Source organism: Myotis myotis, unplaced genomic scaffold (assembly GCF_014108235.1).
Source record: "Myotis myotis isolate mMyoMyo1 unplaced genomic scaffold, mMyoMyo1.p scaffold_m19_p_1, whole genome shotgun sequence".
Lineage (NCBI taxonomy): Eukaryota > Metazoa > Chordata > Mammalia > Chiroptera > Vespertilionidae > Myotis > Myotis myotis.
This window is the reverse complement of record NW_023416313.1, coordinates 129,050,088-129,122,176: the sequence shown is the minus strand read 5'-3', so window position 1 is coordinate 129,122,176 and position 72,089 is coordinate 129,050,088. Positions and strand designations below refer to the sequence as shown.

General features: G+C 40.0%; 1 protein-coding gene and 1 pseudogene across 2 annotated transcripts; one reads left to right on the top strand and one right to left on the bottom strand.

Annotated features, from left to right (window-relative positions):
- Nucleotides 1-22,859: 22,859 nt before the first annotated feature.
- Nucleotides 22,860-60,031, bottom strand: RAB18 (RAB18, member RAS oncogene family). 2 transcript variants are annotated; one of them, XM_036352052.1, is made up of 7 exons: nt 59,823-60,025; nt 54,798-54,853; nt 44,680-44,741; nt 29,928-30,000; nt 26,586-26,704; nt 26,445-26,511; nt 22,860-24,809 (listed from the first exon to the last, which is right to left on the bottom strand). In XM_036352052.1, exons 1-7 carry the CDS (start codon nt 59,888-59,890, stop codon nt 24,634-24,636), a joined length of 621 nt encoding a protein of 206 aa, XP_036207945.1. In that variant the 5' UTR covers nt 59,891-60,025; the 3' UTR covers nt 22,860-24,633. The 2 variants fall into 2 exon arrangements, with proteins under 2 accessions (XP_036207945.1, XP_036207955.1); XM_036352062.1 differs by lacking the exon at nt 26,445-26,511 and having other exon boundaries at nt 59,823-60,031.
- Nucleotides 60,032-68,537: 8,506 nt separating this feature from the next.
- On the top strand, nt 68,538-69,543 carry LOC118670367 (annotated as a pseudogene).
- Nucleotides 69,544-72,089: the final 2,546 nt, after the last annotated feature.

The window sequence follows — 72,089 nt, the reverse complement described above, 5'->3', positions numbered from 1 at the left end:
TCGCAGACTCTGAGCTCCAGAACCGGGCGAGTCTTTAGGGACCCAGACTCAAACGGGAGCAGCGGGACTGTCTGGCTTCGGTCAGAGCGAGTGCAGCTTTCTCTCCGAGCTTTGCAGCGGGTGCTGGGACTCAGAGAGGCAGACCCCCTGGGGACAGGACTGAGAGCCGCCATAACTGCTCTCTCCAGCCCACCCTGTTGATCCTGTGCGACCCGCCCCACCCAAGCCCTGCACACAGGCATTTGCCGGATAGCCTCAGGCAAAGGCTAGATTAGCACCTCCCTAGAGGACAGAAGTTCCCTCACTGCTGACACAGCTGATTCTCATAGCCACTTGGCCTGGAGGTCAAACCCTCCCTGGAATTAGCTACAACAATCAAGGTTTAACTATAAGACTGCGAACAAAGACCACTAGGGGGTGCACCAAGGAAGCATAACAAAATGCGGAGACAAAGAAACAGGACAAAATTGTCAATGGAAGATATAGAGTTCAGAACCACACTTTTAAGGTCTCTCAAGAACTGTTTAGAAGCCGCCGATAAACTTAATGAGATCTACAAGAAAACTAATGAGACCCTCGATCTTATATTGGGGAACCAACTAGAAATTAAGCATACACGGACTGAAATAACGAATATTATACAGACTCCCGACAGCAGACCAGAGGAGCGCAAGAATCAAGTCAATGATTTGAAATGCGAGGAAGCAAAAAACACCCAACCGGAAAAGCAAAATGAAAAAAGAATCCAAAAATGCGAGGATAGTGTAAGGAGCCTCTGGGACAGCTTCAAGCGTACCAACATCAGAATTATAGGGGTGCCAGAAGATGAGAGAGAGCAAGATATTGAAAACCTATTTGAAGAAATAATGACAGAAAACTTCCCCCACCTGGTGAAAGAAATGGACTTACAGGTCCAAGAAGCGCGGAGAACCCCAAACAAAAGGAATCCAAAGAGGACCACACCAAGACACATCATAATTAAAATGCCAAGAGCAAAAGATAAAGAGAGACTCTTAAGAGCAGCAAGAGAAAGAAACTCAGTTACCTACAAGGGAATACCCATACGACTGTCAGCTGATTTCTCAACACAAACTTTGCAGGCCAGAAGGGAATGGCAAGAAATATTCAAAGTGATGAATACCAAGAACCTACAACCAAGATTACTTTATCCAGCAAAGCTATCATTCAGAATTGAAGGTCAGATAAAGAGCTTCACAGATAAGGAAAAGCTAAAGGAGTTCATCACCACCAAACCAGGATTATATGAAATGCTGAAAGGTATCCTTTAAGAAGAGGAAGAGGAAGAAAAAGGTAAAGATGCAAATTATGAACAACAAATATGCATCTATCAACAAGTGAATCTAAGAATCAAGTGAATAAATAATCTGATGAACAGAATGAACTGTTGATTATAATAGAATCAGGGACATAGAAAGGGAATGGACTGACTATTCCTGGGGGGGGAAGGGGTGTGGGAGATTCGGGAAGAGACTGGACAAAAATTGTGCACCTATGGATGAGGACAGTGGGTGGGGAGTGAGGGCGGAGGGTGGGGCGGGAACTGGGAGGAGGGGAGTTATGGGGGGAAAAAAAGAGGAACAAATGTAATAATCTGAACAATAAAGATTTAATTTAAAAAAAAAAAAATAAAATAAAATAAAATAAGTAATGATAAAACATAAATCAACCAACCAGAAAAAAAAAATCAAATTATGGCCACCAAGAAAACCTTAATGAATTCCAAAAAGTACAGAGATTTTATGTTCCATTCTCTAACCATAACTTAATTGTAAACCAGAAGTTTACAAGAAAAATTAACCTAAAAGGAAAAAAGAAAAAACAAAGTCCATACAATAAAGACCTACTCATCCAAGTAGTTCCTATATAAAAACAATTAAGATGCATTATAAATAAAAAGAATACTTGATATCAAAATCTCTGGACATAGCTAAACTATGTGCAGTAGAAAATAGTATAAATGCTTCTATTACTTAAAAAAAACTGACAATAAACTAAGGATGCAACTAAAAATCATTTTTTAAAATTATAATAAATCAAAAGAAACTCATAGAGAATTAAGAATCAAGGTTGATGACTCAGCAGTCCCCCACTTTAAAAAATCCTCACCCAATTATATATTTTTATTGATTTTTAGAGAGAGAAAAAGGGAGAGAGAAACTTCTATGTGAGAGAGAAACATGGATTGCCTCCCATATGAGCCCAGACTGCAGATCAAACCAGCAACCTAGGTATGTGCCCTGACCAGGAATCAATCCTGCAACTTTTTGGTGTACGGGACAATGTCTAACCAACTGAGCCACCTGGCCAGTCCCTTCCCCCAAACTTCTTTTTATCTTTTATTATTTTTCCAAATAGATTTTTAAAAATCCTCACCCAAGGATATGTTTTTATTGATTTTAGAGAGAGAAGAAGAGAGAGAGAAACATCTATGTGAGAGAGAAACATGGACTGGTTGCCTCCCATATGAGCCCTGACTGTGGAGCAAACCAGCAACCCAGGTATGTTCCTGACCAGGAATCAAACCTGCAACCTTTTGGTGCATGGAACAATGCTCCAACCAACTGGGTCACCCAGTCAGGGCCACCCCCACTCCTTACACTTCTGTATACACACAACCTGTACACAACTGGTCATAGCAGCCTTACAAAAGCCCCAAACTGCAAACAATTAGCATGTCCTACAGCAGATGAATGAGTGAATAAACGATATACATCACATCATTACTACTCAGCAATTAAATGAAAGAACTGTTAGTACAACAATTTGGATGCATCTGAAGGGAATTATGTTAACACACTGCGTACCGCATAGAAATCTCTAAGACATACGCCAGGCACCGCACGTTTTTGGGCAAACTGCACGTTATTTAAGTCATCATAATGCACTTTAGGTGTTGTTTTTCAATTATTATAACATTTTTATTTACAAAAACAATTAAACAATTAAAGTTCCTAATACTTTTTTAATGTATGGTACTGCGTAAAACATTTTCCTCTATGAAGGGGGGCCCACTGTGAGCTCGGCTTCTGGCTGAGTAGCGCTCACACTGTGGGAGCACACTGACCACTAGGGGGCAGCTCCTGTGGTGGTTAGTGCACATCACAGCAACTGGTCAATTGGTTGTTCCAGTCTTAACAGTTGTTTAGGCTTTTGTATATATATATATTCTTGAACTAACAAGATTATATGGATAGAGAATAAATTGGTTGCTGAAAGTTAGGGATGGTGATAAAAATGGGGAGACATGACTATAAAGGGATAGAACAAGAGAGATATTTGTGATAATGGAAGTGTTCTGTATCTTGAATGTGATGGAGGTTACACTAATCATTAAAATGATAAAATAGCATAGAAATTTACACACACATTGGACCAATGTCAACCTCCTAGTTTTAATTTCTACTATAGTTGAAATTAAATTGTAACTTCTTGTGTTGAATTCCTAGTCAATGGCACACACTTGGGTTAAGGGTTCGCTCCCTGCCCTCAGTAGGGGCAAGTGCAGGAGGCAACCAGTCCATGTATCTCTCACATCGATGTTTCTCTCTTTCTCTCTCTCCCCTGACCCTTCTACTCTGAAAAGTAATGGGAAAAATATCTTCAGGTAAGGATTAAAATAAAAGTAAAAACAAACAAACAAACAAAAACAAACGAATGGGACTATATCAAAGTAAAAAGTTTTGCACGGTAAAGGAAACAATCAACAAAATGAAAAGACAACCCACTAAATGGGAAAATCTATTCTGCAATGATATATCTGATAAGGGGTTAATATCTAAAATTTATAAAGAACTTATAAAACTCAACACCCCCCAAAAAAACAAACAATCCAATTTAAAATTGGGCAAAAGAAGTGAATAGACACTTCTCCAAAGAGGTCAAACAGATGGCTAACAGACACATGAAAAGATGTTCACTGTCATTAATCATCATAAATTCAAATTAAAACCACAAAAAGGTATCACCTCACACCTGTCAGAATAGTTATCATCAATAAATCAACAAACAACAAGTGCTGGCAAAGAAGTGGAGAAAAGGAACCCACATTCCCTGTTGGTGTGAATTCAGATTGGTGTAGCCACTGTAGAGAAAACAGTATGGTTGTTTCTCAAAAAATTAAAAATAGAACTGTCTTAAGACCCAGTGATTCCACTTCTGGGTATATATTCAAAGAAACTCAAAACACTAATTGGAAAGAATATATGCACCCCTTGTTTATTGCGCTGTTAATTAAAATACCCAAGCTATGGAAACAACCCAAGTGCCCATCAATATACAAGTTGATAAAAAAAAAAAAAAAAAAAAAAACTGGTACATTTACTGGAATATTACTCAATCATAAATAAGAATGAAATCTTACCATTTGTGATAGCATAGATACACCTAGAAGGTATTATGTTAAGTGAAATAAGTTAGTCATGATTGCACTTATATGTGGAATCTAAAAACAATATAAACGAAGAAATAGAACTCATAGATACATATAACAGACTGATAGTTGCCAGAGGGGTGGGGAGTTGGGCAACTGGATAAAAATGGTGAAGGGATTAAGAAGTAAGATTGGTATTTATAAAACAGTCATGGGATGTAAAGTACAGCATAGGAAATATAGTCAATAATCCTATATAATAAATGGCTAATATGCAAATGACCAAATGGTGGAATAACTGGTCACTATGATGTGCACTGACCACCAGGGGGCAGACACTCAATGCAGGAGCTGCCCCCTGGTGGTCAGTGTGCTCCCACAGGGGGAGCCCAGCTCAGCCAGAAGCCGGGCTCACGGCTGGCGAGCACGATGGCAGTGGTGGGAGCCTCTCCCACCTCGGTAGCAATGCTAAGGATGGGCCTAAGCCAGTGGTCAGCAAACCGCGGCTCACGAGCCACATGCGGCTCTTGAGCCCCATGCGGCTCTTTGGCCCCTTGAGTGTGGCTCTTCCACAAAATACCACGTGCGGTATTTTAAATATGAGGGAAGCTTTTCTCAACAGGTTTTCAGAAACAGCAAAGCGACGTTAGCCTTTGTTAAAAAACCTCTCAACGCTACTGTAACAGAATTAAATTTTTCTCACTTTAATATTGACATTGGCAACTTTGAAATGCAATTGCTGGATTTAAAAAACAAAGAACTGTGGAGCTCAAAATTTGAACATCTTTGTGCTGATATAGAAATATTGGAGAAAAATAAATGTGAACTTAGTTCACAGCACAAGTGGTCTGCTTTGAAAGACCTGGAGAAAGAAGATATGTTGATTTTTAACACCTGGAATAGAATTCCTGACTCATATAATCAACTGAAAAAACTAGCGTTTGCTGTTCTTTCCTTATTCAGGTCTACATATTTATGCGAACAATCATTTTCAAGCATGAACCTTATCAAGAGTAAATTGAGAAGTCGTCTTATTGATGAGAACCTGGAATCGTGCCTAAAATTCAGAAACAGCAAAACAACAAACAAAACTGACTTACCCAAACTTTCCAAGGAGATGCAAGGCCATTGTTCACATTAGTGTTTGTCAGTCATTGTCATGATTTAACTTTATGAATATTGTAAGGTAAATTGTAAGGAATTTAATTTTATCAATAAATAATATCGTTATTAAGTATGATATCAAGTTTTATTCAACGTACCTATAGTTTAACTAAGACTTAAAACTTTAAGTAAAGTTTATTAAGTTAATTTTAGGGAATGTTGTGGAGTGAAAGAAGATGTAGTGTCGAGGATTGAGAAAGGTATGTTGAGATGGTTTGGACATATAGAGAGGATGAACAAAAGGAGATAGACAAACCAAGTATACAAGACGAGTGTGGATAGGAGAGTTGGAAGGGGTCGACCTCAGCAAACGTACCTCAATCAGATTGAGGACATTTTTAGCAAAGGCCAGCTTAGGAGTACCCTAATTAAGTTAATAACAATGTACCTATCTATATAGTTTAAGTTTAAAAAATTTGGCTCTCAAAAGAAATTTCAATTGTTGTACTGTTGATATTTGGCTCTGTTGACTAATGAGTTTGCTGACCACTGGCCTAAGCCATCAGTCAGACATCCCCCCAGGGCTCCTGGACTTCAAGAGAGCGCAGGCCAGGCTGAGGGACCCATCCCACAAGTGAATGAATTTCATGCACCGGGCCTCTAGTATTGTAATAACTATGTATGGTGCCAGGTGGGTACAGGAAATATCAGGATGAACACTTCGTCACATATATAATTGTCTAGCACTATGCTATATACCTGAAACTAATACAAAATAAAAATGAATGAAACACTGATTGAAAAAAAATAAACAGAAAAAACACACACTTTATACTAATAAGATATACTCCAAGAATGTAAGAATGGTTTGGCAATGGGAACTGTTCAACATAACTCATTATATTAAACCAAGCAACAAAACCATTTGCTTATACTAATACATAGGAAAAAAAAACAAAAATACATAATGAAATGAAAAAATCCAGCTGCCATTCCTAGTTAGATTTAAGTCAAACATTAGAAGAATAATGCTAAACCAACTTTCTAAAATATTAAAGACTATTTCTTAAAATTAAAAAAGCAAATAGTATATTACAAGGCAAAATACTAAAACTATTGTCATAAACTCAGATCAGACAAAATTATCTTTACTCACACATATTACTTTGAACCTAGAAAATAAGAAACACTAAAAAGAGATTGGCATTAATAATAAATTTGGTAAGGTGCAGTTTGTGAAAATATAAACAAGCTAATTTTTCTCTATTACAAAGAATAGAAAAATTTTAAAATCTTGATACTCTATAGTAACAAAAATGATAAAATGCCTAGGAATACATTAACAAATATAGCTAGAGGGTAGACCTAAAGGAAATTCTAAAATTTTATTGAAGGATATAAATCAAAACTGAATGAATGCAAAGATATGCCATGTTTCTGGGCAGAAAGACTTTTTAGAACGTCAGTTTATAATCTAACTAGTGTTTCGGTGCACAAAATTTGTGCACATTAAAAGGGAATTAGAGGAAATATTTTAATATTGCTATTTGCCCCTTCTCTATAATAGAAGTGTCAGAGATGAAAGAAAATTAGTAAAATGTATATGAAAATCTCCCTCCTATCAGAGTCTGGGGTGCACTGTGTGACCCAGAGTCAAGTCCACACCCACCAACTCATGCCTCAAAATATCACGAGACCCAGATCTGGCGGGCCCCATCCCTATCAAGCCCTGCCAGGAGGGGGGGCACAGCCTCAAGTCCCCCAGCCCTGGCGCCAGGGTGGGGATGAGGCCTCAGGTCCCCCAGCCCACCCTCAGGTCCCCAGGCCCCAGCACCAGGGAGGGGGACGTGGCCTCAGATCCCCCATCAAGCTCCACTGGGGGAGGCGTGCAGTCTCAGGTCCCCCATCAAGCCCTGCTGGGCAGGGGACATAGCCTCAGGTCCCCTGGCCCCAGCGCCAGGGCTGGGGGCATGGCCTCAGGCGCGAGGGCATGATGTCCATTTGCATATTAGCTCTTTATTATATAGGATATATACTAGTAAATTTAATACAGCTCCTGTCACAATTCCAAAGGATTTTATTTTATAACTGGATAAAGTGATTGCCAAAATAAGTTTAAAAAATAGTACAGGAAAGAACTTGACGTACACACACATACTATAAATCAAAATGGTCATATGTTGGCAGAGGGAGGACTATATTGGTAGAACAGAATAGAATCTAGAAATAATTCAACTGTATTATCTATTAATTGAAAAAAATCCATGATCCACCTAGCAGCTTGGTGTCTTCACTTTCAACTATCTTTTCTTCCGCTCAACCTCAGGCACCCACACGTTTATAATTTCTCTCTACTCCCAAAATCTCAGTCAAGAATCTCTCCAGCATTGCCTATTTTTCCAGCTCTCTTGCCTTGGTATGTACATTACAAAATATTTGACCATATATATATTAGGAACCCTCATCCTTTGGTTCTACCATATTATTTTGGCTATAAAAAATTTCCTGCTGAACTCACTAGATAAAAGAACAATGACGGTTCTAGCTTAGGAATGGACATCTAAGCATGAGTTTGTTTCTAGGCCCTCACAAGTACATGATAAAAATATATTAAGGAATTAACAGTTCTTAACAGCGAAGAACATTCTATGAGGTATTTCTAAATTTAAGCAAAACGGAGAAAACATGGATGTGTCTCATGGACAAAAGAGGAGATAAAGCAAGTCTGGAATATGCATGTGGAGCCTGTAACAGAGGCCAGAGCCCATCTGCCTGCGGGCCACAGAGAAAGCCCCAGGCAGCATCAGATATAGTGGAGGTGAGGGTACCAAGTAAACCAAACATTATATACAAGCAAACTTTTTGGTAATAGAAATGTTCCAGATGAAGGGAGGAAAAATGGCGGCGGTATAAACGGACGTGTCCTGTGCCTTGTCCTGGAGCAGATAAGGGTGAGCAGCTGAAACGGGTAACATGCAGCCCGAATAGGCAGAGGATTTTCAGCTGAGAGACTGTCTGCAGCTAGGAAAGACCGAGAACCCCCAGGAAAAAAAGGACGGTTGGAGACTTCTGCTGAAGCCTCTCGTGGTGCGCCAGCTAAGCAGTGGAGACTGCGCCATCTTGGGTGGTTGCTGCCGGCATCCAGAGACCAGCTACTAACCTGGAAACAAGGGATTCAAGCAGCGTCACTACCTGAACTCAGAGGAGCACTGCTTCTTCTCACGGAAAGGTTGGACATCCCCTAAAGGTGCGGTTTGAAGTTCGGGTTGGAGGGAGGACCGAGCTCGCACGCGCGCGCGGGGCGGAATCTGCGCCCCACAGAGTCTGCAGCCGTTGGGACCAGCGTGACCCGCGAGTGGGGAAGGGGCCCCACAGGGCTGCTGGCAGAAGGGAACGCGAAAAATGAGCCCATAGCTGGACTGGATGTAAGGGAGCAGCCTTGGACTTTGCCAATCTGCTGGCTGCTTGGTGCCAGGGGCGAGTGAGCGCGCGGAGACTGCGCGCGGAGACTGTGCGCAGACCTGGAAGGTGGAGGCTTGCGAATTCGCACAACTATCAGGCTCTTGTTACAGTTCCCCTTAGATCCGTGCATTTGATTATTAAACCCAGTGCATGGGATTCCCCAGTTGGGGTCATTCACAGAGCCTGTAGGGGAAAGTTCTTTTTGGGGAGCCTGGGAAACAGCGGGCAGTGGCAAGGAACCAGCTCTGGGCAGTGGTCTTTCCTGAATCAGTTCCCAATACCATAGAGGAAAAAAAAAAAAAAAAACCCTACTGATAGAGAGGACTTATAGCCTCGGAGGTCAATCCAGACACACTGCCACCCAGAGGCAGAGCCACGAACTGTCTCTTCTGCGATCACAAATAAAGGCAGTCTGGTAAACAAATACAAGCTGCCTTAAAATCAGGTCTGTGGTTTACTGCACGGAGGGACAGTGTATTGCAGGGAAGTTCAACACTCCCCTGAATGCCTGGCAGGACTGAGGCGTGCCAAAAAGAAGAGTGGAAGATCTGAAGCACCTTCACTTCCGAATATTTATATATATATATATATTTTTTTTTAATTCTTTTTTCACCATTTCATTAAGAACCTATTTTATTTTATTTTTTTTTATTTTTTATTTTTTCATCACTTGATTTTACCTTTTTAATTACTACATTTTTTTAACCAGTATTATTGCTATCCTTTTACCATTTTTTCAAGTGTCATTTTATTTTTTATTATTTTTTTAATTTTTCTTTATTTTATTTTGGGATTAGTGTTATACACACTATTTTCATCGTTCCTTTAGCATCATTTCTCTCTAGCTAACATTTACCCTTAAGCCAAAATTCTCTTCCTCACTTTTCCCCTTTTGTTGTCCTGTTTCTCTTACCCTATTCCTGCTTTGGATTTTACCTATTCCTTCTTTCTAACCACTGTCTAAATTTCACCCTACTTATATATCTAATTTCCAATCCCTCACTCTCCCCATACAAATAGCCTCTTCCCCACCTCTATTTCATTCTCTTACTTTTTTTTTTTTTTTTTTATTTTTGTTTTTTTTCTTCTCTCCCTTTTCCCAATCTCATTTAGGCACTCCTTTTTGTTTTTTATTTTTCTCTTTAATCTTTTTCTCTTTTTTCTTCTATATCCCCTAATTCTCTTCGCTCGGGGGGTCACCTTTATTTGGGGTTATTAATATCGTGAATGCATTTAGTTTGTTGCCTTGTACGTTGTGCCTTGTTGTGTTGTATTTTGTACCTTAGAATCAGCGCAGCAGAGAGAGAACTATATAACCAAACACCTTGAGAAGAGAAATCATGGTGAAACAAAGAACCAACCCAAATATAAGAGAAAAACAGGCATCATCAGAAAAGGAAGTAAACGAAATGGAGGCAATGGAGGCAAGCAACCTGTCAGAGAAAGAATTCAGAGTAATGGTCATAAGGTGGATGAAAAAAATGGAAGACCAATTCAACAATATGTGTAGGAACCAAGAGGAAATGAAGAAGAACCAAGAGGAAATGAAGAGAAACCAAGAAGAAATGAAAAACGACATCACTGCCATAAAGAACTCAATAGAAAGCATCAACAGTAGACTAGAAGAAGCAGAGGACCACATCAGCGAGCTAGAAGACAAGGTAGAAAAAAATACCCAAACAGAACAGCTTCTAGAAAAAAAAATTAAAAAGCAGGAGGAGAGCCTAAGAGAACTCTGGGACAATGCTAAACGAAACAACATCCGAATAATAGGGGTGCCAGAAGGAGAGGAAACTGAGCAAGGAATAGAAAACCTGTTTGAAAAAATAGTAACAGAAAATTTCCCGGATATAGGGAGGAAAAAACTCACACAAATCCAAGAAGCTCACAGAGTCCCAAACAAAATGAACCCGAAAAGACCGACACCAAGGCACATAATAATTAAATTGGCAAACACCAACGACAAAGCAAGAATCTTAAAAGCAGCCAGAGAGAGACAGAAAGTTACCTACAAAGGATCCCCCATCAGACTAGCGACCGATTTCTCAACAGAAACACATCAGGCAAGAAGGGAATGGAATGAAATATACAAAGTCATGCAAAGGAAGGGTCTGAATCCAAGAATACTATACCCAGCGAGGCTATCAATCAAAATTGAGGGTCAAATCAGGAGCTTCACAGACAAAAACGGTCTACGGGAGTTTATTATAACCAAACCAGCAATGCAAGAAATGCTACAGGGTCTGCTGTAAATAGAAAAAACAGGAAACAAAGAAGGAACGCAGCGGTAAAGAACAAAAATGGCGACTAACAAGTTTCTATCAATAATAACTTTAAATGTAAATGGATTAAATTCCCCAGTCAAAAGGCATAGGGTAAATGAGTGGATAAGAAAACATGACCCATATATCTGCTGTCTACAGGAAACCCACCTCACAAAAAAAGATGAACACAGACTGATGGTGAAGGGATGGAAAAAGGTTTTTCAGGCCAATGGAAGTGAAAAAAAAGCCGGGGTAGCAATACTTATATCTGACAAATTAGATCTCAAAGTGAAGGACATAAAAAGAGATCAAGAAGGCCACTTCATAATACTAAAGGGAGCAGTCCAACAAGAAGAAATAACTCTGGTAAATATATATGCACCCAATATAGGAGCACCCAAATACGTAAGAAATCTTCTGGAGAAGATCAAGGGAGAGATTGACAGCAATACAATCATAGTAGGGGATCTTAACACCCCATTATCTCCACTGGACAAATCCTCTAAACAGAAACTCAGCAAAGAAACATCAATCCTAAATGACTCACTAGATCAGATGGAATTAATTGACATCTTCAGAACATTTCACCCCAAAGTCACAGAATATACATTCTCCTCGGGTGCACATTTGTCATCTTCAAAGATAGACCATCTATTCGGTCACAGACAAAGTCTCTTCAAATTCAAGAAAATTGAAATCATATCAAGTATCTTCTCAGATCACAAAGGCATAAAACTGGAAATCAACTACAACAAAAACAATCCAAAAAAATCAAACACATGGAGACTAAATAGCATGCTATTAAACAACGACTGGGTCACCAGTGAGATCAAAGAAGAAATAAAAAACATCATGGCAACAAATGACAATGAAAACACAACAATCCAAAACCTATGGGACACAGCAAAAGCAGTCTTGAGAGGGAAGTTCATAGCTCTACAAGCCTACTGCAAGAAACAAGAAACAATGAGAATAAATGACCTAACTCTACAACTCGAAGAATTAGAAAGAGAGCAACAAAAAAAAGCCCACTGTAAGCAGAAGGAAGGAAATAACAAAGATCAGAGCGGAGATAAACGACATAGAGACCAAAAAAACAATACAAAAGATCAACAAAACCAAGAGCTGGTTCTTTGAAAGGATAAACAAGATTGATACACCTCTAGCCAGGCTCACCAAGAAACAAAGAGAGAGGACCCAAATAAACAAAATCAGAAATGAAAGAGGAGAAATAACAACAGACCCCATAGAAATACAAAGGATTGTTAGAAAATACTATGAACAACTCTACTCCAACACACTAGACAACCTGGAGGAAATGGACATATTCCTAGATAAATACAACCTTCCAAAACTTAACCAGGAAGAATCTAAAAATCTCAATAGGCCAATAACTATGGAGGAAATCGAAGCAGTAATCAAAAAGCTTCCAGCAAACAAAAGCCCGGGGCCAGATGGCTTCACAGGGGAGTTTTACCAAACATTCAAGGAAGAACTAAAACCTACCCTCCTCAGACTATGTCAAAAGATCCAAGAGGAAGGAGCACTTCCCAGCTCATTCTATGAAGCCAACATCACCCTAATCCCAAAACCAGATAAAGACAATACAATGAAAGAGAATTACAGGCCAATATCCCTCATGAACATAGATGCCAAAATCCTCAACAAAATCCTAGCAAATCGGATCCAGCAGTACATCAAAAAGATCATACACCATGACCAAGTAGGATTTATCCCAGGGATGCAAGGATGGTACAATATCCGCAAATCAATAAATGTGATACATCACATAAACAAATTGAGAGAGAAAAACCACATAGTCATATCAATTGATGCGGAAAAAGCATTTAACAAAATCCAACACCCTTTCTTGATAAAAACTCTCAGCAAGATAGGAATTGAGGGATCATACCTCAACATAATAAAAGCCATATATGACAAGCCCACAGCCAACATCATAATCAATGGGCAAAAACTAAAACCATTCCCCCTAAAAACAGGAACAAGACAGGGATGCCCCCTCTCACCACTCCTGTTCAACATAGTACTGGAAGTACTAGCCATTGCGATCAGACACGAAGAAGAAATAAAAGGCATCCAGATTGGAAAAGAAGAAGTAAAACTGTCCTTATTTGCAGATGACATGATACTGTACATACAGAACCCTAAAGACTCCATCAAAAAATTATTAGACTTAATAAATGAATTCGGCAATGTAGCAGGATACAAAATTAATGCTAAGAAATCCATGGCATTTCTTTACACCAATAGTGAACTTACAGAAAGTGAAATTACAGAAGCAATCCCATTTACCATTGCACCAAAAAAATTAAAATACCTAGGAATAAACTTAACTAAGGAGGTAAAAGACTTATATGCTGAAAACTACAGGACACTGAAAAAAGAGATAGAGGAAGACATAAACAGATGGAAGAATATACCGTGTTCATGGATTGGTAGAATCAACATCATCAAAATGTCCATACTACCCAAAGCAATTTATAGATTCAATGCAATCCCCATTAAATTACCAACAGCATATTTCACAGATCTAGAACGAACATTCCAAAAATTCATCTGGAATAAAAAAAGACCCCGAATAGCTGCAGCAATCCTCAGAAAGAACAAAGTAGGTGGGATCTCAATACCAGATATCAAACTGTATTACAAAGCCACTGTTCTTAAAACAGCTTGGTACTGGCACAAGAACAGACATATAGATCAATGGAATAGAATAGAGACCCCAGAAATCAACCCAAACCACTATGCCCAATTAATATTCGACAAAGGAGGCAAGAACATACAATGGAGTCAAGACAGTCTTTTCAATAAATGGTGTTGGGAAAATTGGACAGATACATGCAAAAGGATGAAACTAGATCACCAACTCACACCATACACAAAAATAAACTCAAAATGGATAAAAGACTTAAACATAAGACGGGAAACCATAAAAATACTAGAGGAATCCACAGGCAGCGAAATCGCAAACATATGCCGAAGAAATTTCTTCTCTGATAATGCTCCTAGGGCAATGGAAACTAAAGAGAAAATAAACAAATGGGACTACATCAAAATAAAAAGCTTTTGCACAGCAAAGGAAACCATCAACAAAACAACAAGAAGACCCACTACATGGGAGAACATATTTGCCAATGATACCACCGATAAGGGTTTAATTTCCAACATTTACAGGGATCTCATGAAACTTAACAAAAGGAAGATAAACAATCCAATAAAAAAATGGGCAACGGACCTAGATAGACACTTTTTGAAAGAGGACATACAGAAGGCCGAAAGACATATGAAAACCTGCTCAAAGTCACTAATATACGAGAGATGCAAATCAAAACGACAATGCGTTATCATCTCACACCTGTCAGAATGGCTATCATCAACAAATCAACAAACAACAAGTGTTGGAGAGGATGTGGAGAAAAAGGAACCCTTCTGCACTGCTGGTGGGAATGCAGACTGGTGCAGCCACTGTGGAGAACAGTATGGAGCTACCTCAGAAGACTAAAAATGGAACTCCCATTTGACCCAGTGATCCCACTACTAGGAATATATCCCAAGAAACCAGAAACGCCAATCAGAAATGCACCCCTATGTTCATAGCAGCACAATTCACCATAGCTAAGATTTGGAAACAGCCTAAGTGCCCATCAGCAGATGAGTGGATTAGAAAACTGTGGTACATATACACAATGGAATACTATGCTGCGGTAAAAAAAAAAAAAGGAACTCTTGCCTTTTGCAACAGCATGGATGGAACTGGAGAGCATTATGCTTAGTGAAATAAGCCAGTCAGAGAAAGATAAATACCACATGATCTCACTCATTTGTGGATTATAGAGAACAACATAGACTGATGAAAAGGGTCAGACTCAAAGACTGAGAAACAGCAATCAGGCTATCAATCCCCAGAAGGAAAGTAGGGGAGGGCGGGGGTAAGGGGAAGAGATCAACCGAAGGACTTGTATACATGTATATAAGCCATACCAATGGACATGGACAACAGGGGGATGGGAGCATGAGTGTGTGTGTGGGGGGAGGTTGGGGGTTAATGGGGGGGATGAGGACACATTTGTAATACCTTAACTAATAATAAAAAAAAAAAAAAAAGAAATGTTCCAGATCTTAATTGTTACAATGGTTACATAAAGGCATATGTTTATTAAAACTCATCCTGGATAAAATGATTGCCAAAATAATTATAGTCAAAATATAATTCTAAAATCAATGCATTTTATTTTATGTAAAATATACTTCAATAAAGATATTTTTAATTGCTCTAGAAACTTATCCTCCACAAATATGTAACAACACAAAGTTATTCACTGACAATTCATGGGCAACTGTTTGAATAAACTGTGTAGTCCACAATGGAGGACTTGCAAAAGAATGAGGGATAGCTCCATGAACTAAAGATGTATAAAGAGTTTTTTCAGGTCATATTGTTAAGTTAAAAAAAAAAAAAAAAGATGACCCCAAAGAATATATATAGTACACTACATTTTGTGTAAGAAATGGAAAAAAAGAATATTGCATGGTTTTTGCAAAAAGAAAAGAGAAGGGGAGGGCGCCTGGCCAACATGGCTCAGTGGTTGAGCATCGACCTATGAACCAAGAGGTCATAGTTTGATTCCCGGTCAGGGCACATCTCTCTCCCTCTCCCTTCCTCTCTAATATCAAGAAAAATATATTTAAGAAAGGGGGGGGGGTGTTAGATCAGGATGGAATCAATATGTGTAGGAACATGACTTCTCTGATTTAGCTTTTAATACAGTATTAACTTTTATTTAAGAGATTAAATTAAAGGGTTTTTAAAAATCTTAAAATTGAATACAAGCAGAAACAAATGAACTTATGTCAAACAGATAATAAAACCACATAGAAAAAAAGAATTTATTCACCAGGACATTCCCCTACCACTGCCCTACTCATTCCTGTGTCTCATAAAAAATGCTTTATAGGCCAGCATGGCTCAGTGGTTGAGAATTGACCTATGAACAAGAAGATCACAGTTAGATTCCCAATGAGGGCACATACATGGATGGATTGCGGGCTCAATCCCCAGTAGGAGGCATGCAGGAGGCAGCTGAACAATAATTCTCTCTTATCATTGGCATTTCTCTCTCTCTCCTCTCTCTTCCTATTAAACCTTTTCCTTGGAATTTCCATTTTCTTTCTTCAAAGAACTATAAAATCTCATTGATTAATTTGTGAACACAGGGACAGAAAGGTGGAGAAAAAGCAAATGAACTGACATTTATCTTCTTCTGCCCTAGGACAACAGTGCTCCTGGCATTTGGACTCAGGACAGGACTTACAACATCACTTCCATTATCAGGCTTTTGGACTTGGGCTAAACTACATCACCCGTTTTTGTGGTTCTCCAGCTTGCAGATGGCATATTATGGGACTTCTTGGCCTCCATAACTGAGGTCAGACTGGAAATACAAACTAAATTAAGGAACATTCACCAGGAATTACCAACTGAGGTGCAGCTGAGAAGGAAACTTATATCAAGGAAGGACGGAAAACACCTGGAGACTGGTAGGAAGGGTGAAGTCAAGAGAAGCTGACCCAGCTTCCATGGGTGGCAGGCCAAGAGTGAAGAGGGATCTCTCGGCTACCAGGTCTTTTCCCTCAGAAGATCAAGGCCCAGAACCCAGGCTGGGCTCCACAGCCTGGGGCACCAGAGCCAAGAAGAGTAGCCCACATAAATCCAGCCAGGAAAGGGGGCAGGACTTTCTGATTAGGGGAGTCTGGAGCCAGTTAGAGATAAACAATAAATAAGGCTACCAACAATAAAAAATATATTTTAAAAAATGTACTATAAGAACAGCAACATGCAGAGATGAATATACAGATGATCCCATTAAAAAAATAAGAGTAAAATAATATATATACACTAGAGGCCCAGTGCATGAAATTCATGCACTGGGGTGGGGGGAAACCTCAGCACGGCCTGTGCCCTCTTGCAGCTCAGGACCCCTTGGGGGATGTCTGCCTGCCTGCTTGCTGCTCCTTACCACTCAGCTCGCTGCTCCTTAGTGCTATCGCTGAAGGGGGAGAGGCTCCTACCACCACCACTGCGCTTGCCAACCATGAACCCGGCTTCTGGCTGAGCGGCACTCTCTCTGTGGGAGCACACTGACCACCGGGGGCAGCTCCTGCATTGATAGTCTTCCCCCTGGTGGTCAGTGTGCATTATAGCAACTAGTTGTTCTGGTCGTTCCACCATAACAGTAGCTTAGGCTTTTATTATATAGACCAGAGGTCCTCAAACTTTTTAAACAGGGGGCCAGTTCACTGTCCCTCAGACATTCCACACGTGTGCACTGCGGGCCCGGGACAAGTCAGCTGCTAAGCAGGACAGGCAGCGGCGGCAAAAACACCCGGTGGGCCAGTTAAATGTGGCCCGCGGGCCATAGTTTGAGGACCCCTGATATAGACTATAGCCCGATGCACAAAATGCGTGCACATTAAAAGGGAATTAATTAGTAGAGATATTTTAATATTGCTATTTGCCCTTTCTCTATAATAGAAGTGTGAGAGATAAAAGGAAATTAGTAAAATGTATATGAAAATAATATATACATTTATTAATAAATAAACAGTAACAAAAGGATATAACAACAGAGGCATGATATAAAAACGGCAAAAACATGATATGAAAACAAAATCATTATATAAAAACAACAGTGATGCAAACAATGACTGATAAAGTGATTAAACTTATTCTAATATCTCCTGTACACCACATTAAGAGTGAAAACACTTTCAGAGTGCTTGACTAATTTCCCTTGTGATGAAGTACTTAGAACTTTAACTGTAACGTCACATGCTCTTCAAACTCGAGAGAAAGCAACATGTAACTGACCATGTGCAAAAACGGGTTTAGGTAGGAATATGCCTTCTCTGTCTAGAGTTTGTCCTTGTGATTTATTAATAGTCATCACAAATGCTGGCATCATGGGAAACTATCATCGAATCAATTTAAAAGGGAGACCAGTGTCAGATGGAGACAAATTAATTCTTGGAATCAGAACAACCTCTCCCTCTGCAGATCCTGTTAATACTTCAGCTTTGATAATGTTAGGTCGCAATCTTTTGATAATAAATCTGGTACCATTACAAAGACACCATTTACTATTGAGATTTCTCAATAGCATGATGATTGCACCCACTTTCAATTTTAATTTATGACACAGCATTCCCAAAGGAGTAATACTATTAAGAAATTCAATTGGAAAATTTTCCTTTTCAGCATCATCTGTGGAATCAATGGAATCATCACTCAAATATGTGTGAAAATTCCATCGAGTATATCCAAAATTTCTTCATTTAATTTTTGAACATGCTCATTTTTTGGACAAAGAATTGCATGTTTAGATATATTTTTAATATTATCTATAGATATAGTATTTCCAAAGGTAGCTTCAATAATAGATGCATTACAAATCATTTCATAGGGGATTTCAATAATATCCATTCCTAAATGAAAACTGCTATCAAGTTTGCCATCTTCAAGTTTTACTAACCATTCACTATAAGCAGAATCCTCTGATCTCATATTTGTTTTAAGAGACAACTTTCTGAAACATCCCCAAACATTACAGTACTTTAAACTCGTTTGTACTATGACCGATCACATAGCATGTGGTACAATACTGACACATTGTCGAAAATCCCCTCCAAGAAGGAGAACTTTCCCACCAAATATAACATTCAGAATCATAATTTCTCTTAGTAATCTGTCTATGGTGTTTATAGCATGACTGGATGCCATGGTGCATTCATCAATAATGAGAAGTTGGGCCTTTTTAATGGTTTTAGCAACTTCACTCTTTATATTGAGTCTAGAAATTGAAGTTTCATTTAATGGAATCGGTAATTTATATTGAGAATGAAAGGTGATTCCACCAAGAAGTAAATTTGCAGCAATTCCTGTTGACGCTGTGGGTAAAACAGTACTACCATGACCTCTAATATAATGTACTAAAACTTTATATAGATATGCCGGTGAATAGGATTCCTAGCTGGCAGGCCCCTGAAGGCAAGCTGGCTACCTGTTGATTCCATGAGGAATGGGGCTCCCTCCTCCCTCCTGTCAGGGTCCAGGGTGCAGGTGAATGGGGTTCCTGGCTGGCAGGCAACTGGCAGCAAGCTATCCAACAGCAGATTCTGTGAGGAATGGGGCTGCCTCCTCCCTACGGTCAGGGTCTTGTTTGAAGGCTGGACTCAGTACTTCCACGCTCTGCTCCAAGGGTGGGTTCCTGCCTTAAACCTTGCCCTGAGGGCAGGTTCCTGCCTGAAACCTCGTCCTGCAGGAAACAGCTGGGGGAAGGTGCAGCCGTTTCCAAGATGACCCCTGCAGGACTGACTTCCTTCCAGTTGGTCGAGCTTCTGGACATGATGTTATACCCAGGGTTTTTATATAAGTAGATATTTACATAGGATTATAGAGGCATGGAACAATGCAGAAAAGGGTACACATGCCAGGCTGTAACACTAATGACCTCAGGGAGAACAAGGGAAGAGTGCATTTTCCCATGACAGAGAAAATTAAATAAAAAACCATGAGACCCTATAAAACAATAGGTCTTTAAAATCACATGTATGAAGTTAACTCATTTATATGTATATATTCACAAATATATGAAGATACCTCACTAAAATATTAAGTTACTTAACAATATTGGCTTTCATCAACACATCGAGCCTAATGGATAAAGAGCCCCTACATATGCATTTACACAGCATACATTTGGTTGTAAGAAAAAATGAAAATCCAACTCAAACTGGCTTCAACAAAAAAGGAATTTATTGGCTCTCATAAGTAAAAAGTGCAGAAATAATCTGACTTCTGTTCCAATTTGATGTAGGTTCCAAATTGCTTCAGGGTTCCAAGTTAGAATCCCTCTCCTTTTCTTGGTACTGCCCTCAGGCTGGCTCCTTTATGTTAGAAAAATGAGCTGCAGCAAGGTCAGACGTGAATCCTCATACCACCCCATCTCCAAGACAGTGTCTTCATCAGCAGTTCCTGAAAAAGCCTCAGCAAACATCCTATCTCATAAAGCGGTAATATGCAAATTGACCATCACTCGAACACACAAGATGGCCGCCCCCATGTGGTCACAAGATGGCTGGCAGGAGAGGGCAGTTGGGGGGGACCAGGCCTGCAGAGAAGGGCAGTTAGGCATCGATCAGGCTGGCAGGGAGTGGTTAGGGGGTGATCAGGCTGGTAGGCAAAAGCGGTTAGGGGCAATCAGGCAGGCAAGTGATAGGGTACCAGCAGTCCTGTATTGTGAGAGCGAGGGATGTCCGACTGCCGGGATCAGGCCTAAAAGTGCAGTCAGACATCCTCGAGGGGTCCCAGGGGAGAGGGTGCAGGCTGGGCTGAGGGACACCCCCCCCCATGCACGAATTTCATGCACTGGGCCTCTAGTCTTTTAATAAGTAGCATGATCCGGGTAAGGTGCCTATCCCTGAACCATTTACTTTGAGTGTGTGTGGGGGGGCACAGGGGAAGCTGGGAGAGGAGGCAGCATGGCACTGTTTAAAATTAACTGGGTTAACTCTAGAGCTGAAGGCATGGCAATGGCATCCAAACCACATGCTCAATAATGGGGGGAAGGGGGAGTGGAGAAGGGGCAATAGTTATACAAAGAAAAAGTGGGTGGTACTGTGAGAGAAGGAAGTGGATACTGGATGGGCAACCACAACATACACAAACAAGGAAGTTATGCAATAAAATATTAAAAGTATTCAATCTAATTAGTTATCAAAGAAATATAAATAAAATTACATAATTTGTTGCTTATCAGATTGATAAAAAAGAAATATTTCTTATGTGTGTGAGAGAGATGGTAAAGGCAAGACTGAAAATTGGAGCTCACACTGCTATTGGAAAGGTGCTTATGTACAAAGCTGTTTTAACTAGAAGGCACTTAAGCAAATTTCACACCACAATTAGAAACATTACTGGTTTCTAAATATGAAACTAAAAGCTAACAACAAATAGTAAAATTTAGAGTCCCATAACGTAACAGAAGTTGATTACCTTTTCCCCCCGCTCCAATCTGATAGATGTTTCCATTTTGGAAAAAATAAAGATCAGATTTCCTGGGTAAATCTATATTCTTTAGCTCCAAGTCTTGACTTGGCCTATTTCTTTCTAGTCTCTTCTTTCAACATTCCTGGACGAAACCTAGAATGAAGCCTATAGTTGGCTAATCTTGGCATAGCTGGGGTCAGAACTAGTAAAATGTCTTCTGAAAACTGATTAAAGCTTTTACCCCATCCCAACTCGGGAAAATACATGAGGAACAAGAAATTCCTTAAGTGTGATTGTTGAAATAGACCTCAATACATAGAACCATAATGCTTGAATACTGAGACTTACAGTCTAGAGTACCTACAGGATTATTCTGATAACTTGATAATTAGAAAAAATATACACTAAACTGTATTTAAAGATATTACGGCTATGAGGTAGGTCTGTGCCATCCCACAGGTAGAATAAGTAGTGGCATAAGAAGGATGCTCTTATGAGCTATGGGGTCAGTCCCACACTTTGTACAGAATCATGTATATTTAAGTAAGCAAACTACAATGAATCAAAATGAAGTCCAATTTCAGTGCACTCAATTAGAAAATCAACACCAAGTGTGAATTTAGATGACAATTAAGTATTTGAAGTGAAAATACCTCTCCCCACCCACCCCCAAAATTTGATTTTGAACAAGACTGTTCCTGGATTTTTCTCAAATCCAGTTACAAATAGGAAGTTAAGGTGCCATAAATCCCCTGACATTGTACTATTCTAAGTCAGAGATTTTCATTTCACCCTGAGAAGATAAAATAACTGAGACACAACCTACTCCACTACCTTAACATTTTGGTTAAATGACTTGTACATGGCTGGTTTACATCAATGGGATTTAGTCTATAACCCAAAAATCTGAAATATTTCTATTATATGTAAAAAATAACAATAAGAAATAGGAAAACTCTTTCAACCCTGCTGAAACTAGTCACAGCAAAGGGAGCAGTGGTCAAGAACATGGACTCAGCAGTGAAGATGCCTTAACTGGAATCCAACTCCATCACTGATTAGCTATGTGATCTTTGGGAGGTTACCTAACAAAATTGTGGTTTCATTATCCTCATCTTTAAAATGGAGTACCAACCAATCTCTTAAGGTTGCTGTGAGGTTTCTTGAGATAATTCAGCACTTAGAACAGCACTTCACACAAAGGAAACTTTCAATAAATGCTATTACTCCATCTTAAGAGTAATTGAGTATATGTTTGTTTAAGTCTATTTCTGTATTCTGAGAACTCAAACACTATATCCTAATTGTTCTAATTTGCACCATCTGCATAAAGCACTTTAAAACTACTTCAAATGCTTGGAAAATAAAAATTAACAAATTCCTTTCAGTGGCTAATTTTAGATATTACAACTACTTCACTTAGAAAAACTCCACTATGAAACAATAAGCTTGCAACAAAATAGTAAAGGGAAAGCCACAGAATACAATAGAACTTGAATAACACTATATTCAGAGGTTCTTCAGTTGATGAGAGTAATCAGGAAATGGATAATACTTCCTGAACAAATTCATCTAGGGAAAGCAGGCTATATTTATTCAAAAACTATAAAAGATTACAATATAAATCAAACAAAATTAGTTTTTAAAAGTTAAGTGATTAATGTATCCAAATTCTGACCAATTCAAGGCAATAATACAATGTACAGAAAGATTATTATATAGCCCAAAGAGCAAAAAACAATAAACAGAAATGCCTTATCAATACAGACAGTACATGAATATAGAAATCTACAGTTTCAATGTAACAAAGAAATCCTAAGTACATGTGTTGGCTACCTTTTTTCAAATTAAAGTAGTAAATGTTTTATACTTGGTAAAAACATATATACTGTACACAACTTTTAATCACATGTAATGAGGTCTAACAAGTGTGAATAAAGTAGAATGTAAGGTTTCATGTGGAGGTGGACATTTCAGAAAGAACCCAACTTCAGGTAAATCCATTATCACATATATTGCAAAGATGACCCACAAAAGTGCTTATCCTTTGCAACTGCATACAGAGAACAAAATGCCCAGAAATTAGTATCAGAATCTTACTGTGAAGGGTATTAGAGTGACTGACTTATCTGAAAAGACACATTACTTATTTGGGGGCTTAAACAGCAGAGGTCAATGTGAATTAAATAACATGAGTTAAAAAAAAACCATACAATGTACAATAGCTAGAGGTTAGAAAACTGAATATTGTGGGAAAGATTTATTAGTCTGTACAAGTTGGTTTTAATAAAATATTGACTACATGTTACAATAAATTACCAAGATTTTCATTGCAACACTATTTCCCCACACACATCAAAATCTGGAAGCAATATGTCTTTCTCAAATTGTCATTTAGTGTTTTTTATCCCAACCCTCAAAATACAGACATAGGTTTTTGAATATTAACATGCCATTTATGGAAGTCATTAGATACAGCTATTCATAAACATTACACAGCTACAATGGAGGTACCTGGACGAACACCATCAACATTTATAGAAAAAGGTGTTGGTTTCAAAGTGTAAGTACAACATGAGCCACAAAAACACTCTATTCGTGTCTTTCCGAAACCAAAATGGGGAAAACCTTATTGCCATTCTGCCAAACACCCACTAAAAATGCTGCATTAAGGGTCATGAATCCAATGTACATATCACAGAATTAAAACTCCAGTTAAGCAACTGAGCTACTCATTGAAGTAAATTAAAAAGATCAAACTTCTTTAACATATCAATGCTATTTTAGAAGCATCATCAGAACAGAAATTTAATTATAAATTGGCCTGGACTGTATTCTATAAAAAGAATTTTGCTTAATACCACAAGAGAATCTGTCAGCAGACATCCTAGGGAAAGCTGTGGAATCATGCTTTTTGTTATTCTTGAAGAAACTCACCAGGTTGGATACCTGTAATCTCTCAGCAGTTCTAGGAGTTCTACATATCAATTAATTCAGTAATTGATAGGAGTATTTAAGCAAAAAAAAAAAGACCAAAAGTAGACCTTGTTCTCACATATATTAGATAGGTGGATTTTTAAAAATCACATGATAAATGTAAATCATAAAATCAAGTGTACTTATAAAAGGTACACCAATTTTATGTTACATAAAAACTGTAAACTGCAAACTGTGCATGCTTACCATAACATTTTACCTGGGAAAGCCAATGAGTGAGATTTCTTGTAAATACTTATGCCATGATACAAAACAAATATGTGCAAACTGCAAGGTCCCTAAAATAGCAGTTAAAGAGTTTATATACAGAAAGATGTCACTATCTGATCAAATATGGCATTTCCCAGAGTTTATAACACAGAACAATAACCTCCACAGGCTCCTCCTCCATGGCCTTCTTCCCTGTGTGACAGTTTGACTCCTTTATTCTGGTTCTCACTTTCCCACAGTCCAGGCGTCTGAATGATCTTTTCAACAAGTTCTTCAAAGGCACACTGTACACCATCACAGGTTTTTGCACTTGCCTCTGAAATTCAAGGGAAAATGTCATAGTATATTCCTTCTGATCACAGGCCTATGCTTTTATGGGAAACTATTATGGCATATATATCAGCCTACAATATGTAAAGACCCAAATCAACAATTTCCCCCCACAGGTTTAGTATTAGTGAATTTCCTCAAAGTCTCAGTGCCTGTCAGCTTTACCATTAACGCATCTCCCAGATTAGCTAACTTTCCACCACCTGCCAAAAGCTACAGTCAAAGCCACCAGCTTCATTCATCTGGGCCAGTGGTTCTCAACCTTCCTAATACCACGACCCTTTAATACAGTTCCTCATGTTGTGGTGACCCTCAAACATAAAATTATTTTCGTTGCTACTTCATAACTGTAATTTTGCTACTGTTATGAATCGTAATGTAAATATCTGATATGCAGGATGTATTTAGGCAACTCCTGTGAAAGGGTCGTTCGACCCCCAAAGGGGTCGCGACCCACAGGTTGAGAACCGCTGATCTGGGCTATTGTATTATAAGAGAATAACTAGCCTCTTGCTTCTGCTTCCCAGTTCCTTTCTAAAACTCCCTATACCTTCCACTTACAGCACCCTGCTTCTACCTATATATGATGTGTTCGCATATTAATTTATTGATTACTAGTCAATTCTAACACTATGGACTAAATTGGTAATTCCTAAAGCTGGCTTCGAATTAGAATTAACTAGGATGTTTTTTATATATCGCCTTCTAGGCCTTCTTTCAAACCCATAATACGGCCCAGGGACCTATAATTTTGAAAAGCTCTGCAGGTGCTTCTGATATAGGCGGTCCACTTTTCTAGGTGAGGGGGTCGGCAAACTTTTTTTGTAAAGGGCCAGATAGTAAATATTTTAGGCTTTGTAGGCTGTATGGTTTCTATTGTAACTGAACTCTACCATGAATCCAAAAGCAACCGTAGACAATATGTAGGTAACTGAAGGTGGCTGTATTCCAATACAAATGATGGGGCCAAATTTGGCCCCAACTGTAGTTTGCCAAACCCTGCTCTACCATGCTTCTGAAATATTAATCTGCATGCAAATCACATGAAGATTTTATTAAACTGCAGATTCTAATTCAGAAAATCTGGTTATAGCTTGAGATGAAGCATTTCTAGCAAGCTTCCAGGTGGTGCCACTGTTGCCAGCACATGAACCAGCAAGGTACAACTTTAGCACTGGGAGCGTGGCTTTATTGAATGGCATAACATCCTGAGAGGAATAATTTGATTGTGTTCTGTATGACTTCATATAATGAGATCCTATTTTTTATTACAGAAGGAAAAATAAAGAATCTGATTCTATAGTTAGATGCTATAGCATGAGACAACTATGAACTAAATACCTCTATCTATAATAATAAAAGCATAATATGCTAATTAGACCGGGTGATCTTCCAGATGAAGCTAGGGCTGCATGGGAAGCCCGGCAGCCGGAGGGAAGCCCGGGTCCGGGGAGCCAGAGGGAAGCTGGTGCCGGCAGCCGGGGGAAGGAAGGCCTACTCTTGCACAGATTTTGTGCATCAGGCCTCTAGTATCATTTATAATTCATTGAGAAAAATTTAACAGAAATTCCATTTTTAAATTGCTCATTAACAATGAAATGATAAATATTCACACACCTACCTATAAATAACATGGAATGCTTTCGTGCAAATTTCAGGCCTTCGTTTCTATCAACTTCACGATTTTCCTAAAAGATGGATGCAAAGATTTTAAAAAGCTACCAAGACACAGAGAAAAAATGCCAAGTGTCTAACTTCTTACCTTATCGATTTTATTTCCAACTAGCATGTTTACTATGTCATTTCTTGTGCAGTATGTTTCCAATTCATTTAACCAATTATCCAGTTTAACAAAGGTGTCTCTTCGTGTGACATCATAAACTGAAATAAAGAGTCATTAGTAAATAAGAATTTAAAAATAAGAGCAATGATATCATATTTTTGATATGAAAATTAAAACTAACATTACCAATAGGAAAATCTGTTTTTTAAGTCTTTGATGCTTAACAATCAGTATTCAATTTTATTAACATACACTGTTAAGAAGAATTAAGTTATATCCTGTGTGATAACTGAAAATTAATTGAAGCAAAACAACTGCTGCCCCCATTCATAATAAGAAAATGAAATCTGTATAAAAACCAAGTGTTTTGGTTCAAATCTGTGGCAAAATACCAAAAATTTTACATGAATTTAAACATCTATGACCCTGTTGATTTGTTTCTTACAAAGACCAGAATTTGAAAACCCAAGTAAAATTAGTACATGGGATCCTGACTGTCTTCCTCTGTTATCACTTTCACATTATCTGCATTATAGTAAGTAAAGAGCTTTATTAATTTACAGTATTTTCTAAACTTAGGAGGTGCTAAAACCAAAACAGTAAGACTCACTGTCAAATAGAAGTAAAACCAAAGCCTCACAAGTCACAATTTGAAAGAATTCTCCCTACAACTGGTCAATATTCATTTTAAACCATTTCCCAGGAGCATTAAAAACACTTTTAATGCAAGCCTGTAAGATAGAGCAGCATCTGAGGTGTGAGGTGTAGGCTCTGCTGCTCCAGAGCCTGGCCTCCAAGCCTCCCAGCCCAGGAGAGCATCTGTCAGCTCTGGCCAGCTCTATCACAGGAATGTCACTGATCAAGATGAAAATCCCAGAAATGTGGAGTTTCTTGACAAGACATCTAAAAATGTTGGAGGATCTGTGGGGGCTCCAGCATGTAGTAATGTAATGAAATTATAGATTCAAGTGGATGGAAAGGGGAAGATCGTGGATACCAAGTATAAAACATTTGGCTAGCCGAAACCGGTTTGGCTCAGTGGACAGGGCGTCAGCCTGCGGACTGAAGGGTCGCGGGTTCGATTCCAGTCAAGGGCATGTACCTTGGTTGCGGGCACATCCCCAGTGGGAGATGTGCAGGAGGCAGCTGATTGATGTTTCTCTCTCATCGATGTTTCTGGCTCTCTATCTCTCTCCCTTCCTCTCTGTAGAAAATCAATAAAATATATTAAAAATAAATAAATAAATAAATAAATAATAAAATAAAATATATATGAAAAAAAAAACAAAAAAACATTTGGCTATGGTTCTGCAACTGCCTCCAGCTCGTTGGCCACTGAACAGCTAAAAAGGAAGACAGTGAAGGAAGCCTTGACCATCAAAAACACAAATATCATCAAGGAACTCTGCTTTCTCCCTGTGGAACTGCACTATACCACATCGACTGAAGATACAATCAAGGTCACCCTGGCTAATTAAAAACTGAAACAAGAATCCAGGAAAGGCAAGGTGAAGAAGAAATGAGCCCTTGGCAAAGCTTCCAGCAGGACACATCAGCTGCTAGCCCACCAGCCATGCAGTCACCATAGATTCCAAAAGCCCCTCGCATACTATAATAAAAGAGCTATGTGATACCCACATCTGTGGTTCTACTGCAAGCAAAATACAGTTTAGTTGTTCTGAATCCTGTGGTTTCTTTCAGCCCACTTTTATTACTTTAACCCAATTTGTGTATATTTTGTATTGTGTGTATGGCCTTAAAAGTGAAATCAGTTAAGTCTCAAGTTTTGATAGTACATGAAATGCACAAAGATTTATTTTACCTAAATCTACTTTGGGGAACATTACCAATAGAACTCCTTAGTATGGTTATTTGATAGAACTAAGTATTATACATAATATATATCTGCATATATATAATAAAAGAATGTAAGAACAAAAAATAAAGGACAAGCACTTTTCAATAAGTTACAATGAGAATCCACATTTGGTTTTTAAATTTTGTGTGATTATAAATCAATAGTGTTAAGGGCTTTGTGCTATTTTTTTAATGACTAATAAAATGCCACTAACTGAAGATCAGTTTTTGGTAATACTCTGAGACCAACTATATGTGGATTAATCCTCAATTATTTCCTTAGTAACGTACTTTTAAGTCTAATAAATTAGTCTGATCTTTATTTTTTAATTGCTAGACAAAGGGTTGAAAATAAATTTTGAAAGTTCTGTTACCACTGTAATTAGCTGATATTAGTAACAGGAAAGGAGCAAAGGGAAGGCCAGACATTATGAGCATAGTCATCTGGGCAGCTTCACCAGAAGGCTGCAACTTAACACTTCCCAGGAAACCACCATTCCCCACAGATCACCATGGGAAGGGGTCCAACAAAGGGGAAGATACAGGCAAGCACCCTCCCTACGTCAGGGTGATGTAGGGAAGGTGCTTGTCTGTCAGCCTAACCTGGGAACAAAAATAATTGGCCAGAGGGGAGGAGCCAATGCAAGCCCACAAAAATTTGGGAATACATAATCCGAAAACAAATAATTATCTCTCTTTCTTGTGCCTCTGGCTTTGCTCCTGCTTCCTTCCATTCACCCATGTTCCCTCCCTAGCCATGTGGCCCTAGAAGCCACATGGCCCATAGCCATGTGAACCCCACATGCAATGAACTGCAGCTGGGAACACAAGCTAAACTAGCCGGATGCTGGACTGGACTTGCAAATATAGAATGGAGATTCTGGGTATTGGCTTTAATCCTAGCATTGCTGAAGATAAGATTGGACTTTTACCATGGCAAGATGAAACGAGATGAGACCTTGGAAACACGGGGGTTTAATTCCACAGAAATAAAACTTTCCACAAAACTTCATCCTCCCATGGAGAGCTCTGAAAATTCTTATCCCAGAATCACCCCCGTCCTAGCCAGTTTGGCTCAGTGGATAACAGCCTGTGGTCTGAAGGGTCCCACGTTAGATCCCAGGCAAGGGCACATGCCCAGGTTGCGGGCTCGATCCCCAATAGGGAGAGTGTGCAGGAGGCAACCGATCAATGATTCTCTCTCATCATTGATGTTTCTGTCTCTCTCTCCCTCTCCCTTCTTCTCTGAAATAAAAATAGGGGCAATGGGTGGAGACACAGGGAGCACCTCACCAATAACCATTTCAATATTTATTAATATTAAATGAAGTTAGTACAATGTCAAGTTACACAAAAGTAGCCCTAAAGAAAAATAAAAACATATTGATGTTCACAGATAAGGAAAATCAGAAATTACTATAATAAACAACATTTTAAAAATAGTATATTAAAGTAAAAACTTACCTAATATAACACCCTGTGCACCTCTATAATAGCTGGGAGTTAATGTTCTGAACCTCTCTTGACCAGCAGTATCCTAAAAGTGACAATAAATTACTATTAAATTAAAAAAGTATAAAATAACAGACATTCAAAACACTAAGAGTAAAAAGTAAACAGCATTATTAAAAATATCAATGCACAAGTTGATTTAAAATTTGAAATTTAAATGAGTTCTCTTAATGACAAGTGTTATCTATAGATATAAAAGCCTAAGCAACAGTTACGACCAGATGACCAGAAGACCAGAAGACTGGCTGGTAGCTATGACATGCACTGACCACCAGGGGGCAGATGCTCAATGCAAGCTGCCCCCTGGTGGTCAGTGTGCTCCCACAACCAAGCTCCCTCAGCCAGCCAACTTCCCACAGTCCCTCCTCCCGGATGGCCGGGTGGTCAGTGCACTCCCACAGCCAACCTCCCATGGCTGGCCAACCTCCTGCGGTCCCTCCCCCTGGCTGGCTGGCCCCCATCGGCCCAATCACCGGCCAGTCCGAGGGACCCCACCCATGCACCAATTTGTGCACCGGGCCTCTAGTATTAAATACTAGTAAAATTAAATGCTGACTCATCTCTCAAAAATGCACCTAAGTAAAGGTGTTCTACACTTTGGATTTCAGATTTTTATTAGACACAAAACCTATTTCATTGAAAGCTATGATTCTCAACTCTGGCTGCACAATGAAATTTCCTGGATAACAGGTTCCAACCTACAAACATTCTAACTTGATTGGTCTAGTCTAGGGACTGAGGGAAGTTTTTAAGATCTTCCCAGGTGATTCTAACATAAAATCAAGGTTGAGAACCACTGATTTAAAGAGAATTACAGGGGTGTCTTATTTTAGGTAAGCAACTTTTAGGTTGGACTTTTTAAAGTGTCTTCTTTACCAGTATATCTTCTTTTAGGAAAATGCATAAAACCGAACCACTCCTTATCTCTGACTCATGCTGGGTGTAATAAACATAAACTGTACACTAGCAGAAAATTAAGATTTCATGAGGAAGGAACCTCATCTGCTTAAGCACTAGGTTAACGCCAGTGCCTAGAGAAAGTCCTGCCATTGGATAGCTGCTCAACTTCTGTTGGGGGAAAACAAAATGAAAAAACTAACAAGTCTCTACTTCCAGGATGGTTCCTTCTACCTTCTTTCTACTATCCTTGGACTGTGGCTTCAAGGTATCTAAGATTATGCAAAGCAGCAGTTGGCAATTTGCTGCCTCAGCTCACCATGTATTTTATTATATAAGGTTTTATTAAAGTTTTATTGGAACATAGCCAGGCCCATTTACTCATGTACTGCCATATGGCCCACTTTAGAATTGAATTAAATATTTACTATTCACCCTTTTATGGAAAAGTTTATACCAGAGAAGACAAGGGTTGGGGGACTGTGTGAAGAAGGTTAAAGGATCAAAAAGTACAAATTGGTAGTCACAAAACTGTCACGGGGATGTAAGGTACAGCATTGGGAATATAATCAATAATATTGTAATAGCTATGTATGGTGTCAGGTAGGTACTAGAAAACAGTGTGGAACACTATATAAAGTTTATGACTGTCTAACTACAATAATGTACACCTGAAACTAATATAAAATAACTAGAGGCCCGGTGCACAGATTCATGCACCAGTGGGGTCCCTTGGCATAGCCTCCAGGGATTGGGCTAAAACCGGCAGTCCAACGCCGCCTGCCCCTCCTGCTCATCCCGGCCCCGCTGTGCCTGATGCCGCCGCTGCTCAGTAGGCTCACTGCCACTCCGCTGCGGTCTCTGGAATGCAGTGGCCAGCCGTGAGCCCTGCGTCTAGCGCCCGTCGGTCAGCTGAACAGCACTCCCACTGTGGAAGCACACCGACCACCAGGGGGCAACTCCCGAGTTGAGTGTCTGCCCCCTGGTGGTCAGTGTGTGTCATAGCGACCGGCTGACCAGTCGTTCAGTCGCTTAGGCTTTTATATATATAGAATAGAGCATGTAGGGTCTGTGCACCAGTGGGGTTCTTCGGCCTGACCTGCGGGATCGGGCTGAAACCGGCTCTCCGACATCCCCCGAGGGGTCCCAGATTGTGAGAGGGTGCAGGCCAGGCCGAGGGACTCCACCGGTGCATGATCAGGGCCGAGGAGGCACTGCGGGAGGGCTCCAAGGCGTGTCTGGCCCGTCTCGCTCAGTCCTGTTCAGCCAGACCCCAGCAGCAAGCTAACCTACTACTCGGGGCGTCTACACCCTGGTGGTCATTGCACGTCATAGTGAGCAGTTGAGTGGCCTTAGCATATCATTAGCATATTACACTTTGATTAGTTGAACAGATGACCAGATGACCGAACACTTAGCATATTAGGCTTTTATTATATAAGGTAATTAATGTAAACTAATTGAAAAATATAATTAAAAAACAAAAGAGTTTATAGACTGTTAACGTAAAGTATCCTGAAAAAAAGGAAAGCTGTATATCAAATGTCAACTTAGCTACCATCCCCATGGTTGTAAATTTGAATTTAGCCATGGAGCAAACAAAAGCTAGCTCCTTTACATATAAAACATGCTAATAACCTCCAAGAGGTTTAGAAGGTTGGAGAAAAATTTTAAACCAGCAGTGACAGGCTCCAGCAGTAACAAGTTTCTTTCCCTCGCCACAGTAGACAATGCTTTAAGAAAATAAAAATAAGGTAAAGTGTGGTTTGAGGTAATTTATAGCCTAGAAGAGAAACTTAGGAAAATAACTTTGATGTAAGCCACTCTGCACATTCATTGCTCTGCCACAGATCAATTTACATAAATGTAGAATGTCCTTGGCTTCCAGATTCTCACCACTATAGAAACTGCCCCCAGCCCGACCCCTGCAATGTTAAAGTAAAAAAAGTATTAAACTTTCTAGCTCTGGCCATGTGGCTCAGTTGGTTGGAGTGTCATCCCATAACCCAAAAGGTGAAAGGTTTGATTCCCAGTTAGGGCACATACTCAGATTGTGGGTCAGTACAGGAGGCAACCGATATTTCTCACATTAATGTTTCTCTGTTTCTCCCTCTCCCTTTCTCTCTCTCTAAAATCAATAAAAACATATCCTCAAGTGAGGATTTAAAAAAAAAATTAAACTTTCTAAAGAAATAAATTTATGATGAAAAAATAATTTCTCTTTACAGAAGTTCTCCTTGCTTCAAAGTTTCTTATAAAACCTGCCTCTGATATTTAAAATTATTCAATTTGCATGTTTACTCTCAAAACAATATTGAATTAAAAGCTGCATAAAGTGAAGTGGATTTACTATCCAACACAGTTTATAATATTGACAATGTGATATAGATCAGGGCAAGGACCAAGCATGAAATATTTTTGTCCAAAGACTTTTTGTTATAACAGGAAAAAAGTCATTCTACTTGCATAGTGAAAATATCCACAATTTAATAATTAATTTCTAGAACTAGGAGAAAACCATTTGAATATTAATTTTGTTCCCTTTGGTCTTCACTGAGATCAACTTCAGTAACTGCCTTAATAACACACAATATAAAAATCAGAACTTCAATTCCTGTAAAATTTGCATGAAGTCCAATGTTTTAAAAATAAAGACTGTAGCAAAAAATATTTTAGTGCTAAAATATTACACATGATTTTGACACTTTAAATGTGAACATTTAATTAGGTCAGATGTTTGAGTCTTAACATTTTTTATTCACCGTAAAAAATATTTATATAGCCCTAGCTAGTTTGGCTCAGTAGATAGAGCGTCAGCCTGCGTGCGGACTAAAGGGTCCCAGGGTCAATTCGGGTAAAGGGTACATGCCCAGGTTGCAGGACAGTAGGGGGTGTGCCGGAGGCAGCTGATCACTGATTCTCTCATCATTGATGTTTCCATCTCTCTCTCCCTCTCCCTTCCTCTCTGAAATCAATAAATATACATATTTTTAAAATGTTTATGTAGATATGATAATTTGAGCAAAAAACCCTGTGCCATAGTATTGGATCAGGATTTATAACAACTATAAAATTTGTATGTGTAAATAGAAAATTTTTGCTTGTGTTTGTTTTCAAAACAAAAATATGCAGTAAGGGGGAATGAGGACACATTTGTAATTCCTTAACTAATAAAGAATTTAAAGATAAAAAAAAAAGGCAGTAAGTGTGAATGACATCTTTGTAAGAGAATCACAGCAGGGCTTATTATCTTGATCCTATGATTTTATTTTCTGATGGAAGATGAGAGAAGAGATTATTAAAGATGAGATGTATAAAGAAGCTAGAAAGTATCTAGAAAGGCTAAATAACAGAATGTGAGATACAGAAGTGAAGAAAGAATATAGAGAAAAATAACCATAGAGTAGGTCATAATACATACACAGCATTTTCAGGAGGCAGTGGGGGCAGGGCTATGTTTGATTACTCTATTTGATCCTAGAAGGAGCTTCCAAATGGGAGAGAAACTAATTATACAAATAAAAGCATAAAGGAATTGGAGGAAGCTACAGATTCATATATTTCTAATACTGAGTGAGAAGGTCTTCCTAAATATGACATAGCATCCAGTTGCCATGAGAAAATAACTGATCTGACCACATATATACTAAAACTTTGGTATGGCAACAACAGCTCTCCCCTGACCCCCTCCACTCCCTAGACACACATTCTCACCCTAAACAAGACCTGAAGGTAAATAACAGACTAGAAAAAAAACAAATCTTATATTTGTTATAGAGTTAGTATTACACACACATACAAGAACATTAACATATATTCATCTTAAATAAGTTTTAAAGACAAATGACAGTGGAAAAAATCAGCATTTGACAAAAGCTAGTATTTTTAATATATAAAGACTTAATCATGAAAAAGATGAATGCTAATATAAAATGGGCAAAGTATATAAAACGAAAATTCATTTAAGATATAATCAATAAGTATGAGATTAAAAATTCACTAATCAAAAGAAATGCAAGTATAAGAGAAAAATTACTCAGGCAAAAATGAAAAAAAAAGTTAATATATAGTACAGAAAACCTGTTTCATATGTACCAATGTTAAGTCTTCACATTCTCTTAAGTCAATAATTCTATTTCTAGGTATACATCCTAAAGTAACTGGACAAGGACACACGGATGTATAAATTAGGATGCTCATTAGATCATTGCATATTACACTGCAATTAATGAAAAATTAATAACAATGTAAATATCTTTCACTAGGGTTGACTAAATTAAGGTATAGCCATAAGATGGAATACGGGTAGACACCTGAACTGATGTACCTCTATATTCACTGACAGAGAAAAATGTACAGAATGTAAAGTGTATGTGTTGCCCAGGGGGTGGGGGGAGGTAGTGGCGGTTGGGGGAGAGACAAAAACATGGAGGAAAAAGAAAAAAAAAGATATAATCCTTTCTTTTGGAAAATTGCATACAATATGTGTAACAGTATGTGCATGCCTAGGTAGTTTAAAAGATGTTAGCTAAAATGTAGAAATTGGTTAAAGATTAATTTTCTTCTCTATTTTTTATTGCTTCAATTATCCTTTTTAGAATGAGCCTATATTATCCTAACAGTCAGGGGGAAACTGTTCTTTAAAAACTACTTATATGCCTATGATAAAGATGTCACTTCAATAATACCTGTCAACTTATTTATTAGAGAGGAACTAGTGAGTAAATTAAAAACAAACAAAAAGCCTCTTATATGAAAGATCTCGTGGAAACCATCAACCCTCAGATCCTACTCTGATCTGTGCCTTTCACAAAATAGTAGCAGGGGCAGAAAGAGGTGACAAATCAACTATTAAAAGCACATGAAAAATAAGGATCCTACTTTAGTAAAGAAAGCAGCCAGCATTCTTAAACTGTTAAATATATTTTTACTACCCTCTAATTCAACATTTTTCAAATTGTTTTCTGTAGGCATTACTGTTCTGATTGACATTAAATATATTTTAGGGGAAGGGGCAAATAGGCCACCAATCATGTAAATTATTGTATGTTAGAAAAAAATCAATAGGAATTAGCCACACTTACACAGTTATTTGATATTTGGGATAGAATGTTTCTTAGGAATAGTGTGTCATTCAAAGAATGCCAGGAAGATGAGATCATAAAATCCATTAATACTTACAGTAGTTTCAATCTGTAGTTGATGCCCAGATAGCACTTAAAATTTAACCACAATGTTGATGTCTTAATTTGGTGATTGTTGACCACTTCTAACATTATTTACAATATATTACAAATAAGTACATGGAGAAATTAGATATGCAAAATACTACATTTCTATAACTCCCATATGTAATATCTATTAGCAATCACATTTAAATAGAGATAGACATGAATAGATAGGTAAGTAGGTAGGTAAATAGGAGCAAGGGAGAGATAGGAAGACAGACATAGACAATAAACATCTTTGGTGTTTCTTTTTTTAAAATTCTTTATTGTTTAAAGTATTACATGTGTCTCCTTTTTCCCCCCATTGACCTCTCCCCGGCTACTCCCACCCCCCCCCCCCCGGCACATTCCCTCACCCCCCTACTGTCTGTGTCCATGGGTTATGCTTATATGCATGCATACAAATCCTGCGGTTGATCTCTTACCCTCCCTCCCCCGCCTTCCCTCTGAGGTTAGATGGTCTGTTCGATGCTTCTATGTCTCTGGTGTTTCTGACAATAAAAGCTACCTATTCGAAATGAGGATACTTGAAGGAACCTCTGGTACAACATGAAGGGTAACTACATATGCATCATATGGGTACCAGAAGAATGACAGAGAAAGGGATTGAGAACTTATTTTAAAAAATAATGGCTGAAAACTTTCCTAACCTGGTGAAGGAAAAAGACAAACAAGTCCAGGAAGCACAGAGAGTCCCAAACAAGATGAACTCAAAGAGGCACACACCAAGACACTTCATAATTAAAATGCCAAAAGGTAAAGACAAAAAGAGAATGTTAAAAGCAGCAAGAAAAAGACAGTTATTACCTATGAGGTAGCTCCATTAAGACTGTCAGCAAATTTCTCAACTGAAAACATTTCAGGCCAGAAGGGATTGCCATGAAATATTCAAAGTGATGAAAAGCAAGGACCTACAACCAAGACTTCTTTACCTAGCAATACTATCATTTAAAACTGAAGGAGAAATAAAGAGTTTCCCATAATAGAAAAGCTAAAGGAGTTGATTACCACCACACCAGTATTACAAGAAATGTTAAAGGGTCTTGTTTAAGAAGGAGGAAAAACAAAAAGAAAACAACAAAAACACAGGAACACTGTTATAAAGATAAAATGGCAATAAATATGTACCTGTCAATAATCATTTTAAACATAAATGGCTTAAATGCTCCAGTCAAAAGACAGAGTAGCTGAATAGATAAGAATATAAGGCCCATATATATGCCTTCTATAAGAGACCCACCTCAGAACAAAAGATACACATAGACAGAAAGTAAAGGAATGGGGAAAAAATTTCATGCAAATGGAATTAAAAAATAGGTGGGCTAGCAATACTTACAGCAATACTAACTTTAAAGGCTATAACAAGAGACAAAAAATGACTCTACATGATGATAAACGGAGCAATCAAACAAGAGGATATAAACCTTGTAACATTTATGAACCCAACACAGAACCCCCAAATACATAAAGCAAATCTTGATGGACATAAAGGGAGAGATCAACAATAATACAGTCATAGTAGGGGATTTTAACACCCCACTGACATCAATGGATAGATCTTCCAGACAGAAAATCAACAAGGAAACAGCCACCTCAAATGGCACATTACACCAGATGGATTTAATTGATAACTTCAGAGCATTTTATCTCAAAGCAGCAGAATATACATTCTTTTCAAGTGCCATGGAATATTTTCAAGGATAGATGATATGTCAAGACATAATACAAGTCTCAATAAATTTAGGAAGACTAAAACTATATCAAGCATTTTCTCTGACTAAATGGTATGAGATTAGAAATCAATAACAAGAAAAAAAAACTAAAAAACACACAAACATTTGGAGACCACATAGCATGTTACTAAGCAATAACTGGGTAATAAATGAGATCAAGGAATAAATCAAAACATGCCTTGAAACAAATGAAAATAAGAACACAACAACCCAAAAATTTATGGGATACAACAAACATAGTCCTAAGAAGGAAATTCATAGCATTACAGAAAACAAGAAACAGAATAATTTCAAATAAACAATCTAACATTACACTTAAAGGTACTGAAAAAAGAACAACAAACAAAGCCCAAAGTGAGTAGAAGAGAATAATAAAAATCAGAGCAGAAATAAACAAAATAGAGTCTAAAAAAAAATCTAAAGATCAATGAAACCAAGAGCTGTTCCTTTGAAAAGATAAACAAGGTTGATAAACTCTTAAGTAGACTCATCAAGAAAAAAGGAGAAAGGCCTGGCTGGTGTGGCTCAGTGGTTGAGTGTTGACCTATAAACCAGAAGGTCAGGGTTGAATTTCTGGTTAGGGCACAGGCCTGGGTTGCAGGCTCGATCCCCAGTAGGGGGCGTGCAGGAGGCAGCCAATCACGATGTTCTCTCATCATTGATGTTTCTATCTCTCTCCCTGTCCCTTCCTCTCTGAAATCAAAATTTTTAAAAAAAGAGAACACAAAGTCAGAAATGAAAGAGAAGTAACTGACACCATAGAAATTTATAAAAAAAAATATTACAAACAAGTATATGCCATCAAATTGGACAATCTGGACAAAATGGATAAATTCCTAGAAACATACAGTCTTCCAAACTGTATCATGATAATCAGAGAATCTGAATAGACAGATTACAGCTAGTGAAATTGAAGCAGCAATCAAAAAATTTCCAACAAACAAAAGTCCTGGACTAGATGGCTTCACAGATGAATTTTACCAAACATTCAAAAAAGAACCAACACATTGCTTTATCAAACTACTAGAGGCCCGGTGCACAAAAATTCGTGCACTGGGGGGTGGGGAGGGGGGGGGAATGTCCCTCAGACCAGAATGCACCCTTCCAATCTGGGACCCCTTGGGGGATGTCCAACTGCCGGTTTAAACTGGCAGTCGAACATTCCTCTCACAATTTGGGACTGCTGGCTCCCAACTGCTCGCCTGCCTGCCTGCCTGATTGCCCCTAACTGATTCTGCCTACCAGCCTGATCACTCCCTAACCACTCCTCTGCCAGCCTGATCGATGCCTAACTGCTCCCCTACTGGCCAAATCACCCCCAACTGTCCTCCCCTGCCAGCCTAGTTGCTCCAACTGCCCTCCCCTACAGGCCTGATCTCCCTCCAACTGCCCTCCCCTGCTGGCCCGGTCGCCCCTAACTTCCCACCCCTGCCAGCCTAGTCACCTCTAACTAGCCTCCCGTGCAGGCCTGGTCACCCCAACTGCCCTCCCCTGCTGACCTGGTCTCCCTCCAACTGCCCTCCCCTGCTGGCCTGGTCACCCCCAACTGCCCTCCCCTGCTGGCCATCTTGTTGCGGCCATCTTTTGACCACATGGAGGCAGCCATCTTTGACCACAAGGGGGCGGCCAGATTGTGAAGGCGTGGCAGTTAATTAGCATATCCCCTCCTTATTGACTGTGGGCACTGCCATCTTTGATGGCGGGGCAATCAGCATATTCCCTCCTTATTGGCTGTGGGTGCCACCATCTTTGTGATGGAGTGAGGGTCAATTAGCATATTCCTTCTTTATTAGATAGGATTCCAGAAAAATTCAAGAGAACGGCAGACCCACAAACTTAGTTTATAAGGCCAGCATTATCCTGATTCCAAATCCAGATAGAGACAATACAAAAAAAGAAAATTATAGGCCAATTCTCTGATGAACATAGATGCTAAAATCCTCTAAAAAATATTAGCACACTATCCAGCAATAAATTAAAAATATCATACACCATGATCAAATGTGATTTATTCTGAGGATGCAAGATTGGTACATTAGCTGCAAATCACTAAACATGACATACCACATAAACAAAATGAAAGATAAAAATCACATGATCATATCAATAGATAAAGAAAAAGCAGTTTATAAAATCCAGCACCCATTTATGATAGAAACTCCCAGCAAAGTGTGAATAGAAGGAACAAACCTCAACATAATAAAGGCCATATATGACAAACACACAGACAACATCATATGCAATGGGAAAAACTAAAGTGTTTCCCTTAAGATCAAGAACAAGATAGGGATGTCTGCTTTCATCATTCTTATGCAACACTAGAGGCCTGGTGCACAACATTCATGCACTGGGGGTGGGGGTGTCCCTCAGACCGGTCTGCACCCTCTCACAGTCCGGGACCCCTTGCTCCTTACCACCCACCTTCAGTGGAGGCAGGAAAGGCTTCCACCACCACTGCTGAGCTCGCCAGCCATAAGCCCAGCTTTTGGCTAAGCAGCACTCCCCCTGTGGGAGCACACTGACCACCAGGGGGCAGCTCCTGCATTAAGCATCTGCCTCCTGGTGGTCAGTGCGTGTCATAGTGACCGGGCATTCTGCCGTTCGGTTGATTTGCATATTAGAATTTTATTATATAGGACTAGTGGCCTGGTGCACAAAATTTGTGCACATTAAAAGGGGATTAATTAGAGGAAATATTTTAATATTGCTATTTGGCGTTTCTCTATAATAGCAGTGTGAGAGATGAAAGAAAATTAATAAAATGTACATGAAAATCTTCATCCTGTCAGAGTCTGGGGTGCACCACGGGACCCAGAGTCAAGTCCCCACCCACCCACGTGTGCCTCAAAATTGTGCGAGACCTAGACCCAGCCTCCCCACGCCCCCATTGGGTTAGATCCAGACCCGGCCAGTCCCACCCTTGTCAAACCCCGCCGGGTCGGGGGTGCAGCCTCAGGTCCCCTGGCCTGGCACCAGGGTGGGGGGGCGGTGGCCCGAGGTCCCCCATCAAGCACCGCTGGGCAGGGGGCGTGGCCTGAGGTCCCCAGGCCTGGCACTGGGGTGGGGGGCACGGCCTGAAGTCCCCCGGCCCAGCACCAGGGTGGGGTCGCACCTTGAGGTCCCCTGTCAAGTCCCGCTGGGTGGGGGGGGGCGCGGACTCAGGTCCCCTGGTCCGGTGCCGGGGCGGGGGGCATGGCCTGAGGTCCCCTGTCAAGCCCCACGAAGGGAGGGGGCACGCAGTCTCAGGTCCCTGCTGATTGCTCCTTAAGGCTCATTATGGGAACTTGGCCTCAGCTGTGGATGCAGCCATCTTTGTGGCAGAGTGACAGTCAATTTGCATATTCCCTCTTTATTATATAGGATAGTACTGGCAATCAAACAAGAAGGAATAGAAGACATCCAAATGGAAAAGGAGTAAAATTGTCATTATTTGCAAATGACATGATACTGTATATAGAGAAGCCTAAAGACCCTACCAAAAAAAAAAAAAAAAAAAAAACTAGGCTGACACATGAATTCAGTAAACTAGCAGGATACAAAATAAATATTTAGAAATCAGTTGCATTTTTATGCACCAATTATAAACTAACAGAAAGGAAAACTAAGAAAAAAACTCCATTTACAATTGCATAATAAAACACACCTAGAAATAAATTTAATGAAGGGTGTTAAAAGACCTGTACTCAAAAAATTATAAAACACTGAAAAAAGCATCTAAATAAGATACAAATAAGTGAAAGTATATACCATGTTCATGGATCGGAAGAATTAACATCATTAAAATGTCCATGTTGCCCTGGATGACTTGGCTTAGTGGACAAAGCGTCAGCCTGTGGACTGAAGAGTCCTGGGTTCGATTCCAGTCAAGGGCACCGACCTCAGCTGCAGGCTCCTCCCTGGTCCGGGCCCTGGTCAGGGCGTGGGCAGGAGGCAACCAATTGATGTGTTTCACTCACATCAATATTTCTCTCCATCTTTCCGTCTCTCTTCCACTCTCCCTAAAAATCAATGGAAAAATATCCTCAGGTGAGGACTGAGGGGAAAAAAAGTCCATGCTAACTAAAGCAATCTATAGATTCAACACAATTCTATCAAGATACCAATGGCATATTTCACAGAACTAAAACAAATATACAAAAATATTTACATGGAACCACAAAAGACCCTGAATAACAGTAATCTTGAAAAAGAAGAACAATGTTGGAAAAATCATGCTACCTCACATCAAACTAAACCACAAAGCCCTAATCAAAACAGCATGGGACTGGCATAAAATATAGATCAATGGAACAGAATAGAGAGCCTAGAAATAAACCCACTCCTTATGGTTAATTAACATTTGATAAAGGAGACAAGAATGTAAAGTAGAATAAAGATGTCTATTTAATAAATGGTGTTAAGAAAATTGGACGGGGGGCAAGGGTCGGCTGGAAGGGGTCAACAAGGATGGGGGGAAGGGTATGTAATACTTTCAAAAATAAAGATTTTTAAAAAAAGAAAGATAGACAGATAACATGCAAAAAATGTTAGACCACCTTCATACACCATACACAAGAATAAACTCAAAATGGATTAAGGACTTAAATGTAAGACTCAAATCTATAAAAATCCTAACAGAAAACATAGGCAGTAAAGTCTCAGACATTTTTCTTAGTAATATTTTTTTCTGATATATTTCCTTGGGCAAGGGAAACAAAATAAAAATGTAAAAAAAGAAACTATATCAAACTGAAATGTTTTTGTACAGCAAAAAAAAAAACCATCAACAAAGTGAAAAGGCAACTTAATGAATGGGAGAACTTATACACCACCACCAAAAAAATGAACAATACAATTTTTTAAATGGGTAAAAGACTTGAATAGACCTTTCTCCAAAAAAGACATACAGATGGTCAACAGACACGTGAAAAGGTACTCAACATCACTAATCATCAGAGAAATGCAAATTAAAATGACAAAGACATATCACCTCACACCTGTCAGAATGGCTATCATCAATAAATCATTAAACAACTGTTGGCAACAATGTGGAGAAAAGGGAACCTACATTCCCTGTTGGTGTGAATGCAGATCGGTATAGCCACAGTAGAAAACAGTGTGAAGTTTCCTCAAAGAGTTAAAAATGGAACTGCCTTAAGAGCCAGGGATTCCACTTCTGGGAATATATCCAAAGAAACCTGAAACACTAATTCAAAAGAGTATATGCACCTCTGTGTTCATTGTAGCGTTATTTACAACTAGTGTCCTGGTGCATGAATTCATGCACATTGAAAGGAAATTAACTAGAAGAAATATTTTAATATCATTATTCACCCTATCTCTATAATAGAAGGGTCAACCAAATTCACGATCGACAATGACACGCGTGCAATTGGCGCCACTCAGAGCTTTATATGTATCGCACATGCGCGAGTCAACTTAGCCTTTTATATATATAGATAGCTAAGACTTGGAAGCAGCCCATCAGTAGATGAGTGAAAAAAAAAGCAGGGGACATTTACAGAAATGGAATACTACTCAGTCATAAAAAAGAAGGAAGTCTTACCTTTTGTGACAGCATGAAAGGACCTGAAGAGTATTATGCTAAGTGAAATAAGCCACTTAGAGAAAGACAAATACCATATGATTTCACTTACATATGGAATCTAATGAACAAAATAAACTAGCAAACAAAATAGAAACAAACTCATAGATACAGAGAACACTCTGACAGCTGTCACATGGGGAGGCTGTTTGTGGTGGGGGCCCAGTCAAAAAGATGAAAAGATTAAGAAAAAAGAAAAACTCATAGACACAGACAATAATATGGTGATTACCAGAGGAAAAAGGGGGGTGGGGGGAGAGGAGATAGAAGAAGGTAAAAGGGGGATAAATGGTGATGGAAAGAGGCTTGATTTTGGGTGGGGAACACACTATACAATATACAGATGTATAGAATTGTACATCTGAAACCTACATAACATTATTAATCAATGTCATCCAATAAATTCAGTAAAAATTTTTAAAAAATAAAGGATTCAGCAATACCATGAAGAAGGTTTTTCAGCAAAGCAATGTGATCAGAATAGTTTGGTGCACAGGCAAATGAAAAAAAGAGCCAGTACGTAAAGACTGGGCATTAGTATGAAAAAATAAACCCAGCCCTGGCCAGTGTGGCTCAGTTGGTTGGAGCATCATCCTGAAAGGTTGCCAGTTTGACTCCTGGTCAGGACACATACCTAGGTGGCAGATTTGGTCCCCGGTAGGGGCGACTACTGGTGGCAACTGATTGATATTTCTCTCATACATCAACCTCTCTCTCTCTCTCTCTCTCTCTCTCTCTCTCTCTCTCTCTCTCCCCCCCCCTTCCCATATCTCTAGATCAACAAAACATATCTTCAGGTAAAAAGAAAGAAAAAAGATAAAAGAAAGATGCAGACATAACAAACAAACCCAAAGTTGGCAAATTCAAATTTTATAAATATTTATACTAACAAACATGAAAAATTATGACTCCATTCCCCTTCACCCCAGTAACTGCCTTTATGTTGTGTTAGTTCAGTCTAAACTGCCTTTTCAGAACTTTAAAGAAATACATTCAATAACAATAATTCTGACAGGCAAGATGATTTTTTAAATATTTTGTTCTGTTTTTTGATATTCAGAAGGGACTATATACTTTAAAATTTTAAGTAAAATAATCCTCTACCTAATTACCCAATTATAACTATTTATTGCTTATCTTTAATCAACATATTTCCCAAAAGTTATATAATACAAGACCTCAAGAACACTACATACATCAATTACTGCTTCTTTAAAAAGTACAGTTTAATATTCATAGAAATACATTTTAAAAACTCTTACCCATATTGCAAGTTTAGCCTTATTTCCATCCACTGAAATTGTTTTCACCTTAAAGTCAACACCTTGAAAAAAATAAAAATTTTGGTAAGAATCCCAGTAAAATATATTTTTAAAATAAATTACCTATAAAAAGTCACTTTATCAAATGCCCTAATTTACACCCAAAGTGCTTAGAGTTATGGACGTAAAGATAAAAGTGTCACTAAATTTCAGCACCTTATGATTTAGTTAGGATAAATGAAAACCAGATGCTTGAAGAATTCAAACATTCACCTACCTGTACTTCTTGAAAAAATAAAAATGTTATTGAAAAAATAAAATTCAATGTAAGGTGGGCATTAAATATGCACATTAATAGCCAAGAGTTGGAATATTCACAGTGCTAATGTAGAAAAGACTTATCTATGGCTGACTGTGGAGCCGGGCAATTTTCAGAGGCTCCCAAAGCATATACACACTATATTAAGAGTACTGTTCATAGCTGACCAACCCCAAAATCGGATTCTGACTGTAAGCAACTTGAAGGACTGTAAAAATATAAAGGAGCCATTCACACTCCTTGTCTTGTAAATTCTTTCTTTGTTTTTATCCTATAAAACAGTATTAGTTTTGTATAACCTTATCAATGATTACTTGCTACTGCACAATTTCCAAAAGAGAATTTACACACCAAAACATTTGTGCCCAACCCATTAAGAATCTTCATTCATGCAAGAGGGATGTTCAAAGTTCTGTAAAAATCTTCTATTGGTATTAATTTATGTAACAAGAAGAGCTTCATAAAAAGTCACATGAGATTTTACTACAGCAACCCAAAAAAAACCTCCTTTTCAGGAAAAGGAATTGTCACATGCCATCTGGTTTAAATGAACAGTATCCATATATCTTTAAATAGGACCAAAAATAATATGCTGTCTACCCAACCGGCCAGAGGGAAAACATTAGCTCAAGAGGCTTGGGAAAAAACTTACAAAAGATCTTACTTATTTGCTTGTCACAATTAATTCAGAAAGCCACAGCTAAGATGAATAGCACCCTCATATACTAAATGCTTAATAGAACACCTGTCATCAATAAAAAAATATATAGTAGTAATTCTTGGATGATTTCCGGTAATTCACTACATATACAAATAAGGTACTAAAAATGCATTTCAAAATGTGTTCTATACCAGGTTTTTCTGTGTGCCAAAGATTAAGAAAAGAAAGTTTGGTGTTTTGGGCTAGAGTGATAAAGCAGTGGATAAAGTCATGCCTAGAATGATGTGCAACCATTAGTTAAAGGATAGTGCCAATTACATAGTCTAAGGAAAACCTTAGTTTCTTTGCAGTCAAAAACAACAACAACAAAAAAAAACAAAGAAAAAAATCCCATGTTAAATAATCTGGTATTCACCAGGTTCTAGGTTAAAAAAAAAAGAAAAAGAAATTACGCCACACCATCTACATAAAAAATATAAAATTACTTACATTTTATTCATATCACTTTAAAAAATAAAACAAAACCTAAGAAAATCCATGACAGAAAGGGTTCTGACTTGGTGCAGGTACTAAACGAAGGCCATTGGTAGACACTAGGGAGAGATAGCCTGTCATACATATTCTACAGTTAAATTTTCAAGGTTTTTCAGATAGTGAAGAACTTTTGTTTCCCTCCTTAATATCCTGACAGAATGATCAGGGGAATGCTGGCCTTTCTGCTAACTACTGGTTAAAAGAAACTCATTGTTCCCAGAATGTTTGTTTTCCTCCTCCCCAATCTCCTTCCTATTTTATAATTTCCTGTTTTTGCACGTTTGTGGAAAGCCTAATTCCTTTCTCTATAATGTGTAATTTGCATGTTGATAATTATCTCCAAGATATTCTTCTAACATATTAGTTCTGAAAGTTACAGAGAACACACTTCAGGAAACTGCCCACTTAAATCCTACCATCAAAGTCAACAGACACTGTTAGCCTGACAGAGCACCTCATCTGGATTCAGACCCAAGTCCCCCATTCATCTTCCCTTGTCTCCTCTGGTAATTCTCATGTGCTGACATTGAGCTCCTTAGCTCTCATATGTTTAAATTGTTTCTTCATCAAGGCTGGTTTCCAAGTAGCTGTTAATTAGTTTTCATTGGTGGCAGCGGTAGGAATCTTTTTGATAAATTTGACTTTGCCGACTTCTAACTAGATTTGATTAAACTGTCTTTCCAACCTCTTCAGGTGGATAACAAGGAGCTCATAATAGAAGCAGAATTTCTAGGGAAAAAACACTCCCGTGTTTCTCCTCTAGTACAATAATGAACATTTACAGATATGTGCGCTGTAAGAAGCAATTCTCGAACTCTCCAGGGACACCAGTGGGGCGTCCTACAATTCAATCCAGCTCTGATTCTACCTAACTGGAATTAGAGTCAGATCCTACGGAGCAAAGGCTCAGTTCCACAAGACTGCTATACTCATCATTTCAGATGCCAATCGCAAATCCAAGTTATCTGTGCTTCTGACCAATTGGCTATAAATCAGAGCGTCCCATGATCCCCTCTTCAATTCGATTAATTTGTGATAGTAGCTCACAGAACTCAGGAAAACTGTTTGCTTACTAGATTATCATCTATATATATAAAAGGCTAATGTGCTAAGTGTCTGACCGTCCAACCGGTCACTATGACATGCACTGACCACCAGGGGGCAGACGCTCAACATAGGAGCTGCCAAGCTGCAGTGAGTTGGCAGCAGCGGTTCTCAGGTGACGCACCCTGAAACCAGAGAAGAGGGAGCCTGATTCCTCGCGGACTGCGATTCCACCTTCGGCCGTGGGTTATGTTGTTGCTGGGGCACTGTTGGCCCCAAATCTGGTTTACTCCACACTTGCATTTGTGTTCCACACCCTGTACAACAGCAACTTTGCAGAGTACCCTCTCGCACTCCAGGACCACTTGGGGGATGTTGAAGAGCCAGTTTCAGCCCGATCCCTGCAGGCCAGGCTGAAGGACCCCATCTGCCAGAGGGACCGCACTCACTCCGCAGATGCCAGGGAGAGACTGTGGAAGGTTGGCTCCAGGGCGTTTCCGGCCCATCTCGCCCAGTCCTACCCCGCTGGCCACCTTCTAATTAATTTTCTTTCCATGTACACAAATCTGTGCACTGGGTCACTAATCCTATCTAATAAAAGAGAAACATGGTAATTAGCATACGACCGCTGCCCTTCCCATTGGCTAATCAGGGTGATATGCAAATTAACTGCCAGCCAAGATGGCGGCCGGCAGCCAGGCAGCTTAAAGCGAACATGAGGCTTGCTTGCTTCAGTGACGGAGGACTCCAACGTTCCCCACCTGCTGCTGCAGGCCTCTGAGCTGCAACTCTAAGCAACTATGTTACAAATATAAAAGCTAAACAGGAGAACCAAGATGGCGGCATAGGTTAACGCCAGAGATTCCTGCCTTGAACAACCAAATCAAAACACACCTAAAAGACGGAATGGACATCATCCAGAACCACAGGAAGGCTGGCTGAGTGGAAATTCTACAACTAGGAGGAAAGAGAATATCATACCCAGACTCAGAGGAGGCGCAGTGCTGAAGTGAAATACTCAGGTACGGAGTGTGCGCGGAGCGGGCGGGAGGCGGAGGGCACGGTTGGTGCTTTCAATCGGGAGGGAGTCTCAGATTCTGAGCTCCAGATCCGGGCGAGTCTCTAGGGACCCAGACTCAAACGGGAGAAGCAGGACTGTCTGGCTTCAGTCGGAACTCGAAGGCAGCTTTCTCTCCGAGGTTTGCAGCGGTTGCTGGGACTCTGTGAGGCAGAGCCCCTAGGGACGGAACTGAGAGCCGCCATAACTGCTCTCTGCCGCCCACCCTGTTGATCCCGAGCCCTGCGCAGAGCCATTTGCCAGAGAGCCTCAGGCAAAGGCTAGATTAGCACCTCCCTAGAGGACAGAAGTTTTCCCACTGCAGACACAGCTGATTCTCACAGCCACCTGGCCTGGAGGTCAAATCCCCCTAGTATTAACTACAACAATCAAGACTTAACTACAGAAGGACTGCACACAAAGACCACTAGGGGGTGCACCAAGAAAGCATAAAAAATGCGGAGACAAAGAAACAGGACAAAACTGTCAATGGAGGATATTCAGTTCAGAACCACACTTTTAAGGTCTCTCAAGAACTGTCTAGAAGCCGCTGATAAACTTAATGAGATCCTCAACAAATCTAATGAGACCCTCGATGTTATGACAAAGAACCAACTAGAAATTAAACATACACGGACTGAAATAACGAATATTATACAGACTCCCAACAGTAGACCAGAGGACCGCAAGAATCAAGGCAAAGATTTGAAATGCAAAGAAGCTAAAAACACCCAACTGGAAAAGCAAAATGAAAAAAGAATCCGAAAATACAAAGATAGGGTAAGGAGCCTCTGGGACAGCTTCAAGTGTACCAACATCGGAATTATAGGGGTGCCAGAAGATGAGAGAGAGCAAGATATTGAAAACCTATTTGAAGAAATAATGACAGAAAACTTCCCCTACCTGGGGTAAGAAATAGACTTACAAGTCCAGGAAGCACGGAGAACCCCAAACAAAAGGAATCCAAAGAGGACCACACCAAGACACATCATAATTAAAATGCCAAGAGCAAAAGACAAAGAGAGAATCTTAAGAGCAGCAAGAGAAAGAAACTCAGTTACCTACAAGGGAGTACCCATACTGTCAGCTGATTTCTCAACAGAAACTTTGCAGGCCAGAAGGGAATGGCAAGAAATATTCAAAGTGATGAATACCAAGAACCTACAACCAAGATTACTTTATCCAGCAAAGCTATCATTCAGAACTGAAGGTCAGATAAAGAGCTTCACAGATAAGGAAAAGCTAAAGGAGTTCATCACCACCAAACCAGTATTATATGAAATGCTGAAAGGTATCCTTTAAGAAGAGGAAGAAGAAGAAAAAGGTAAAGATACAAATTATGAACAACAAACATGCATCTATCAACAAGTGAATCTAAGAATCAAGTGAATAAATAATCTGGTGATCATAATAGAATCAGGGACATAGAAAGGGAATGGACTGACTATTCTTGGGGGGGAAAGGGGTGTGGGACATGCGGGAAGAGACTGGACAAAAATCGTGCACCTATGGATGAGGACAGTGGGTGGGGAGTGAGGGCGGATGGTGGGGTGGGAACTGGGAGGAGGGGAGTTATGGGGGGAAAAAAGAGGAACAAATGTAATAATCTGAACAATAAAGATTTAATTAAGAAAAAAAAAAAAAAGAAACTTCACGAAGACACCTCGTCATGCTGTGTGTCCACATGTCCCTGCCACACTTTCAGTGCTGTTCAAAAGTAAGAAAAAATAAAGATATATTCTTTATCTTGCATGGGAAAAAAAAAAAAAAAAAAAAAACTAAACAAAACCCCAGAAACCTGCTTTAGTCCGCTGGGCTTCAGCCAGCAGGATCGCAACATTGTTTCACATACATAAGGTAAACAAAGGCCAGAAACCTGCTTTCAGCAGCGGAGGCCTAAGAGCTGGAGCCAAGCCTCAAAGCTAAAGCTGGCCCAGAATAAAAAAAAAAGAAAAAAAGGAGCAGTTGGGAGCTTCAGTCACCCGCCAGCCTGAAAACGGCCCTCAGCCCCTCACCCAGACTGGCCAGGCACCCCAGTGGAGACCCCCACCCTGAAGGATGTGTGACCAGCTGCAAACAGCCATCATCCCCTCACCCAGGCTGGCCAGGCACCCCAGTGGGGACCCCCACCCTGATCCAGGACACCCTTCAGGGAAAACCAGCCGGCCCCCACCCATGCACCAGGCCTCTATCCTATATAGTAAAAGGGTAATATGCCTCCCAGCACCAGGATCAGCAGAGCCGAGGCCTCCCGGCACCAGGATCAGTGTGACAGGGGGCAGCGCCCAAACCCCCTGATCACCCTGCGGTTCTGTGTGTGACATGGGGCGGGGCCACAACCTCCTTATCCGCCCTGCTCTGTTCGTGACAGGGGAAGGCGCCCCAACCCCCTGATCAGCCCTGCTCTGTGCCTGATAGAGGGGAGTTCCCCAACCCCCTGATCGCCCTGCGGCTCTGTGTGTGACAGGGTGCGGCGCCCCAACCCCCTGATCGGCCCTGCTCTGTGTGTGACAGGGGGCAGCGCCCCAACCCCCTGATCGGCCCTGCTCTGTGGGTGATAGAGGGCAGCGCCCCAACCCCACCCCATGGGCCCTGCTCTGTGTGTGATGGGGTAGAGCCATAACCTCCCCATTGGCCCTGCCCTGAGTGTGACAGTGGCGGCGTCCCAACCCCCTGATCAGCCCTGCTCTGTGGGTGACAGGGGGCGGTGCCCCAACTCCCCTATGGGCCCTACTCTGTGAGTGACAGGGCGGAGCTCCTCAACCCCCTGATCGGCCCTGCTCTGTGCGTGACAGGGGGCAGCGCCCAAACCCCCTGATCCGCCCTGCTCTGTGCGTGACAGGGTACGGAGCCCCAACCCCCCTGATGGGCCCCGCTCTGTGCATGACAGGGGCAGCGCCCCAACCCCCTGATTGGCCCTGCTCTGTGCATGACAGGGGGTGGCGCCGCAACCTCCCCATCGACCCTGCCTTGAGTGTGACAGGGAGCGGTGCCCAACCCCCCAAATGGCCCTACCCTGAGCGTGACTGAGAGTGGCATCGCAACCTCCCAATCCGCCCTGCTCTGTGCATGACAGGGGGCGGTGCCCCAACTCCCCAATCAGTCCTGCTCTGAGCCCGACCAGGGGCTGCACCTAGGGATTAGGCCTGCCCTCTGCAACCCGGGAGCAGGCCTAAGCCAACAGGTCGTTATCTCCTGAGGGGTCCCAGACTAGGAGAGGGCACAGGCCAGGCTGAGGGACCCCCTCTCCCCCCCGCCCCTGAGTGCACAAATATTTGTGCACTGGACCTCAAGTTTTATTATAAAAGGATACAACCCAGGAACAGCAAAATGGAAGAGATGCATAGGAAAAGGTATGGTGGGAAGGGGCAAAGGGCTTCCATGCCATGCCCTCCTCCAAGCTCACCATCCTCCCAGCCCCTCCAAATGTTCACTAACATGGAAGCTTGCCCTGTCAGCGCCCCACTTCTACAAGAGTACTGGAAATTCTAGCCAGACCATTAAGAAAGAAAAAGGAAATAAAAGACATTCAAATTGGAAAGGAAGGAGTAAAATTATCTTTGTTCACAGACAACATACTCGTAATATGTAGAAAATTTTAATGATTCTATTCCACATGTACACAAAAAAGGAACTAATAAATGAATACAGCAAAGTTGTAGAATACAAAATCAACACACAAAAATCAGCTGCATCGCCCTAGCTGGTTTGGCTCAGTGAGTAAAGCATCAGCCTGCGGACTGAAGGGTCCCAGGTTCAATTCCGGCCAAGGACACATGCCTGGGTTGTGGGCTCGATCCCCAGTGTGGGGCATGCAGGAGGCAGCCAATCAATGGTTCTCTCTCATCATTGATGTTTCTGTCTCTCTCCCCCTCTCCCTTCCTCTCTGAAATCAATAAAAATATATGTAGTTTTTTTTAAATCAGCTGCATTTCCATATACTAGCAATGAGCAATCCAAAAAGAATATTTTTTAATTCCATTTACAATAACATCAAAGAGAATAAAATATTTAGGAATTAATTTAACCAAAGAGGTTAAATTACACACGCTCACCTACAAACACTGCTGAAAGAAATTAAAGAAGACATGAGATATAAATAAGTGGAAAGACATGTTGTGTTCATGATTGAAAGACTTAACATTGTTAAGATGACAACACTACCCAAAGCGATTTACAGATTCAATACAAGCTCTATAAAAATTCCCAAAGCTTTGCCCTGGCCAGTGTGGCTCAGTTGGTTGGGCATCACCCAGTATATCAAAAGGGCACTGGTTTGATTCCCAGTCTGGGCACATGCCCAGGTTGCAGGCTCTATCCCTAGTTGGGGTATATGTGGGAGGCAGGGAGTCGATGTTTTTCTCTCTCCCTCTCCCTTCCTCTCTCTCTAAAATAAATCTTTAAAAAAAAATTCTGAAAGCTTCTTTGCAGAAATGTTTATGAAGAGGATTTTAGACTCTACCTAAGGATGGGGGCTGGTTTCCAGGGGACCCAACCTTGTGATTAGAAGATTGGAACATTCAGACCTACCCCTGACCTCTGGGGAGGAAGATAAGGGCTGGAGGTTAAATCACTCACTAATTGTCACTGATTTAAACAATGTTGCCTATGTAATAAAGCCTCCATAAAAACCCAAAAGGTGGGAAGTTCAAAGAGCTTCGGGGGGGGGGGGGCCTGACCAGTTTGGCTCAGTGGATAGAGTGTCGGCCTAGAGACTCAGGTTCGATTCCGGTCAAGGGCATGTACCTTGGATGTGGGCACATCCCAGTAGGGGGTGTGCAGGAGGCAGCTGATCGATGTTTCTCTCTCATCGGAGTATCTAACTCTCTATCCCTTTCCCTTCCTCTCTGTAAAAAATCAATAAAATATATTAAAAAAAAAAAAAAAAAAAGAGCTTCCAGGTTGGTGAACACATAGATTTGGGAAGAGTGGTGCATGGAAGCTCTGTAACCCCTTCCCACACATCTTTCCCTATGCATCTCTTCCATCTGCCTGTTCCTTGTATAATAAACCAGTGATCTAATAAGTAAAATGTTTCTCTGATGTGCTCTAGCAATTTAATTGAACCTGAGGAGGGACTCCAGGGAAACTCTGATTTAAAGCCAATCAGTCATAAGTACAGGTGACAACTTGAACTTGTGACTGACATCTTAAGACCAAGGAGGGGGTTGTAGGAACACCCCATGTATAGCGGGTCAGTCAGAAGCATAGGTGACAACCTGGGATTTCCACTGGCATCTGAAGTGGTGGCGAGGAGGGAGTGGGCATATGAAGTGGGAATAGGGGAAGTGAGCAGTCCCATAGGGCTGAACCCTTAATCTGTGGGATCTGACGCTATCTCAGTTACATAATAGCAATAATCTTCTTCTATATATAAAAGGCTAATATGCAAAGTGTCCTTGGGTCAGGACTCGTGTGGAAGACAATCAATTGATGTATCTCTCTCATACAGATGTCTCTTTCCTCTCTCTCTCTCACTCCTGTCACCCCTTCCCTTCCTTCCACTCTCTCTAAAAAAATCAATGGAAAAATAATGGAAAAATATCTTCGGGATTAAAAAATAACAATTAAAAATAAACAGACACACAATAAATGAAAACAAATGAAGCCAGTTCAGAGAAACCATTTTCCCTAACAACAATGCTAGGATCATCCTTACTACATTCTACTCATTAGATCATGAAATTTTAGAGCTGAAAGAAAAATGTACTCTCTCTCACCAAAACTTCTCCATTTACAGATGAAGGCAATGAAGTTAAATGCCTTGCTCAAGATCACAACTATTTCAAGTCAGAGCCCAGACTACTATCTTGCTCTAACACAGCTCTTTCAACTATGACAAGCTATTTCTTGATATCATTATATTGTCATCTACCCCCTAAACATATGATACCAAAATATTTAGCTCTATCTTTTCATATATTCTAAGAAGCTCATGCGACAAGTCACTCTCAGACAATCTAAATTTCATTTTAAAAAGGCATTCAGGTATCACTGTTCCTAACAATCTTTAATAACTAATATTGGTAAGTATGTTGAGTTCAGAATTCATGCCAGATACTGTAGTAATGCTAAAAATACCAAATTACTGTAAGGTGACACTGTTAGGTCTATGATGATAGAGACCAACTTTGTATTATTCATCATTATAACCCCACCTCTTAGGATAGTGCCTGGCATACAATAAATATTCTAATAATTGACTGCTGCTGAATAAAAGACCATCTACAGTACAGGAATGAAACTGTGTTTGCAGATAAGCATATTATACACAATGTTAATAAAGTGTCATGAGACAATAGATTAGAAAGTTATTTTTACTTGGTGAGAGCTACAAAGGCTTCAGAAATTTAATGACATCAAAGTTAAGCTTTGGAAGACAAATAAGATTTCAACAGACATAGAAGTAATGGGTTAGAGGAAGAAGGGTAGGGTGAGTTAAATTAAACAGCCTGAAGGCAAGATATTTGGCATTTCTACTGAATTTTTAAACACAGGCTTACCTATTGTTGCTGCAAGTTCTGGATCAAAAGTATCATCTGTGAACCTCAAGAGCAGGCTAAAAGAGATGTTAAAAAGACAGATTAAAAATTTGACTTTTCTTTATAATCATTTGATAAATGTGCTCATGGTTGTTATATTTAGTCACAAATAGATGCATATGAGAATAGCTGATGTAGGTCTGCTCCCAAAATATTACCTCAGTGCAGGTATACACAGATGAATTAAATTATTGGAAAGGTAATTAAAGAATCCCCATGCTTTCAAAGAACACAAAGTAGTTCGTATTAGAAAACATTCCCATGCTTCCTTATATAATTCCCCAAGTGTGAAAAGGTTTGTTGTAACTTTCCTGGTATAAACTTCTGAGAAAATGATATAACAACATATGATGCTTTAACTGACATGGACAAAAGGGAGAAAAATAAGTCTCTCTAAATACAACAAATTAATTTTTTAAAAAATACGATGTGTAATCCACTCTGAATTTAAATAAAAACAGAAAGGTGTGAATGTCTAGCATTTTGTAATACATAGTATGACTACTACCTAAGTGGGATAAAAGGATATACTAGTAAAAAGTGAGGGCATATGTCCAGAGTACATATATTCTGGCAAATGATATGCAGGGTATGTGAAATCAAGTAGGCAATAGGGAGCTACTGAAGAGTTTTTTAAAAAGGAAAGGCAAAAACTGCTCTACATTTTGAAAAGTTATGCCAGAAAAAAAAAGGTAGAAAAATCAACAGAAGACAACTGCCATGGTTATGGTAAGAGATTAATGAAGAACTAAACTAGGAAATGGTAAAGAAACTAAAAAGGAAGGGGTGAAATGAAAGCAAAAAATACCAGTGTAGAAGAATATTCTAAGATTTTACATCTCCTAAGATTATTTTATTTAATACTAGAGGCCCAGTGCACAGATTCGTGCACTGGTGGGGGGTCCCTTAGCCTGGCCTGCGCCCTCTCGCAGTCTGGGACCTCGGGGGATGTCTACCTAAGCCGGCAGTAAGACTCTCACAGTCTGGGGCTCTCGCAGTCCCGGACCCCTTGCTCCTTACCACCCCCCTGCAGCAGAGGCAGGAGAGGCTCCCGCCACTGCGGCTGCACTCACCAGCCATGAGCCTAGCTTCTGGCTGAGCAGCACTTCCCCTGTGGGAGCACACTGCCACCACGGGACAGCTCCTGCACGTCATAGCGACCAGTCATTCCACCATTTGGTCTATTTGCATATTAGGGTTTTATTATATAGGATGAGGCAGAAGGGTCAGTTATTAGAAGCTCTTCAAAAATAAAGCCTAAGCTTTTGTTAAAGCCCTAGATTTATAGTTAATCAATCTTCCCTCACATTACCTCCTAAAGTAGGACAAGACTGTTCTATTGACCTGCTTGCATTAATAAAATCAAGGCAGCAGATATCAGATGTCTTGAGTTGTACAAAAATATTTCTATAGGCTGCAATTATTGCTGTTAGAGATTTTTTCTTTTTTTTTTGGTCCACGGAGTATATTGCAAAACACAGTGGCCTCCTGAGAATTCCTAAGCCCAGTAACATTGATTGTATTTGAAGAATTAACTGTCCTTTTCTTAATTTTGCTTTCTTGTGTTTACCATAAAAATCAGCACCTAAAAAGCAAAGAAGAGTCAAATTGTAGATTTTTCTACTTAACATTGAGCCCACTTGACTATAACTAATTTTACTTACTTTCAACATGACTTAGGTGAGAGCAGTAATTAAGAATCTTAAAATAGTTACAAAAATTTTCTTCTCTCTGCAACATTAAACTTTAATAAAAGTGAAAATGTCATTAAAAATTTCAGTTATCCATAATTTAAGATTAGAAAAGGTATGTATCTATACTTGGTCACCACAGAAAATATCATTACAAAAACATAGGTTAACATAACCTTTTAGAGCAGCAGCAGTAATAATAATGACAATACCTGAATAATATAAATAACAATGCACTGGCTATTATTTACTGAACATAGACAATGTGCCAGACAAGGAGCCAGGGGTTGTTCTTACGTTAATTGCTAATTCTTACAATATCCCTTGTCTTCAATGATATTTTGTCAGGAAAGGCAAGGAATTAGTATGGTGCAAAGTAACAAATTTTAAAACAGGTTCTTAATATAAATCAGCAGATCTTAGCCAAGGATACACTGGTAGCTCAAAATGCATCCAAAATTCTATGCATGCATTCTTGTAGCCAGAGAGTCCATGTCTCTATTGGATTTTGAAAGGAATCCACAACTTGAAAATAATTAAGAACCAGTGCTTTGAAAAAGAAGAAGCAAAACACTCCCCATGCAGAGCTAAAGATGGAAGGAGTAACTACCACCACTCCACTAAGAGATCAAATTTATAATAAACTAGAGGCCCAGTGCACGAAATTCGTTTAAGAGTAGGCCTTCCTTCCCCCGGCTGCTGGCACCAGCTTCCCTCCGGCCACAGGCAGGCACCCAGGACCCAGGCTTCCCTGGCAGCCCCAGCTTCGTCCGGAAGGTTATCTGGAAGGACATCTGGAAGGTTGTCCGGAGGGACATCTGGAAGGATGTCTGGTCTAATTAGCATATTACCCTTTTATTATTATAGTGAGATTATAAATAATCTGCATTTCTCAACTTACAAGTTAAATCAGCCAAAAAGGATGGGGATACAAGGGACATAGGAGAGGCAGCAACTTGGATAATAGATCTCTAGAATCCATTCTAGTCTCTGAAACACTTTTCAATGTCTTTATTTCACCCTGGCTAGCCCTAGATCAAAGAATCTTATACATTTAACATTAAATAGGGTTTGAGAGATTTCTATTCCAACTTCATTTTTCAAATGAAGAAAGTCTAAAGTGTTCAAGTATCACACATGAGGTCACACCAAGTGGCAGCACTAGTTTCTTAATCCTAATCTCCTGGTTGCTAACAGACATGTTTATTACACTGCAAGAGTCTGAAATAAACTGAAAATTTAACCCATTAAGTTGAATTAGTTAAGATATCCTTTGTTGTGCAATGATTTCTCAACAACACAAGTGATATCTCATTTCCACTAACTCTAAATCTCTAAAGAAATATAAATGAACTACTGATTAGAAGAAGCCATTAAGATTATACCCATGACATATGCTTTGTACTAACTCACCTTAAAAAGCATAGACTCCCATTTTAGTACAGTTATTTATTCTCATCTTATCCAGAAAGATAAGTGTTGTTTTCCATTACACATTACATATACAATAATGTATATCTAGCTAGAAAAAATAAGCCAGCTTTCTTCCTAAATGCAATTCTCCCTTGAAAGAGACAGTTAAAAGTGTTAAAACTTTGTAGTGAGCAATTGATAACTCACCACGAAGTACTGAGAAAAATTTTGGGAGCAGATTAGATCCAAATAAGTTTGTATGAGAGAAGGGAACCAAAGAAGCCAATAATTACACTTAACAAATTTTACTCTAGAGAGGAATAACCACAATTAGGTAAATACTGTACTTCCAGTTAACCTTCCAGAAAATTATAACACAGCTTAACTAGTCATCTATCTAACACATTTAGAAGAAGTGCCAATCAACCATGTATTAGGTCGGAGCACATGAAATGGCATTCAACTATTAATGACTTCAAAATCAGCAATTTCAGAGGCCTTAACTTAAATGAGAGTCAGATCTCAAAAAAAAAAGAAAGGTTACAAGGCTATGGAATTCCTATTAAGACAATATTCAATATGTTAACTAACTTTTTAAAGTTCAAACATAATAGATGGTGATCATAAAATTATTTTATTCAGCCCTAAACACACACACACACACACACACACACACACACACACACACACACACCATACTTTTTGGGTAGCCCATAGTGTTTCAGTAATTTATTCCTTATGTGCAAGTCCCTTAGTCCAATATATACAGAGTACATTAAATGAGGAAAACTATGAAAATGTGTTGTCATGTTTTAAAAACATAAAATTTCAGAATGTACCACAGAATAAGATGTCAAACTTAGGTATCTAAAAAAGTAAGATTTTATGAAGTAACTTCAAAGATAAGTTTACCAGGAGGTATTGCTAAACTGTGAAATTGCTTACAACTCCTGAAGTTTGAATATTGTTTAAAGATCAAGGCACCCCAGAATATAACCTACTCACAATCAAATGGCAAGAAGAACTTCACGGGGAGAACTTTGTTCTAAGACCTGGATGAAATCACTCCCCTCTTGTAATACCCACCCAGCTCCACATCTTACTTTATACTCAGCTCTAACAACTGTCAATGTTATTTCCCCAAGAAAGTGTCAAGGAAGAAAAGGCACACACTAATTTGTTCTTCTACCTCTATATGATGTGGCAGAATGAGAACTAACGATTACCCTTTATTTTCAAAGGTGGCCTACACCTTAAGCTCTCTCATCTTAGACCAACGGGATTGACTCAAGTAGTCAGAAGACCAAAGAGTTCTTTCACAGCTCCCTCATTTTACATACACACACACACACACACACACACGCACGCACGCAATGGGGTGCACCAAAATAGGCCAAGAATATGACCTAAGGTGCCACGAAACTTCCTGCGAAGAACATTACATATTTAGACAAAGGCCAGAGAAATCCCAAAGTGATCACATTACAATGCTTAACTCGCGGGGTGACAGGTCCCCTGAACTCGAGGGGCCTAGACAAGGGCTCGCGCTCGGCAGGACTCGGGCCTAAACTCGGCCGGACTCGGGCCCAAACCTGCCCGCCACGCCCTGTGCTCCTCGCCAGCAACCCGGCCGGCCCTGGGAACTGTTTTCGTGGTGAGCCAGACGGGAAAGCCATCCACGGGACTCGGGCCTGGCGGAGGCCCTGAGCCAGGGCGGCGCGGGGCGCAGGGCGCTGGGCCTCCGGACCGCGAGCTTCGGAGAGAGCCCGCAGGGCGCGAGCGGAGCGGCCGCCGCCGGTTACCGTTCCCGTCGCCGAGAGACAGCGGCCACGGAGGCAGAAAGGCCCCGCCGCCCCCGGCACGGCCCGCAGTCCCGCCTCACCTAGACTTGCCCACGCCACTCTCGCCGATGATGAGGATCTTCAGGGTGGTCAGCACGTCCTCATCCATCCTGACCCTCGTCGGCTCCGAGCTCAGCCGCCCCTATCTGGCCCTCAACCCTTCACCAGGGAAAGCTGCCCGTGCAGGCGCACTGCTCCGCGGCCGCCACCTTCTTTCCCCAGGGGTTATTTAGATTGCTGAAGCCCTACTTCCGCCCTGAGGTAGTTCTGCGCCTGCGCAAACCTAGATAGTTTCCCCCCCCCCCCACCCCTGGCATCCCTTGCGCAAGCGCAGATGGGGAGAGCCGTGTGTGAGTTCACAGACTGCCCGGGCTCTTCCTGCTCCCCAACCCTAACCTAACGCTGCTTCCCTGGGGTACTTGAGAAAGCGCTGAGTTGGGGGAGTAGAATACTCTTTAAAATTTCAGCCCTAGCTGGTCTGGCTCTGTGGGTAGGGCGTTTTCCTGCGGACTGAAGGATCCCTGATCTGATTCCTGTCAAGGGCACATGCCCAGGTTGCAGGCTCCATCCAGGAAGGAGGCGTACAGGAGGCAGCCGATCAGTGATTCTCTCATTATTGATGTTTCTATCTCTCTCTCCCTCTCCCTTCCTCTCTGAAATCAATAAATTTTTTAATAAAAATAAAGAAAAGAAAAGAATTATTTTCAGAAATACATAATTCAACTAGTAATAGGTCTATTTTTTAAATGAATTAATACATATATTTAAATTTTGGAATAAATATTAACAATATAGCCACATACCAGCTCTTTAGAGTCCTCAATATTTGTAAAAGTATCCAATAATTTGTACAACAAAAAAGTTTGAGAACTGTTGCATGGTACTATTCACAACAAGATTAAAAAATTAAAAATAAAATTTTAAGAACCAGGCCTGGATTTATTGATGATGCATGGGACATCATAGACTTACTTTGGCAACACTATATTCTCTTAAATTTTTTACTACTTCTTGGCCACTTCTCAGTTTTTTGTAAGATTCTCTTGTTCACCTTTTTTTTTTTTTAAATCCTCACCCAAGGTTATTTATTTTATTTTATTTTATTAATATATTTTTATTGTTTATAATATTACAGACATCTCCCTTTACCTCCCTCCTCCCAGCCCCTACCACCCCCTAGATCTTCACCACCCTATTGCCCATGTCCATGGGCTATGTATATAAGTATACAAGTTCATTGGTTTATCTCTTCTTACCCACCCAACCCCACATCGAAGTATGTCAGTCTGTTTCATGCCTCCATGCTTCAGGTCTTCTTTTATTGGTCAATTCATTTTGTTCATTAGATTCCACAAATAAGTGAGATAATTTGTCTTTCTCAGATTGGCTTATTTCAATGAGCATAATATTTTCCATGCTGTCCCAAAGGGTAAGAGTGCCCTCTTTTATACAGCTGGGTAGTATTCCAAGGTATAAATGCACCACAGCTTTTTTACCCACTTATCTACTAATGGGTACGTGGGCTGTTTCACAAATCTTAGCTATTGTAAATAACACTGCTATGAACATAGGGTGAATATATTCTTTCTGATTGATATTTGGGGGTTTTTAGGATATATTCCCAGAAGTGGGATCACTGGGTCAAACAGAAGTTCCATTTTTAATTTTTTGAGGAAACTCCGTGCAGTTTTCCACAGTGGCTGCACTAATCTATATTCCCACCAGCACTTGTTTGTTGATTTTTTTATGATAGCCATGCTGACAGGTGTGAGATGATATCTCATTGTTGTTTTAATTTGCATCTCTCTGATGATTAGTGACTGAGCATTTTGTCATATGCTTCTTGGCCATTTGTATGTCCTCTTTGGGGAAATGTCTATTCAGGTTTTCTGCTCATTTTTTAATTGGTACGCCCTTTTGTGAGTTGTATCAGTACTTTGCCTATTTTGGATATTAACCTATCAGATGTATCATTGGTAACTATATTCTCCCATACAGTGGGTTCTCTTTTCATTTTGATGGTAGTCTCTTTTGCTGAGCAGAAGCTTTTTATTTTGATGTAGTCCCATTTGTTGATTTTCTCCTTAGTTTCCTTTGCCCTAGGAGATGTATCGGTAAACATATTGCTATGTGCAATGTCTGAGGTTTTACTGCCTATGTTCTCTCTAAGATTTTTTATGGTTCCATGCCTTACTTTTAAGTCTGTTATCATCTTGAGTTTATTCTTGTGTATGGTGTAAGTTGGTGGTCTAGTTACATCTTTTTGTATGTGTCTATTCAGTTTTCCCAACACCATTTTTGAAGAGACTGTCTTGACTCTATTGTATGTTCTTGCCTCCTTTATCAAATATTAATTGAATATAATGGTATGGGTCATTTTCTAGGGTGTCTGTTATGATCCATTGACCTATATGCCAGTTCTTGTGCCAGTACGAGGCTGTTTTGGTTATAATGGCTTTGTAATATATTTTGATATTCAGTATTGGGATCCCACCTACTTCGTTCTTCTTTCTCAAGATTGCTGCAGCTATTCAGGGTCTTTTATGGTTCCATATAAATTTTTGGAGTATTTTCTCTAGCTCTGTGAAGTATGCTATTGGTATTACAATAGGGATTACATTGAATCTATACATTGCTTTGGATCGTATAGACATTTTAATGATGTTAATTCTTCCAATCCATGAACATGGTACACCCTTCCATTTGTTTGTATCTTCCTCTGTTTCTTTTTTCACTGTCCTATAGTTTTCCAAGTACATGTGTTTTATCTCCTTGGTTACCTTTATTCCTAGGTATCTTATATTTTTTATTGCAATAGTAAATGTGATTGCTTTTTTAGTTTCTCTTTCTGAGAGTTCATTATTGGTCTATAAAAATGCCATCAATTTGTGGATGTTAATTTTGTATCCTGCTATCTTGCCAAATTCATTTATTAAGTCTAGTAGTTTCCTGGTGGAGTCTTTAGGGTTTTTTATGTACAATATCATGTTATCTGCAAATAATGACAGTCTTACTTCCTCCTTTCGAACTTGGATATACCTTTTATCTCTTCTTCTTGTCTGATTGTTGTGGCTAGGACTTCCAGTACTAGCCTATACAATAAAAGCATAATATGCTAAGTGTTCGACTGTTCATTCAATGGTTCGTTCGACCATTCCACCAGTTGCTATGATGCGCACTGACCACCAAGGGATAGACACTCCGACTGATAGGTTAGCTTGCTGCTGGGGTCTGGACGATCAGGACTGGGTGAAATGGGCCAGACATGCCCTGGAGCCCTCCAATGATCCCTCCCTGGCTGGCCTGCCCCTATCGGCCCCAATCAGGACTGGATGAGACAGCCCTGATTGTCCCCGATCACTAGCCAGGCAGAGGGACCCCACCAGTGCAAGAATTCATGCACTGCACCAGAGACTCAGTGTTCAAGAGTGTCTTCTTCCTATTCTTAAGGGAAACACTTTTGGTTATTGCCCATTGAGTATGATGTTGGCTGTAAGTTCGTCATATATGGCCTTTATCATGTTGAGATGTGCTCCCTTTATTCCCACTTTACTGAGAGTTTTTATCAAAATAGGGCTATGCTGTTGTAATAAAGAGACCTCAGAATAGAGTAGTTTAAATAAGATGCTTATTTCTCTCCCACTTAATTGTGCAAACATACAAGGCAATACAGAGTGGTTAGATAGCTGTATTCTAGGTGGTTACCCAGACCCAAGCTAAACTCAACTTGTAGCTTCCATTTCTGGATCCAAGATATCTTATTCTGTTGTTGTTGTTGTCATTTCCCTTCTAGTTGGAAGGGGAATAAATGATGATTTTGGTGTACCGTTCTATGAATTTGTGTTGCCACTACCACAAAACAGTTCCATCTCCTCCTCCAAACTCCCTTATGCCATCCGTTTATATTCACATGCTCCACCAAAGCAACCATTGGCAACCATTGCTTTGTTTTTTATGGTTTTATCATTTTGAGAATGTCATTTAAATTAAATAATATGTATGCAAACCTTTGAGGCCAGTTTTTTTTTTACTCAGAATAATGCTTTTGAGATACATATGAATTATTGCATGTACCAATAGTTTGTTCCTCTTTATAGTTAACACTAGAGGCCCAGTGCACAAAATCCATGCACTGGGGGTGGGGGGAGGGGTCCCTCAGCCTGGCCGGCGGAGAGCAGGCCTAAGCCAGAAGTCGGACATCCCTCTCGCAATCCAGGATCCCTCGCTCCTTACCACCTACTTGCTGGCTGCTCCTTACAGCTCGGAGGCGGGAGAGGCTCCTACCACCGCTGCTGCGCTTGCCAGCCATGAGCCTGGCTTCTGGCTGAGCAGCGCTCCTGGTGTGGAAACACACTGACACCGGGGGGCAACTCCTGCATTGAGCATCTGCCCCCTGGTGGTCAATGCACATCATAGTGACTGGTCATTCTGGTCATTCCACCGTAATGATCGTTTAGGCTTTTATTATATAGACTAGGGGCCCGGTGCACGAAATTCGTACACGGGGGGGGGGGTGTCCCTCAGCCCAGCCTGCCCCCTCTCACATACTGGGAGCCCTCAGGCGTTGACCCCCATCACCCTCCGATCGCCTGATTGGCCCCTTGCCCAGGCCTGATGCCTCCGCCAGAGGTGTCAGGCTTGGACAGGGGACCCCCATCTCCCCCCGATCACTGGCTCTGGCCCCTGCCCAGGATCTCCCTCTGATCACTTGCTCCACCCCCCGCCCAAGCCTGATGCCTCTGACCCAGGCTTCAGGCCTGGGCAAGGGGACCATCATATCCCCCCAATCCCCGGCTCCGCCCCCCACTCAGGCCTGATGCCTCAGCCAGAGGAGTTGACCCTCATCACCCTCCAATCACCAATCACCGGATCAGCCCCTTGACCAGGCCTGAGGCCTCCGGCAGAGGTGTCAGGCCTGGGCAGGGGACCCCCAGCTCCCCGCGGTTGCAGGCTCCGCCCCTGCCCAGGCCTAACGCCTCTGGCCTAGGCGTCTGGCCCAGGCAGCAGGGACCTGCAGTGGCAGCGGGGGGCGCCGCGACATGGGCTTCGCTTTAGGCCCAGGCAAGGGACCCCTAGCTCCTGGGACTGCCAGCTTCGACCGTGCCCAGCTCCCATCACTGGCTCCACCCCTACTTCCTGCTATCACTGGCCAGGGCAGCAAAAGCGCCTGATTCTCCTATCATGGCTGGGGGGCAGGGCAAAGGCGGCCCCAGGTCCGCCTTTGCCCTGCCCCCCAGCTCTTAGCTCCCCCCCTGGGTTTCTGATCACTGTCAGTGGCAGGGGGCTTCTTCCTGCTTTCCCTTTCGCCTCCCTGCAGTGTGCCTACATATGCAAATTAGCCGCCATCTTGTTGGCAGTTAACTGCCAATCTTAGTTGGCAGTTAACTGCCAATCTTAGTTGGCAGTTAACTGCCAATCTTAGTTGGCAGTTAATTTGCATATAGCCCTGATTAGCCAATGAAAACGGTATCGCCGTACGCCAATTACCATTTTTCTCTTTTATTAGTGTAGACTAGAGGCCCATTGCACGAGGAGATTCATGCAATAGGCTTTCCTTCCCCTGGCTGCTGGCACCAGTTTTCCTCCAGCACCCAGGACCCAGGACTTTGCTCTCGCTGCAATGGAGAAGCCAAGCCTCTTCAGTCTTCAGTTGTCTTCAGTCTTCAGTCATCTTCAGTCTTCAGTCTTCACTTGGGCCGGAGCCTTCAGTCTTCACTCCACGCCTGCATATGCAAATTAACTGCTATCTTTGTTGGGTTAATTTGCATACTCATCCTGATTGGCTGGTGGATGTAGTGGAGTGACACCAATTTGCATATTTCTCCTTTATTAGTGTAGATTCCATTGTATGGTTGTAATGTAATGAGTTTATTCATTATCCACTGAGGAACATTTGTTTCCATTTTTTGGAAATTCTGACTAGAAGCTTAGGAATTTTTCTTCTAAAAGTTTCTGAGATGTTATTATGAATGGCTGTTGAATTTAGTCAACTGCTTTTCTGCATCAATTGGTATGAACATTTGGCCTGTTAAGACAGGAAGTTACATTGAATGATTTTTTTACTATCAAACTACCTTTACATTCCCAGATAAACTACAGTTAGCTTAAGTGTACTATTTTTTAATATATTATTGGATTCAATTGGCTAATATTTTCTTTAAAACTTTTGTGTCTACAGTTTTAGAAGAAATTGGTCTATACTTTTCTTTGTCAGTACTGTATTTGTCTAGTTTTGGTTTAAGGTAATGCTGGCCTCATAAAATGAGTTAGAAAAGTGTTCTCTTTTCTGTTTTCTGGAAGAGATTGTGGAGAATTGAATTAAGCTCTACTTGAACTTAACTCTTTCTTAACTATTTAGTTGAATTCACCAGTGAAGTTACTCAGGCATGGTGTTTTTATTTTTAGGGAGGTTATTTTTTATTGATATTATTTATTTAGAAGTTGAGTAGAATTGGTGATATTTCTATTTTACTTGTTTGGTAGAATATATTAATAAAAGTATTTGAGGCTAGCTATTTCTATTTCAGAAATTTATAAACTGGGTATTAGTTATGTAAAATAGTTATAGAATCATTCAGGTTATCTGTTTCATCATGGGTTAGTTTTAGTAGTTTGTGTTTTTTGAGGAATTAGTCCGTTTAAGCTCTTGAATTTATGTGAGCAATTATCCTTTTAATGTATCCAGGGTATATAGTGTGTTCTCCTCTTTTTTCCCCTGATAGATGGTAATTTGTGACTTCAAACTTGTTTTTATTTGTCACTCTTGCTAGAGGTTTATCACATTTATTAATTTTTTCAAAGACACAGCTTTTAGCTTCATTGATCTTTCTCTAGTTTTTGTTACTACTTTCATTTATATCTCTTCTTATCTTTATTATTTCCTTCATTCTGCTTACTTTAGATTTATTTTTCTTGTTTTTCTGGTTTCACATAAGGAAGTTTAGGTTAGTGACTTGTTATCTCCCTTCTAAATATAAGTATTTAATACTGGAAAATTCCTACTAAGCACTGATTTAGCAGCATCCCAGAAATTTAGATGTGCTATACTCTTCTTTTGTTTCGTTTGAAAACATTTTATTTCCCTTGAGACTTTCTCTTTGACCCACAAATTATGTAAATGTTTGTGGCTTAATTCCCATGTATTAGGTGATCATCCTGTTATTTTTCCATTATTGATTTCTAGTTTGATGTCATTGTGGTCAGACAACCATTTCTATGACGTCAACTATTCTAAATTTAAGATTTGTTTTGTGACTGAGGATGTGGTTTATCCTGTTAAAGGTTCCATGTACAACTGAAATTGAATGAATATTCTACTGGTTTGGGGTGGTGTGTTTTATTGCCGGAAGCTTGTCCATCCTTGCTGCTTGACACAGTTGCTGCAGGGAAGAAACATCTGCACAGCATATGTTTCAAGGGACCTGGCGTATATGGCGTACTGTTCTTAACACATTGTTTGCGGGTAGTTTTTATCGCGCGCTAACAGGTACCGCGGGCCATTTTTGCTAATTTTTTGCGCAAATGGCAACGTTCAGTAAAATTACAATAACTTTAGTTTACGTATTTATACATTACCCGCATTCTACCACTAGTCTATAAAAAACGTATTAATATGTGTCCCGCGCTCTACTACACTGGTAGAACGTATAAATACGTAAAACGTGTAAACACGTTTCCCGCATACAATGTGTTAATATGTTTGCTCCCCTTCTTAGCACTATGTGTTTTAACCAAGGTCACCTCTTCAAGAAAGGTTGTTTCCCCAGGTAGGGATTTTTCCCTGAAGTTAGGGAGGGAATAAACCCCTTAACTAAGTGCCAGGCGGGTAGTTAATCACTTCAACTATGAACAATCACGCTTAAGCTACATAATCTTTACTCCCTTGAATGGAGATAAGAAAGGCTCTAACCTTTGGAATAGAAATTGATAGGATTAAAATCAACTGGTATAAAGACAGATGTAACAAGACAATAAACACAGAACCTGGCAGGAGAACCTGGCTAGGCTGCTGATCAACTGAACGCTGTCTCCATGTCATTCCTTCTTCGCCGACTCCGTCCACACCTTTGGGAACCCCTGGACCTGCTGGGGTTGGACCCCAACATTTTATAAATGTAAATTAACAACAATGATAGTGTTGTTCAATTTTTTAATGTGCTGGCTGATTTTCTATCTACTGTCAGAGAAGAATAATGATCTATTTCTCCTTTTTTCTTCTATCAGTTTTGCTTCATGTATTTTGAAGCTTCATTGCTAGATGTGTAAAAAATAATAAAGGGAACCACTTTAAAATGGAGCCAGAGCTTCCAATCCACAGAAAATGCCTACACATCTTTTTAAAAATATTTTTTTATTGATTTTTGAGAGAAAGGAAGGGAGATGGATAGAGAGATAGAAACATTGATGAGATAGAAACATCGATGAGAGAGGGACATAATTGATCTGCTGCCTCCTGCATGCCCCCTAACTGGGGATTGAGCCCACAACCCAGGCATGTTCCCTGACCAGGAATTGGTTCCTGGGTTGACAATCAATCACTGAGCAATACTGGCTGGGCTACACTTTTTTTTTTTTAATTTATTGACTGATGAGAGAGACACACAGAGAGAGAAACATTGATTTGTTGTTCCACTTACTAGTATTTATTAGTTGCTTCTTGTATGTGCCCTGACCAGGTATTGACCCACAATCTTGGCATATTAGAACATGGCTCTAACCAACTGAGCTACCTGTCCAGGGCTTACTTTATACATCTTATGTCTCAAACCTTTGGAATGTTAAAACAGGGCAAGTCACTCTCCAATGTTATTGCACATGAAATATCTCATAGTTGGACAGGAAATCTAGTGACCAACAAAACTTGGGATCACTTTTGGTTAAATGAAGGACATACACTATACTTGGAATTCCACATTTGCGGACAGTTGTTTGGTGAAAAGTTCAGACATTTTCATGCTTGGGAGGATGGGGAGAACTATAGAATTCGATAAAGACTTTTGGGGATACACATCCTTTCACCAAACTTGTGGTTGATCTGGAGAATGTAGACCCTGATATCGCATATTCTTCAGTTCCTATGAAAAGGGCTTTACTTTACTCTTTTACCTTGAGCAGCTTCTTGGAGGACCAGAGGTTTTCCTAGGATTCCTGAAGGCTTATGTTGAGAAATTTTCCTTCCAGAGCATAACCACTGATGACTGGAAGGACTTCCTGTATTCTCACTTTAAAGATAAGGTTGATATTCTCAACCAAGTCGACTGGAACACCTGGCTCTACTCTCCTGGACTGCCTCCTGTAAAACCCAATTATGATATGACCCTGACAAATGCTTGTATTGCCTTAAGTCAAAGATGGATTACTGCCAAAGAAGATGATTTAAGTTCATTCAACTCAGCAGACCTGAAAGATCTCTCTGCTCATCAGTTGAATGAATTTGTAGCACAGATGCTTCAGAAAGCACCTCTTCCATGGGGACACATAAAGCAAATGCGAGGGGTGTACAACTTAAATGCCATTAACAATTCTGAAATAGGATTCAGATGGTTGCAACTCTGCATTCAATTGAAATGGGAGGAAGCAATTCTTTTGGCTCTAAAAATGGTGACTAAACAAGGAAGAATGAAGTTCACATGATCCTTATTCAAGGACCTGGCTGCCTTTGACAAGTCCCATGATCAAGCCCTCCATACCTACCAAGAGCACAAAGCAAGTATGCACCCTATGACTGCCATGCTGGTGGGCAAGGATTTAAACGTGGATTAAGTACCTGTTTGATGCTCATGAATTCATAAAGAAATATGAAACTTCAGCTCATATTGTAACAAAAAAAGAAAAGAAATCATCAACAAATTGAAAGGGGATACCACTGTGTGGAAGAACATATTTGCCAATAATACATCTAATAAGGTGTATATAAATATATAAATATATAAAGAACTCATACAACTTAACAAAATGAAGACAAACAATCCAATTGAAAAAATGGGCAAAGGACCTAAATAGACACTTCTCCAAAAATGATATACAGATGGCCAAGAGATACAATAAAAAATGCTCAAAGTCACTGATCATCAAAGAGATGAAAATTAAAATGTCAATGAGATATTGCCTCACACCTGTCAGAATGGCTACTATCAAATCAACAAATGACAAGTGCTGGCAAGGATGTGGAGAAAAGGGAACCATAATCCTGGTGGGAATGCAGACTGGTGCAGCCCCACTGTGGAAAACAGTATGGAGTTTCTTCAAACAATTAAAAAATGGAACTCCCATTTGACCCAGTCATCCCACTTCTAGAAATATATCCTAAGATTTCTAAAACGCCAATCAGAAAGAATAGATGAACTGCTATGTTCATAGCAGTGCTATTTACAATAGCTAAGTTCTGGAAACAGCCTAAGTGCCCATCAGTAGATGAGTAGGTAAAAAAGCTGTGGAACATTTACACCATGGAATACTATGCAGCTATAAAAAAGAAGGATCTGCCCTAACTGGTTTGGCTCAGTGGATGGAGCATTGGCCTGTGGACTCAAGGGTTCCAGGTTCAATTCTGGTCAAGGGCATGTACCTTGATTGTGGGCACATACCCTGTGGGGAGTGTGCAGGAGGAAGCTGATCGATGTTTCTCTCTCATCGATGTTTCTAGCTCTCCATCCCTCTCCTTTCCTCTCTGTAAAAAATCAATAAAATATATTTTAAAAAATAAATTAAAAAATAAAAAAGAAGGATCTCTTACCCTTTGGGACAGCATGCAGGAACCTGGGGAGTATTATGCTAAGTGAAATAAGCCAGTCAGAGAAAGATAAATACCACATGATTTCACTCATTTGTGGAATATAGAGAACAACATAGACTGATGCCCAAAATAGATGCAGAGACATTGAAGCATGCAACAGACTGATGAATTTTAGAGGGCAAGTGTGGGGAGGAGGAAGAGATTAACCAAAGAACTAATATGCATAACCCATGGAAAGAAAATTGTGTGCTGAAGGCCTGGGGAGGGGGCAGGAGCAAGTTAAAGGGAGCTAGTGGGGGAAAGGGGTGTCATCTATAATACCTTCAACAATAAAGTTAAATAAAAATAAAATGAAAAAAATAAATTGAAAATTGAAAAAAATAATAAATTTAATAAGTTCGCTGAGATCTTTACTTCTATGTTTGCTAGTGAGACAAAAGAATAAAGCCAAGACTTTCACTTTCTGCACAGTAAAACAAATAAACAACAACAACAAAACATCAACAATTAGCTAAAACTTCCTTCTCTTCCCTTTCTCCAAGACAGCTGACTTCTTTGTTTAGTGGGTGAGATAAAACTCTCCCTTCTCTCCTCCTGCTCCCCAAACCCTTGCCTTAGCAGTTCCAGGGTAATTTAAGCTGTGTATTCTCTAGTTAGGGAAGAGAGACATTAACCATTTCTTCTCAACTTCCTTGGTTGGAGGGGATAAAGCCTGCTGTTTACAAGCTGGCTGCAAGCTGCCTAAATTGTTTGTCCTTCTTTAATTTTCCTGTCTCAGTTTCCCTATTCCTCCTGCCCAGGAATTTTCCTAGCTTCTTACTATCCTGTTACACTTGTCAGTGGCTGCTTTTCTTGCCACAGGACTATTTGGAGGCTAGGACACAAAAGAACAAAAACAAATTAAAAAGAAGGGGCTAGAATTCCACATTCTCTCTGAGTTGAAAGTTACATTTTCCACTCTTAAGTCACTACGAGAAGACTTCTTCCGGAGCTCTTTTTGTGCTCCATTTCCCACTTCCAGTGCATTGAGCTGAGATAGCAGATATAAGAGGGGGAAAATGGTAAACTCCCTACTGATTTTGTGGTATTTTAAATTCTGTCCTTCTTCCGCAAGCCATGTGCCACTATCTACTTTTCAGAGTCTTCAAATAGTGGCTCCATACATTCTTTGCAAATTTTATACCTTCATTCAGTGGGAGAGAAAGGGTGGAGGATATTTACTTCCTCTTCCCTGAAACTTGACCCTTTGATCAGTGGCTTTTCAATTTTGGAATTTCTGGCCCTGTAGTTTACTCACATGGCTAGACCTATTGAGTAACAAAGGACAATCTACCATGGCAAAAGCTCACACTTCAACAGAATATCTTTTATTAATGTATTTAAAACATAATAATTTACTTTATGATATGCCATTTATAATCCTTGGTATACATGGAGGGAATTATCAGGGTTTGTCCCACACCATTTCTTACCCAGTTATATTGTCAAAGAGTATCCATTTAGGAATAGGCTACCTACCCTCTCCAACCCTGAACCTATGATTGGCTAGCCCAGCACCACATCAAATTTACTT

Excerpts from the sequence above, each read along its gene's own strand:
- RAB18 (XM_036352052.1), bottom strand. The coding sequence starts at position 59,890 with ATGGATGAGGACGTGCTGACCACCCTGAAGATCCTCATCATCGGCGAG. Across the intron at positions 44,742-54,797 it reads AGAACTTGCAGCAACAATAG|GTGTTGACTTTAAGGTGAAA; the intron begins GTAAGCCTGTGT and ends ATTTTTTTCAAG. Across the intron at positions 30,001-44,679 it reads AGGCTAAACTTGCAATATGG|GATACTGCTGGTCAAGAGAG; the intron begins GTAAGAGTTTTT and ends TGTCACTTTTAG.